The sequence below is a fragment of the Homo sapiens genome, chromosome 10, assembly GCF_000001405.40.
Source record: "Homo sapiens chromosome 10, GRCh38.p14 Primary Assembly".
Classification (NCBI taxonomy): domain Eukaryota; kingdom Metazoa; phylum Chordata; class Mammalia; order Primates; family Hominidae; genus Homo; species Homo sapiens.
Genome location: NC_000010.11, coordinates 131,504,770 through 131,576,160, shown reverse-complemented (window position 1 = coordinate 131,576,160; position 71,391 = coordinate 131,504,770). Strand labels below are relative to the sequence as shown.

The 71,391-nt window shown below is 47.2% G+C and overlaps 6 annotated features.

The window, feature by feature from the left end:
- Positions 29,177 to 29,733: an enhancer, noted in NCBI's record as "H3K27ac-H3K4me1 hESC enhancer chr10:133344691-133345247 (GRCh37/hg19 assembly coordinates)". NCBI's record gives its function as "activates a minimal SCP1, AML or CMV promoter by ChIP-STARR-seq in primed H9 embryonic stem cells {active_cell/tissue: H9 hESC(primed)}" and the evidence as "EXISTENCE:reporter gene assay evidence [ECO:0000049][PMID:30033119]".
- Positions 29,734 to 30,291: an enhancer, noted in NCBI's record as "H3K27ac-H3K4me1 hESC enhancer chr10:133344133-133344690 (GRCh37/hg19 assembly coordinates)". NCBI's record gives its function as "activates a minimal SCP1, AML or CMV promoter by ChIP-STARR-seq in primed H9 embryonic stem cells {active_cell/tissue: H9 hESC(primed)}" and the evidence as "EXISTENCE:reporter gene assay evidence [ECO:0000049][PMID:30033119]".
- Positions 44,125 to 44,888: an enhancer, noted in NCBI's record as "H3K27ac-H3K4me1 hESC enhancer chr10:133329536-133330299 (GRCh37/hg19 assembly coordinates)". NCBI's record gives its function as "activates a minimal SCP1, AML or CMV promoter by ChIP-STARR-seq in primed H9 embryonic stem cells {active_cell/tissue: H9 hESC(primed)}" and the evidence as "EXISTENCE:reporter gene assay evidence [ECO:0000049][PMID:30033119]".
- Positions 45,942 to 46,442: an enhancer, noted in NCBI's record as "H3K4me1 hESC enhancer chr10:133327982-133328482 (GRCh37/hg19 assembly coordinates)". NCBI's record gives its function as "activates a minimal SCP1, AML or CMV promoter by ChIP-STARR-seq in primed H9 embryonic stem cells {active_cell/tissue: H9 hESC(primed)}" and the evidence as "EXISTENCE:reporter gene assay evidence [ECO:0000049][PMID:30033119]".
- Positions 59,096 to 59,622: an enhancer, noted in NCBI's record as "H3K4me1 hESC enhancer chr10:133314802-133315328 (GRCh37/hg19 assembly coordinates)". NCBI's record gives its function as "activates a minimal SCP1, AML or CMV promoter by ChIP-STARR-seq in naive H9 embryonic stem cells {active_cell/tissue: H9 hESC(naive)}" and the evidence as "EXISTENCE:reporter gene assay evidence [ECO:0000049][PMID:30033119]".
- Positions 61,022 to 61,586: an enhancer, noted in NCBI's record as "H3K4me1 hESC enhancer chr10:133312838-133313402 (GRCh37/hg19 assembly coordinates)". NCBI's record gives its function as "activates a minimal SCP1, AML or CMV promoter by ChIP-STARR-seq in naive H9 embryonic stem cells {active_cell/tissue: H9 hESC(naive)}" and the evidence as "EXISTENCE:reporter gene assay evidence [ECO:0000049][PMID:30033119]".

The window sequence follows — 71,391 nt, the reverse complement described above, 5'->3', positions numbered from 1 at the left end:
TCTCAATCTCTTGCAAATCCAAGATGATTCCAATCTGGCACTGCTCTGTGCTGACATTCTCCCAGGAGCTGCTTTCTCCAGGAACCTGCCAATTAGAGCCGGCCCTTTCCCTCTGCCCTGGCAGGGGTGGGTCAGCCCACAGCACCCTCCGGCACCCAATCCTCCTGGTGCTTAAAAAATTGATATTTTAAATGAATACATAATCAATGCACATATTTTGGGGTACATGTGATAATTTTATACATTCATATAATGTGGAAAGATCAAACCAGGGTAACTGGTGTATCTATCACCTTAAATATTTGTCTTTATGCTAGAAACGTCTGAGTTATTCCCTTCTAGCTATTTTGAAGTATACAATAGCTTACTGTAAACTATGGTTGCCCTACTGATCTGTCGAACCCCAGGTCTCATTTCTTCTATCTGTATACCTGTACCCATGAATCAACCTCTCCTCACTCCCTCCCTTCTCTTTCCAGCCTCGTAACCACCAATCACTCTGCATCTTCAGGAGCTCCACCTTTTCAGCTCCCACAGAGGGCTGAGAACATGTGAAGTCTGTCTTTCTGTGCTGGCTTATTTCACTTAGCACGGTGACCTCCAGTTCTGTCCGTGTTGCAAATGCCCGGATCCCATCCTTTCTAGAGCTGAGTGGTATTTCATTGTGCATATGTACCACGTTTTCTTTATCCCCTCTATCCTGCGGTTTTGGTGCATGTCCCAGCACTGGCCCAGCAGACTGTGGGACCCACTGGCTGGCGGGGAGGGGTTTCTAAGATGTTGCTCTCGGGACCTGTGTGGGGTCTTCCTATTCCATTCAGCACTGGGCCGAGGACTTCCCCGAGGCACTCCTGCCACTGGCCTACCTTTGTTCCCATCTGCATCCCGCAGCGTGGGCTGTGCACGTGGCCTCTGCGCCTCCCCTGCCGGCTTTCTCCCTCAGCCTCTCCCGCTCTGCTCCTGGCTGCTCAGGAGCCAAACTCTGTCATCAGGCGGCCCCAACCAGACACAGCTGGGAATCTTCCAGCATGGACTTTCCTCTCCTGGCCAGTGGCTGGCCCGGAGAGCGGCTTCGGGTACTGTGAAGGGCTCAGGTTCTGGGCGTTTGTCCTGTGGCCGCACATGCGAAGTCCTGCCAGATTGTGGAACAGCTTCAACACTGCAGGGCACTGGCTGTGGGCACCTCGGATGCTGGCCGGCCTGTGAGGAGTGGGGCGGCCCAGCACGCTGAACTTGCGTGATCAGAGGTTGAGTTTCCCAACCTTGACTCAGCAGAGCAGCTCGGGAAACGACGCAGGTTGTGAGCCGTGGTGTTGGCTCGAGAGCTTCCTGCGTGGGATAGGGAGCAGCCCTGTCCACTCCAGAAGTGAGGGGGTCAGATTTTGTTTGGAAAGTGCCATCACAGGGGCCCGCAGGCTGGTCAGCGCTCACTGCTGGCTGCTGCGCCCTCCCGGCTGCAGCCTTCATCCTGGCCTCCTGCCGTGGCTGCCCCTCCTGGCTCCTCCCCGAGGCCCAGCAGATGTGCCCTCTGGAGCTTGCCCTGACCTGCACTCTCTGCCTCTGGGCAGGGGTGGCCGCTGAGTCCTCAGCGCCCTGGGATACTTCATACGAGCTTGGTGTGCACTCAGTTGTAGCCATTGGTATGTCTGGCCCGGGGCTCAGAGTCTGTCAAGTGAGGAGACTTATTTTTATCTTACTGTCAGAGGCTGGCACAGATGTGGACGGCTTTCTAGATTGAGTTTCCAGGAGCCTGCCATTCTATTATCCTCTGAAAACCATGAATTACTGTCCACACCCTTCCCGTGTGGACCTGTGCGGTCCGTCTTTCCAACTTGTGGAGTGTTGAGCTCTGGAGCGAGTCCTCGCCACACGCAGGTCTTGCTCACACTTCCCAACACCCGGCAAGGCAGGGCTACATCTTCAGTTTTTATTTTAGGAAGCAGGGACTAAGAGAGATTGAGATACTTTAGAGGGTCACAGAGCTCTGAGTCAGGACCTCTGAGCCTACCTGTCACCTCCTGCACTGCACTGGTCTCCAGCAGGGTCAATCTGTCCCCCTGCAGCTGGATGGGAAGGTGGGGGCTGGTGAGTGGGGGGTGTGGAGCTGGCTGGGCAGACCCTCCCCTACCTTCCAGCTGTGAGCCTGTGGTTGCAACTGGTCTCCAGCAGGGTCAATCTGTCCCCCTGAAGCTGGAGGGGAAGGTGGGGGTTGGTGGGTGGAGGATGTGGAGTCAGCTGGGCAGACCCTCCCCTACCTCCCAGCTGTGAGCCTGTGGTTGCAGGCTGTGGCCTCCTACCTGTGTGGCCAGGTCACTTGCTGCCCTCACAGCCTCTCCACACAGACGCCAAAGGTCTCCTTTCCTCCTGGGCTCTGCCCTGACATTACTTCATTGGTCTTACCCAAGACCCGTCCTGCCTGAGCCCCATTCTCTCCCTTTCCCAGGATGGCAGCTGAATGGCTGGATGGGATCTGAAGTCTCCCTTTCCCAGGATGGCAGCTGAATGGCTGGATGGGATCCCGTCTGGCGGTTACCAAGCATGGTCCCTGCCTCCTGCTTCTCCATCAGGTGAGGAAATACATTCTTGGTGGGGCTTCCTTCTGGCCAAGAGAGGCGCAGACCCTGGGCCGAGGTGGGGCTTCCACTCTTTCGTGACCTTGGCAATGCTCAGGCTCCTGTTCCCAGCTGCATTTCCCACCAGTGTGAGGATGTGAGCCAGCGAACATACCATGTGTCACAGCCTCCATTGGGGTGAGCCACGCAGGGGCTGGCGGGGAGCTCTGCCAGCCCATGCAGCTCCTCCTGCCGGCTTGACCGGCTCACACTGGCTCACGGGAGGGGCTTTTAAAACTTTCATTTATTTGTTTATAATCTGACTTGTTTAATGCTTTGACTTCAGTTATGAATTGAAATAAAAATATGTGATGCTGGATTATTTGTTTAATCTGGTGTTTTTCAAAGTGAAGAGAAGCCCAGTTCTTTTTTTTTTTTTTTTTTTTTTTTTTGAGACGGAGTCTTGCTGTGTCGCCCAGGCTGGAGTGCAGTGGCATGATCTCGGCTCACTGCAAGCTCTGCCTCCTGGGTTCACGCCATTCTCCTGCCTCAGCCTCCCGAGTAGCTGGGACTACAGGCGCCCACCACCACGCCTGGCTAATTTTTTGTATTTTTAGTAGCCGGGCATGGTGGCTCACTCCTGTAATCCCAGCACTTTAGGAGGCCGAGGTGGGCAGATCATGAGGTCAGGAGATTGAGACCCCGCTGGCTAAGATGGTGAAACCCCATCTCCACTAAAAATACAAAAAAAAAATTAGCTGGGTGTGGTGGCGGGTGCCTATAAACCCAGCTACTCGGGAGGCTGAGGTAGGAGAATCGCTTGAACCCAGGAGGCAGAAGTTGCAGTGAGCCGAGATTGCACCACTGCACTCCAGCTTGGGTGACAGTGAGACTCCATCAAAAAATAAATAAATACATAAAAATAAAAAAATGAGAGGAAAAGAAAGACCAATTTGAGAAAGAACGTCAGCTTTCTGGTAATCCTGAAAAAGGAGTGTAAAGATAATTTTCCACTTCTGGTTAAAAAAAAATGGGGAGAGAAAAAAGTCATAGCAACGTGGTGCTTACAACATCGCAAAGAATTTAAATTCCAGAGCCAGGGGGCTAAAGCAGCTTTAACAACCAGAATTTCTTTAAAAATGTTTACCCATTAAGCTTGTGGATCAAGTTCTTAAAATCCAGCTTCACAAATAGCTTGCTGATATAGTGTTATTTTTTCATCAAAATGGAGATACTTAGATGTGGGCATTAGTAGCTTATTGAAAGACAGACATAACAAGGGATTTCAATCTTGTCCTAAAAGTAAAAGTAAATCCTCCAGCACAATCCTCTCATTCCAGGTTCCTGAGAGCTGGGTGGGGCTCTTCTCCAGCAGAAATAAAAAGAGTTGGAGTCGATCCAGCGTCTTGGCTCCCTTGGGTGCTTCTGGGCTGGCTTGGTTGCCATTCTTGTTTCCGAAGCCCACCTCCGCTTCGGAAGGATTCTAGGAATATCATGATGATTTTGGCATTGACATGGCTGTTCCTGTGGAGAAGAGCTTGGGGGGTTTGGGGTTGTCCGGTCTTGGTACCCCTGGCCCCACCTCATTCACGGGATCCTTGTGTGTCAGGCAGGCTTCTCCCAAGTACATAGGTACAGGGTTTTAGCTTCCCAGGTACAACCCACCCAGGATGTCCCCTAAGCCCCCCATTGTGGCAGCCGCATCCCTCAGGAGACATGACTGTGATCCCAGGCTGCAATGAAAACACACAGACAGACAAGAAATCCATTTGCTTGACTCTGTTTTAACCTCCAACGCCCTTTTATTTCAAAACGCCAGAATTTGTTTGAATCCAGCCTCCTTGTGTGGCACCTTCCTGGGCACTTCCTGTTTTTTCCTCCTTTTCTTTCTAATTTTTCTCTCTCCTCATTTGCATACCCCTCAAAAAGAGTGTTTGCTTTCCAGGAACACGGTGGTGGTCTTCCCAGTGGGGCCCGCAGGAGTGTGCACGGATGTCCACAGCTGCTGTAATGTTTGCCTCTGAAGCCAGAGTACGCATCGTGGGGTGCTATCGCTGTGCGCCTCTGCAGAGCCCAACAGTTCAGACTTCAAAACTTCAGGGCCGTGGCCTGGGATTCAGGCGGAAGAGACAGAGTATTTGATAATTCATCCAGTTACACTGCCCTTCTGTAGCGAGCTGCCGAACTGGACCCTGGAGGACATTTGCACAGATGCTCATGTAGGTAAATTTGATTGGTTCATGAATTATTTCTATACTGTGAATTTTTCAAAGCAAAGGTGGAAGCTGATAGTTCTTTACTTAGTGCTAAACGTTCAACCTTTAGCTTCTGTGTGGGCTAAATACGGTGATTACCCAAATGGGAAGAACATGCACGCCAGAGCCATGTTGGCACGGATTCAAAACGTGACCCAGAATTTGGCAGAGGTGTTTGTGGGCGAGGCACCAGCATCTCTGGTGCTCTCTCTGAAGGGAGCATGGTGAATCCTACATGGAGTCCTGAGGATGGAAGCTGATCAGCCACAGAGTGTTGGAGAGGATGCTGGACATGCTACAAGCGTCCAGTCAGGGCCCAGCCTGCGTGGGACCAGTTGGGCTTTAAGGACTGAGGAGGGGTCTCTATAGACGCATCCAGGGGGTTCTGGTTCCATCCAATGCCCCAGCCAAGGCCAGGGTCCTCCCACGTCCCTCCATCAATTCCTGACTGGGGGCGTTTTTTTGCCTGGCCTGGCTTCCCTCTTCAGGCAGTGGCAGGGCCTGTCTCCCTGTTCATGCTCCTTTTCTTTTTTAGTGGGTGAATAACCTATAGATGAAGACTAGCTTCCTGTGTGGCCGATCTGGACAGGTGAATTCCGCAGCTTCCTGTGTGTCTGGGTGTGGGCAGTGCCTCAGGTGGGCCCGCAGGTGCACACAGAGGAGTCCATGGGTCTGGGAAGGGTCTCTGAGGGAGGCATGTACCCCTTGCCCCCTCCCTGCTGTGCGCTGGGCTGTGGGCAAGATGCTGCCAAGAAACTGAGTCCTGGGAACAGAGTGTGCTGTCCTCCCCGCATTTGCTGGCCTAGGGATCACTCGTGAGAGGAAATGAGAGTCCGTCTAAGTGGGACTTTCCGCAAATCTCCGCCGAATCCAGTCCTACCTGGTCCAGCATTGACCCATCTCCACCCCATCATTTTCCCCTCCCCTGCTCCCCTCCTTCTCCCCCTCTGCCCTCGCAGGGCCACACAGGACCTTCCAGTGAGTATCCAGGGTGGGACAGCAGAGATGCTGGCATGGGACCCCACCCTCCCAGGAAGCAGTGGCCTCCTTAGGCCGGTCGTGTGCCAAGGGTCCTTCACCTGGCGTGGATGCGGAAGCAGAGGTGGTCAAGGCCCGGGCAGGGCGTGGCAGAGGTGGGATTTGAGAACCTCCTGGAGCCAGGCCCTGGGCCAGGTCCTACACCCTCCTCCTCCTTTCATCTCTGTGGAGCTGGGAGGAAGGGGATCCCCAGCAGGGACAGGCTGCGGAACCTGCAGCTGTTTCCAGCCCAAGCCACGGCCAAGCGCCTGTCCTTCCCTCACTTTCCTCCATGGGGCGCTGTTTTCCTAGGGCTCAGCCCCAGGGCCAATGCACCTGCTCCATGGCCAGGGCGTCTCCAGCTTCCTTCGAAGGGAGAAACTCAGCAGCCTCCATCCAGCTCTTGAGTTCTCCCCATGCCTGTCCCAATATCTTGGACCTACTTGGCTCTATGCATAATGCAATCTTTTGGTTCTTAGGTTTTAACTAATATTTAAAGCAATCTGAATTCAGAATTAAGAGACCTTCATAACCCTGTTTAAGTAAATATGTATTTTACAGCCATTTATAGGGAAGGCTTCAAGAAAGCTTGGACGTGTTTTTGACATCAGGACCGTTTTAGATGTCATTGGACTGTGCACATTTTTCCTAGATGAGCCCTGCTTAGCGGCTGAGAGGAGCCCGAGGGCTGGGCCTTTGTTCTGTCTGATTACAGAGCTTTGTAAAGGTCAGAATCAAGAAATTCCACCTCTCGGGCTTTTGTTTACAGCTGTTTAACATGAGTGCGGCCCAGGGGCTTGAGGTTACGAATTATTGAATGTTTTCCTTTGTTTCAGGAGAGATGCCGCTGAAAGCAGCCCAGGTTGTCTATGTCTAAGGTGGCAATGGCAGGTGGACTCAGAACACTGGCTTCATTTTGGGGGGTACCTTGAGGCTTCAAGGGAAGGGGCTTGGGACATCTTGGACCTGGTAAAGGCTTCTCCCTCTTCCCATGCATCCCTGGGTAAAGTCAGGCTGAACAGAGCAGAGAGTGGACTTTAAATTGCAATGTCCCATGACCACACAGAGGGCTCTCCCCAGGAAGGGGTGGTGTGGTGGGTTCCCCTCAGTTCCTTTTCAGACAGTTTTGGTCTCATCACAAACCTCCCTCTCCTGCCCAGCCATCCAGCACTGCAGCCCCTCAGGGCTCCCAGAATTCTGCCTTGTCCCTTTCTCCACCACCCCTCAGCATGGGGGACTTGTCTATTCTCCCAGAGCTCCTAATAGAGCATGCTGGTTCTGAAAGGACGCAAAAAGACAGCCGTGCCCTGAAAGAGGGTGTCCCCAGTCCCGGGGATTCAGCCTCATGGTGTTCTCCAGCCCCCGGGATTCAGCCTCATGGGCGTCCCAGCCCCCTGTGATTCAGCCTCATGGGCATCCCCAGCCCCCAGGGATTCAGCCTCATGGGCGTCCCCACCCCCCCGGGGATTCAGCCTCATGGGCTGCAGGATGTCTGGTTGTTTCCTGTATACCAGGCCCCATTGTCTATCCAAAAGCTCAGAATGTTTGGCAGTAAAACCCTCACGTTTTCTTTGCAACTCACACCATCAACATCATATTTAAATCTTTGCTGCCCCACCTGCCACCTGATGGATCATTTATGAACTGCTTACCTGGCACCTGTGATGGAGATGACAAATCTCAAAAACCCCAGGTGTCCCCAACAACCTAAGGATTGATATTTTCATTCTACTTTTTGTCTCCATTTCTTAAAATTAAAATTTTTTTTAGTAACCATTCTTAAAAAATAATACAAATACTAGATTTTGTTGGTCTTGTGATATGGTTTTATTATTCATTTCTGCTATTACAGCCTCAAGATTGAATAATTCACTTTTCCAAATATGAGTGAAGGTTTATGGCTGAGATTTCATTCTGGGTCCCACAATAACAGCATTTGCCACTCTCTAATAATGTTGAAAAATCTCTTCTCAGATACCTGATTAGATGTGCTTTCACCACAAGGAAATGCAGCTAAGATCCTCATCGTGGAAATGCAGTTTCCTTTTATTTGAGACTGCCTGCTGAAGGTTGGATGGGACCAGGGCTGACGGAAGACAAAAGGCATCTTTGGTATCATTTGAGGGTTAATACAAATCACTTCCTTCTTTACAAAAAAGGGTAATTACAAGCACTGGTAGATTAACTGTATTAGACCCTGATTGTATGCAGGGGCCATTTATTACAGGCAACGTTTATTCCACACTTCCTGGTGCCTCTTCGGCATCCCACACTGGTGATTTCACAGTGGAAGCTTCCATTCTGGGTTTCTGTTGTGGGAGGTGTGTGGCCTCTGGCACCGGTACAGCCCCTGGGCATGTCTAGATCTGCCAGGAGTGGTGGTAGAAAGGTGCCAGCCGGGGCTTCAGGGCCCAGACGCTTCTCCTCCCATCTGGATGGACACTCGGGGTTCCAGTTACACACGGGCAGAATCAGCACCTTGGGAATTTGAGCCATCTGCAAGCAGATCCCTTTACATTCAAGGGAAGGCTTGTGTCTGACAAATGAAAATGGGACACTTTCCAGCTTTCCACGTTGTAAGCTAAACCACTTGCCCCTGCATCAGCATGTCTGGAAGTGGGCTCCTCAGATGCCGGAGATCTGCAGACGTGCTCTTGGGGTCTGGTTCTCTGTACTCCATGTTACCTGGGCTGCCTTGTGAATGAGCCCTATCTGTGGTTTCACATGTGGGTGTATGCAGAGCTCTTCCCAAGGAGTGGGCGGGCACTTCTTCATATGTGGGTCTCCAGCTGTCCCTCTGGTCTGCTGCTCCAGACTTCAGGCTGGAATCACACAAATGCCACTCCGTTTCACTAAACCCCACTCTGGTCTCAGGCCTTGCAGTCAGCCGCTCTGCGCTGGCCTCTAGCTCTCTCTAATTTGGAATGCTGTCACTGGCCCCAGATGCTGCTCCTCTCATGGCTCGCTGGCTCACCTGTTCCACAGCAGCTGCCTGTGGACTCCTCCAGGTGCAGGGGACAGGGCCAGTATTGCATAAAAGTTTAAAAAGTCACCACAGCAGAGGGACATCATGTCTGGTTGCCAAACTTGTTTTTTTCTGACTTTTCATTGTAAAACAAAACACAGATATGGAAAACCACACAAAACACGCACACAGCTGAAATGGGTTATGATAAAGCAGCCCTCCCCCACCTCCCTGCAACTACCACCAAGTTGAGGAATGGACCTTTGCAGACTCTCCAGAAACCACATGTTCCTCATCCCTGTCAGTCTCGCCAGCCCCTGCCTCAAATTAACATCACCACGAATTCAACATCTTGGTCCTTGCCCTTCTTGTGGTCTGTCAGTCACGTGCATGCCTAGAATCTAGAGTTTCCTCTTGCCCATTTTCTTTTTAATCTGAGGTCTTTAAATCCCTTTCATTCTACAAGTTCTCCTTCTACTCTTTTCTTTCCCATACAACTTACCTGTTGTAGAATTCACGGTTTTTGCCCATAGAATGTCCCAGTCTGGCTTTTGCCAAGTGCAAAGTTATGGGGCAATACAACACCATCTTCTGTGCTCTCAACCTGCACATTGGTTCCTGCATCCAGAGCCCGATCCTAAGGATCTCTTTCTTAAGATTACAGTCGGCATTTTGTTTCTTTATTGGGAGGCATATAACACTTGATTGCTTCTCTCTGCGATGCCAGCTGCTGTGGATGCTGCTAGAGTCATGAATCCATCATGGGTTACACAATGGTTAGCCTGATGGCACCATGGTTTCTGTTCTTGAACAGCAATGCTGTGATAAAGACATGCCTCCCCTTATCTATGACTTGCTTCCCCTGAGGAACAGCTCACAGACAGACGAGGCTAAATGCTTGATTCTCTTCATCTGTTTTCAAGATAATGAACTGGGACACTGTCGTTCCATGAATATAATATTCTCTGAATTTTCTTATTAATTTGTGGATTAGACTTATTTAATAAGTTTCAATCAGTTGAAATTAACATCCTTCCTGAAACTGAGATTGTCCCATCTCCCCTAATAGGAGCCTTTTCAAGTTGGACTTGAGCCCTGGTAACACAGCCATGGCCACCTTGACCTCTCCGCCCTCTGGTGCTGCCCAGGCCCAGATCATATTCCACTCCCCCAGTACCTGGGAGCAGTCATTTCCCCGAGAAACCCCACTTATCCCGTGGCAAAGGTGTTTCCCAACTGTCCCAGGAGCACTGCGAGTGCTCACTATAGATGGCAGAGCTGGGAAAGGCCTTAGGAGTTTGAGCCATTTCTTCCAATTCAAATTCAGGATGAAAGAGTTTGATTTAATCTCCTCTTATTTAACATCTGTGTCTCCTTTGTTCAACACCAAAAGTTCTAGCAGCACTCAAGGATGATAGAATCAGGATATCTCACAGAACTGCGCATTTCTTCTATTGCACATTATACACACAATTGTTTCAGAATAAAAATATTATATGTGTGTATATATTATATATCAGTAATAATGTTATCACCACTGATATCATGGCTAAAAATAATATTTTTCTGTGTGTGTTTTCTGTTTCCACTTCCATTTTAAAATAGAAGTATTGTGTCTACATGGTCAATTCATATAGCCATTATATACAATTTTTTCTCCCTTTTAGCCCTCATTTTCCTAGTTCTACAGGTAACTATATAAATGCTTATCACTAGTCTTTAATGAAAATCTTTGTTGCCATTTTTGGTTGAAGTTCATTCTCTAGGATGAGCTCTCTCTTAGCATAGGCGCATGGGAACAATATTTCTGAATTCTTGAATGCTGATAACACTTCCTCTCTTTGATACTTGAAAGTCAGTTTTGCTGGGTATAAGATTCTTGGTTCACATTTTTTCCTTAATAAAACTTAATAGATATAAGATTTTAGCTTTTTTCAGGCATAAAGCTTTGCTGTAAAAGCATGATGATACTCTATTTTTGTATTCCTTACAATATCTTGCTTTTCAACCTAGATGCCAAAAATGTTTTTTTTTAATTTTTCTGTAAAAGTTTAGTATTTTAATGCGTATATCTTGGTGTTGGTTATTCTGGATCTATATTCTCAGGTAGCTGGCATGTACTTTCAATATGGCCATTTTAAATCTCTCTTAAAGTAAGGAAAGTTGTTGTGAAAGACAGTTTTTATACTGACTTTGTTTCCTGCTTTGATTTTCTCCTGCAGGGTCCATTTGTACATGCCACCTTCTGTGCCTGCCTTTCATATTTGTCCTTTTGTATTTCTTGAGTCCCCTTCTTTCTTACTTTCTTCCTTTTTTATTTTAAAAAGCCTTTCTTTGTTACCTTCTATTTTTCTTAAGGTATTGTCTCTTGTGTTTCCTCCATTCATGTCTCTGATAGCTTAGTTTTCATTTCTGAAGTGATTTTTAGCATTTTTTATTCTTCCTGTTTTATCGTCTCATTTCTGAATTCTTTTAAATGATGATTTTTGTTTTTATTGCATGTTTTATAGAATCTGTAATCTCATTTTGAACTACTACTAAGCTGTTTCCACCCATTGTCTGAGCTGCATCTCTGCCATGCTTTAATTGTCCATATAGATATTATTCTGTGCCATATTATCCATTTTCTTATAAATACTGTTAGTGAAAATTTGTCATGTCTCATTTTTTAAATCAATATTTTGAACTATTAAAAGCACGTAGCATAAAATTTACCATTGTAACCATTTTTTTTTTTTTTTTGAGATGGAGTCTCGCTCTGTTGCCCAGGCTAGAGTGCAGTGGTGCGATCTCAGGTCACTGCAAGCTCCGCCTCCTGGGTTCACGCCATTCTCCTGCCTCAGCCTCCTGAGTAGCTGGGACTACAGGCACCCGCCACCACGCCTGGCTAATTTTTTGTATTTTTAGTAGAGACGGGGTCTCACCGTGTTAGCCAGGATGGTCTCGATCTCCTGACCTCGTGATCTGCCATCCTTGGCCTCCTAAAGTGCTGGGATTACATTCGTGAGCCACCATGCCCGGCCCCTGTAACCATTTTTTAAGAGTCCAGGCACAGTGGTGTTAAGTGCATTCCCTTTGCTGGGTAACCATTGCCACCATTCATCTCCGGGAGTCTTTTCCTCTTACAGAACTGAAACTCTGTCTTTATTAAATACTAACTTCCCTTCCCCCAGCCCCTGGAAACTGCTGTTCTACTTCCTGTCTCTATGAGCTGGATTACTCCAGGGACCTCACAGAAGTGGACTCATGCAGTATTTTTCTTTTTGCGACTGTCTTATTTCGCTCAGCATCATGCCCTCAAGCTTCACACATGTTGCAGCCTGTGTCAGTTTCCTCCCCTTTTAAGGCTGCATACTATTCCATTGTATGGAGAGACCACAGTTTGCATCTCCACTCATCCCTTGATGGACTGCTGTGCTTCCTGTTAATGTGAAATTAGCTTTCCTGAATTGTTGGAAGGGGGATGGCTTGAGGTAGCTTCCTAACCTCGCAGAGCTCCCCCTTTTGTTGTTGTGTAGTGCCCAGAATTATGGCGGCTTACTCCCTGGAGCTGCGGGCTCCCTGTCCCTGCCCCAGTCTTCCTCGGCCTTTCTCTCCTTTTGATTTTATTAAAATTGTCCTGCTCAGTTTTGACCTTATCCCCAGAAGCTGAGACAGGTTCATTGCAACAATGAGGGACATCACAACCTAACTACAGGATAATGATCAGTGAAACTTTCAGAGAAAGAGGCAGGGGGGACCCTCCCTGGTGGCTTTGGAGGGAGCAGGCTCTGCCCACATCTTGGTTTCAGACTCCAGCCTCTGGAGCTGAGAGTCCATCCCTGCTGTTTGAAGCCACCCACCCTGTGGCACTTTGTTACAGCAACCCCAGGAAACTGATCCACACTCAAACCAGCGTTTTTATAAGATTAGCACTAGAGGCACAAGCATGGCTTATTTTAGGAATTAAATGATGGTTTAATATTAGAAAATATATTAACATAATTTATCACATTAATTGTTTGGAGGTGAATGTCTAAGAAGTCACGTTGATAAAAAGGATTTGATTAAAATTATGGCTGTATTCCTGGAAAAAATGCATAGATGCATCTAGTGCAAATAAAATGTATCCTACGCTTGTCCATCTGAAAGGCCCAAGGGAATCATCTGAAAAACCATAAGAATGAGTACAAAGGAGGAAGAATTGGCAATAAAGAAATGCACCAAAATCAATGGCTTTTTTAACTGCCAAACATTAGAAATAGTTAGAAAGCATCATAAATACAATGGCTTCATAATAGCAACCAAACATAAATTCTTGGAAGTAAACTTAAGCAATACGCAATCTCATATGAAGCAATCTATAAAATTTTACTGAAAGAAATAAAATAAGACAAATGTATGGAAGGATTATTAACTCAATATTATAAAGATGCCATTTCTCTCCTAATTAATCTGAAAGCACAATCCTGGTCAAAATCCCCAGATGAGTCTGAAAGTTATCAGGATTACTGAATGAACAAAGAGGGTCGTTTTTTGAAATTTTCACACTATGGAGGAGACCTTGCTCTACTAGTTGTGAACATGTTTTTCAGAGTTAAACTTTAAATGGCACGTGACTTAGGTCAGAGAGAGAATGAAAAATCAGTGAAATAGACACAAGATTTCAGAGCATTGCAATGGGAATGTGATATATGCTACAAGTGACACAGTCAATAAAAAAGCTGGCTTATCCAACAAATGTTAGTGGAATGACTGATTAAATTTGGGGGAGGATGTTAAAGCCCATCCTTAGCTTACACTACGAAGAAAAGTAAATTCTGGATTGAATCTATATATAAAGAGAAAAAAACATGAATGCATCAAAGCTCGGGAAAAAAACCAGGAGATTTTTTTTTTTTTTGCACGAGGTAAGGTTTATCCCGTGAGGTTTATCTGGCAGCAGAAAACTCACAGGACACCCTGGTTTGGAGGCTCTGTGGCTGCAGGCACACCTGGCTCTGTCCTTATCTGGTGGGGACTCTTGGGCAAGGGACTCAACTCTGTTTTTCTATTTTTTCATCTCTGAAATGGGAAGGACAAGTTCCTCCCGTGTGGGGTTACTGCAGAGATAGAATGAAAGGACACATAACTTACTACAAATTGAGGATTTGAGAAATGTATGCTATTAAAATTATGCACAACAAAAACTATTCCAAGACCGTGAATGAATATCAGAGAAAGACTTGCATTGCACCTGCCGGGCGCTGTCAGGGCATGGTCTTTGAACACAGGTGTGTTTATTCACACTGTGGAGGCTGCCTCTTCATGCCCCTTTCTGTGCATGCACAGCTGCTTTGCACTTCACCATTAGTAGCGCACGTCCTTCAGAGATGGCACATGGTGGCTAAGGGCAGGACCTGGAGCCAGGCTGCCAGGGCTGAAGCTCAATTCTGCTTCTGGAATCTGTTCCTGGGATTCAGGGCACTCCTGATGAACATGTTATATTTACATGAACGCCTTGCGCCTCAGGCTTTCCATCTAAAAAATGGGAGAATAACAGTACCTATCTAATAGGGTTGTTAGAGATTAACTAAATTACTATTTGTCAAGCTCTTAGAACAGTGATGGGAACACAGAGAACATGATGTCAGTATTTGGGAATTTGGTAAATGCATAAACACAGTTTCTGCTTTTTCAAAATGTAAAGTAGTTTTTCTCTTTTGCATTTCTGAGTGGATGACTTTTGCTCTGGCCAACCCACGGCATCCGTCTTGATGGAGATTCAGGTCTCATACAGCAGCCACGGAAGGAGGAGACGTAAACTCGGGTGCTGCAGTGAGCTGCAGCTTTGGGGCCTCTTGGGAAAGGGTTTTATCAGCCTTTTAAGCCTCTTTTGCTCATTGTTGCCTAACTCTGTGGGAGCCAGGTGATAGCTTTCCGCGAGAACAGGGGGATAGCCCCTCTGTCCATGGCTGCTGCGCCAGTGGCAATGAGAAAGGGGGTCAGAGACCTCATTAGCCCAGGGATTCTGGAAGGAGCAGGAGAGGCTGGCAGGAGAGCCAGGATGTCAGACGCGCATCCCGGCCTCTCTTCTCAGAGCTCTGCCATGGCGACAGAAAGGAATGGAGGCAGAGTGGTTGTGGAGCTTCCAGGGTCAGGAGGAGGAGACCCGAGGCTGGATTCTCAGGTGCCCTTAAGTCCCAAATGTGCATCCTGGGCTGGAGGCAGGTGAGAGCCTCTCAGAGGGGGTTTCCAAGGTCCTCAGGGTGTGGCGTGGGGGCTCCAGGGGCAGCTGCAGAGTGGATAATTAGAGTGGGGACCAACGGAGTCACAGTTTGAGCTCCGAGGGGATGCTGGCTATAGTAGGAGATAGACAGAGGGAGGCCAAGGCTGCCCCTGGGATCTGAGCACACAGAGAGATCCCAAGCCACAGGTAATGCCAGCCTCAGCCTCAGCATCAGCCTTCAGTGGGATCAGTGGCTGCCTGAGGAGACCCCAGGCCAGAGCCCCCCTCTCCCCCAGGAGATGTGGCCACCACACCCTGTCCCCCGCTCCCCCACAGCACCCCAGGACACCTCTCATAAGGGCGACACCACGAAGTGGTAGGCTAGGAGCCGTATTGTGGCCTGAGTCCCAGGACGGAATCATGATTTAGAATGGGCTGGATGCCAGCGATTTACCGCCCCCCCCCACCCCAGCTCACAGGCAAGGCTCTCTGAGGAGGACCAGATCTGAGCCCTCATTTTCTCTGAAATGTCAAATTTCAGTGAGAAATTCTTCAGCCTTGCTTTATAAAGAGGTATTACCTTAATATAAGGATTTATTACTTATCAAAAGGAAAACAGGGCAAAACCCCCATAAAAATAGGTAAAAGGATATGAAATAAAAACATAAACACGTTGAAAACCCAAGTAAAATGGTAGTTATCAAATTAGCAAAGATAAAAGGTCTCGTCACACCCAGCAACAGCCGCAGGGTTGAGGCCAGTCAGAGCTGTTGGCCAGTCCAGGTCAGTGCCACCTCTGCAAGGGAGAACTCGGCCCAGCTATGAAATGCGACACCAGGACCCCTGCCCAGCCACACATGTCCCTTCCCGGGAATCTGCCTTTGTCATATTAGGGAGTGCTGTCCGGGACCAGAGGAGAGACAGAAACTGCAGCTCAGATTTTCCCCACCTCAGTATGTCACACATGAGGAAAACACCAGCATACAGCTATCCAAAGAGAAAAAATAATCACCAACGGCGACCAAGCCAAGAAAGAGAAATCACCAAATGCAAAGAATGTCAACACGAGGCAGCCTGCGAGGGACCCTGCACGGCTGGTGCAGACTCAGGGCAGAGCCAAGTCCCAGGGGATGATGTCTGGAGGTTTCTCGCCAGTTCCCGTACTTGGGAGACACAGAGCTGAAGGGGTTCCTTTCTCCTCCTCTCTTCTGAGGAGTCAGAGAACAGCAGTTGAGGGGAAATGGGGAGGGGGGCATGGAAGAGCTGGGTGCTCTCTGCAGAGCTGAGCCAGGGGCTCCTCCTCCAGCCGGTGGCTGATGGGGCCAGGCCGTGCTGCTTGGAGAGCGAGTCTGCTCCCGGCAGGGACCCTGCACCTGGCTCCTCAGAGGATGTCAGAGCCCGTGTAGAGAGGCAGAGGCACCACTGTCCACCCGGGGCGTGTGGCCCTTCCCTTGACAGCTCCATGCCTGGGCCCCCAGGGTGGCCTCCCGGCCCCTCCACCGCAGCTCCATGGGCCTCGAGGGGGTCCTCACAGTGGTTGACAGGCTGGCAGGTGCCCTCAGCTCTCTGTTTCTCACTGTATGGTCAGAGGCAGTGGGTTTGGAGGAGGATACTGAGCCCTTGGGGTGGTGAGAAACCAGAGGCTCGTGGCCCAGGGCCCGGTCCTCAACGGGAGGCATCCTTGCAGCACTGAGATTTGACAAATCTTCCCTTCCGAATGCTCCGGCATCCTGACAAAGACTGGACGCCACTTCCGTGGGGATCTCCCTGGCCCTCATGCTTCTCATGAAAATTAGGGAGAACAGGAGATACCCAGCCTCAAACTGTGGGGCCCGATGGAAATTCAGTCTCAGATACGATGGAAGAAGTCACCCCAAAGAGATTTTCTTGAGGTAGGTGTCCAAGTATGATCAACATGTAAAACCACATGGCCACCAAGTAATGAATCGTCCCAGTTAAACATAAAGCACATGAATAGGTAAAGAACTCAACTCGGAAGAACACAATTTCACACAGTAGGGAAGAGAACAGAAACCTTGTAGAAACGGGGAAATGAATTTACCCACATAGCACAATCGCAGGGCGAAAACATTAGGAATCAACTGAGACGCCTCCCTCGGTGCAGTGAATGCAGGTGCAAGCAAAGCACTAACGGAGGAAATTACAGAAAAGACGCTTGTCGTGGAAGATGGGCACAGACGATCCCAAGGATACCGCCTCTGCAGAGAACCCAGCAAAGAAAACGAGAGACGCAGGCAAACTCACATAATACCACAATAATACACCAAAATAATACATGTGACTTTTCCCAAAAGGAAAAATTAGAACATGCAGATGGAAAGAACATTTTCAGAAAAACCTCAACAATGACACTCCTTGTGCTTCCATTTGAAGGCAAAAACCTGCGGGGGTGGGGGAGGCATCCAGAGTACTTGCCAGGGCCTCCTCTGGAGAGTGGGGTCTTGGGCCACTTGTTTTGATTGATCTATTTATTTATTTTCTTGGTGGTATCTTTGAATTCCTTGTGCAGTGAAACATTGTTAAAATAAACCACCAGAATGAGGCGAGTGATGCGGGGTGTGGGGCATTGTGAAGCTGTGGTCCCTAAGATGAGTGCTGGGTGTAAATGAAGCCATGTTTCTCTGACGGGCAGTCCTCACCCTCGGAGAAATGCAGCCACGGCAGTCAGTGGACACACCATTTGCCACAGAGTAATTTTTGACCATTGATTCTTTTCTTTTCTTTTTCTTTTTTCTTTTTTTTTTTTTGAGATGGGGTCTTGCTTTGTTGCCCAGGCTGGAGTACAGTGATGCAATATCGGCTTCCTGCAAACTCCACCTCCCAGGTTCAAGTGATTCTCCTGCCTCGGCCTCCCAAGTAGCTGGGATTACAAGCATGTGCCACCACGCCCGACTAATTGTTGTATTTTTAGTAGAGATGGGGTTTCGCCATGTTGGCCAGGCTGGTCTCAAGCTCCTGACTTTCTCGGCCTCCCAAAGTGCTGGGATTACAGTAGTGAGCCACCGCACCTGGTCATGACCATTGGTTCTAATCTGGTCCCCCAAACCCAAAGTGTGCTTCCCCTGTCTCTACCTGCACATCTCTGGGGAGGGCCCCTCCTCTCTCAGAGGCCTGAGGCAGGTGGGCACGCAGACCCTTGGGGTGAGATATTTAGGGCCCCGCCCCCCGCCAGGTGAGTTCCTCCTTCCCCTGACTGCATAGCTAAGTCTGCACAGTAAATTCTAAGAAAGGATGCATTTTCATGTATACAAATATTTCCCTTCTTTCTTTATCCAAAAACTTGGTTTTGCAACACCAGGACTTTTCCAAAAACTTTTAATAAATAATTCATTCTCAAATACAAAGTTTGAGGACTTTCCTGATGACATATCCTGATCCTTTTTATTATTTCCTGTACATCATCCAGTGTCATTGAATTTCACTGTCCTGGGGGAACATTTTAGGAGAGCTGCCTAGAAATCACATTCTAGGGAAGTTTAAACATAACTGCAAACAAAGAGAACAAGTGACTTTATTCTATTAAGAGATCACTAATCTATACATTGGCAGAGTAAAGTTATCTTTAGAGTCTCAATTTTATAACCATCTGCAATTTAAATGAGACTCTTTTTATTGAATCATAACATCATATGCCACTGAGCACCTTGGCTGCTGTTTGGAATAAGTCAAGGTTTTTTTTTTTTTTCTTTTTTTTTTTTATGTAGTAACCCCACCCCCACCCTACATTCTGGATTTCAGTTACAGAATTCTGCGTAATTTCCATGGTATATGGTAACATTTTCTTACTTCCAAATGCATGAGCCTGTTTTTAAAACAGCCAACACCAGCTGAAGGATCTCATGTTTCACAACCTAATTATAGACACTCCGTGATCTCCGAAGGCATGGCAAAGCAAATAGATGCGTCTCTTTGGCAGAGGAATGGCGCTTTTATAGTAAAATACTCTGTGTTAAGAAAGTAATGAAAACAGAGCGTTCATTCTGATCCATCTTGCTAAGACAGGCTGAGATCACACCTTAAAAACATATTTGAGTTTCTCCACATTTTGGAGGGGGATGAGGATCTAAAAAGAGAGAAAGCAGCCACTGACATCCAGGAGCTGGTACCACTGGCTGGGCCTCGCTGTCCTTCGCTGACCATAAATGATGTCACATAACACTCACGTCACACACACATGGCCACTCTGTGACCAGGATTGATCCAGACAAATCATGACCTTGCATATCCCATCAGAACGCAGAGAAGAACACGGACGTGGTCCAATCTCAAATGACCAGACCCCCGACCCTGGCTCACCCGGGCATCTGCCTGCACTTTGCCACTCGAGGCTCTAGCCTGGCTGCCTTCCCTCCGTCTTCTAGACACGGGCTGGGAAGACACCAACTGCAGCCTGGCCCCACTTCCTGAGCAAAGTCCTGCACCCTAAGCCTCCAAGGACCACCCCACACACATCCAGCTCCTATTCCCAGCTCTTCCCAGGTACCCTCTTGCTGAGATGGGGGGTGGTGTCCCTCGCTGAAACGTGAAATGAACCCACTTGTTCAACCCCAGGGATTGTCCTGGTTTCTATCACGGGAAGGTGCTGGCAGAAGCAAGAAGGAACCTGCCAAGTTAGAGAACTTGGAATGCACCGGTGTGTGACCTGGAAATTCACCTTGTTTTCTCTCTCCTGCAGTGTTGGTTCTCCAGGCTCCCATCTGTAAAGACCCCAGGGACGCTCTGCCTGCCCCGTCTTGCTGGCCTCTCCTGGTCTGACCAGCTCCTGGGGACCTGTGCTGGTGGTACCACTCTTACATGCTACAGGAAAGGGAGCCCTTGTCCTGCTGGCTGAGTGCCTGGGTTGACCCTCATCAGCACAGCCCTGTGCCGAGCTGGGCCCCTTCTTGATATTCATCATGTACTGCGGGACCTGGTCTCAGGCTTCCTGGCCAACCTCATGTCCGTCCTCACAGAGCCCCACACACAGGGACTTTCCTGCATGCCGTGACTGCACCACAGCCCTGCCTGCACCAGCGTGCACCTGCAGTTCCCACACCTGGCGTGTGTGTGCTGTGCCTCTTTGAGGGCTGGTGCCTTCTTGTTATTTGGGTCTCCACTGAGATGCCTCCTGTACAGGGAAGCTGTACCTGCCCCTGCGCCAGCATTGCTGTGCCACTGCCTTGTCTCACCATTGCCTGAGCCTCCTCATGGCACTCCCCACCGCTGGCATCTACCTGCTTCCTTACATGCAGTCCCCCACTCTGCAAAACAGGGGCTCTGTGGAGTCAGGGTCTGGGCTGTCACATTCACTGCCGTGCCCAGCACCCAGCACAGCTTCTGACACCTGGTCTGTGCTTTTGCAGAGTATTTTAGGTGACGGATTCTTAACAACACTTGCTGTTTTCTGGCCTGAGAAGCACCAGGCCATCTTGTCTCTCTCCTCAGGGCTCCTGCTAAGCTTTCCACCTGCCCTTTTCTCGCAGGGCTCTGAGGATCACGGTCTGAGCAGTGCTGGGCTGGAGGCAGGGGTGTGGGGAGGCTATCCCGGCATCCCAGCCACGTGCTCTCCATCCTACTGGGGCCGAGGGCTCAGGGCATCCCTCAGTGTCCCCGCACTGGGAGCACAGAACAGCCTTGACTTTGCATCTGGGACATCCATCAGCCATTTTCTTCTATTAGCTGTTTCTATCCTGCTGACTGTGGGACACTCATTTACACTAAGTTGTGTTGTTGATCACTGTTGAGCCCTCGGTGCTGGGGAGATGGCTGCACTTTGAGGGAGCCAGTGGCAGCTGAGTCAGGGCAGGGGTGCCCGTGGCCCATGCCGGCTACTCCCTGAGCTAGAGGGGAAGAAAGCAGCGCACACCTGGGGAGTGATGCTGGACTGTGTTTTAATGAGTCAGAGGCTTTTCTCCCTTTGTCATTGCACATAATCCTTACATTTGAAGTTTTAAAAGCTTCTTTTAGCTTTTCCCACCCCACGCAAGTGTGAGATGTCAGTCCTTCAATTGATTAAGACTTTACATCAACCTTATGAGGAATGCACAGTTGCCCATTTTACAGATGAAGAAACAGTTTGAGCAATGCGGGGGGAAAAGGACCCACAGTGCCCGGTGCTCGGTGGCCTCTGTCGGGCGCTGCTGGGCTTCCAGCCTGGGTTTCTGTACCTCGGAGCTGCTTCCACTGGTCTTATGCTTCTGTGAGTGTGCACGCGTGCACACACACACACCTGCAAGCACACTTGTATGTGCACATACACACCTGCATGCACACTTGTATGTGCACACACATACACCTGCAAGCACACTTGTGCACGCACACACACACACACACGCATGAATGCATGCACACACACAGACACATACACTTGCATATATGTAAATGCACTCACACACGTGAACAGATACACATGAAATCTTTTTTAGATAAAAGCATTATAGCCATTATGAGGTCATAGCTTTACTATTTTTACTATTTAAAATGCATGCTAATTTATCGAATGTCAGTTATTCTTTGCGTAAGCTGTTAAAGGACATACGCTTACTGCAACAATCTGAAGAGGTGAAATTAATGAAGAAAAAAATTAAATCCATCTGCAGTATTCCTAAGTTCCCTGCTTTTTGTAAAATAACTCTTGAAGGTTTTTTAATGCAGATTTTTTTTTCTCTTATTAATGCCTTCCATGCTGGTTGTAACTTGCATTCTTACCTGAAAGTATACGTTGACACAATTTTCTGTCAATAATCACTGATGATGCAGGTGCTACCGGAATTGCAGGAGGGCCTATTTTCCTCGGTTCGGAATTGACCCAAATGAGGGACTTATACAAACCTTGGTCCTGCCTACTAAGCGACAGAAAGGTCGAAACAAAAACTCACTCCTGGGAAGACTGCACTAGTAGGCAAATTACTGATTAAGACGCTTGCTTTCGATGGCTGTGCAGTACTTGTTTATATAAATTCAACCCTGTTCTGTTGTCAGACCTTTTGGTTGTTTGAGCTCTGTGCTGTCTTAAAGAGCATGCAGTGAGATTCCATCACATACATCTTTGCGTACTTCTCTGATAATTTCCTTCAGTAAATGACAAGAACTGGAATTGCTGGGTACACATTTGAAGGTTTTTTCTTAAGATATTGCTACATTGCCCCCTGGAAAGGTTGTATAATTGTATACTTTTATAGGCAGCAGAGAGCTGATGAAAAGCAAATTCTTGTGTCCAGATTTTGTCATTCAAGCCTGGAGTTTAAAGTGGGGGGGCATTTGTTTCCCTGCAGACGTGTCCAGTCTCTGACTTTGGCATTGCCTGAGTGGTCCCCACGCTGGTCCCTTGGTGTCCCTGTAACTTCAGCGTTCACTCTTCAGAGGTTCCTTTTCCTTCTGAGACTATCCCCAGAGCTGTGATTCTCGGAGTGGGCAGAGCAGGTCCCTGTGTCAGGCGGTGTGGGTGATTGTTAGAAACACAGTCCTACTGTCTCAGAATACCCATAGGGAGGCCCAAGAGTCCGAGTCCACACACTCACTCCCTGCCCATCTCGCTACAAAGGATTTCTTTTGATCCAGGTCTCAGGGCATGCGTTTAACCATCTGGCCAACCTCTCAGTTTTGAACACTTCGTAGTGTGTCATCATCACTACTGAATAGGCACTGCTGACCCTAAAGAACGGCTCCATCGTCTCAAAGGTTAAGACAGGTGACAGTGCACATTTTCACGTGTCTCTGTTTCTGGACTTCTCAGAGCCCATGAGCTTACAGCACCTTATGGGTTTATTAAGCTGATGAAAGTTCAAGAAGGGGAAATAATACATGGCCTTTCCCAAATCCCCACCAGCGCACAGTGTGGGGAAGCTGCGATGGGAGCTCATTCCTCCACCCTCCGGGCTTCCTGTGGACTTGGCCCACATCCTGTGGTTAGAGCACAACACCCCGGAGCTGAATCCTTTGGTCTTGTCTTTACAATCCAAAAGGCAGCTACTGAGATCTTGATTTGATATGATTTGTGAGAGAGAATTTGATATACCTACTTTATTTTAAGGCACAAAATAGTAATTAAGGACAAATTTAAGAGTCCAATGTCTGAGCATGTTACATCGCTATTTTTGAGAATGTTGTACAGTCTTCTCTCTTGCTTGAATTTAGGGTCCCAAATAATTCTACGGAAATATGCTTGGTGGCCACCAGCTTCCTGGATCATGACGCAGTGCTGCAGGTATTGAAAATGCACGAGACACGGAGGCAGGGAAGTTGGCATCTGATCCTGGCTATGCAGCTAACTAGTTGTGTGACTGGGATATATTCCTCACCCTTTTTTCTAATAAAATGCCCTCCATTGTAAAACAGGAATGCTAATCTAGATTGTTTCTTTATGCTCTGAAGATGTTACTAGACTTGGGAGATGACAGGCGTTTCTGTGTGTTATTTTTTAATCCTGGTCACGAGGTGCACTGGGGCAGGGGAGGCTGCATCACCATCCAGCTCGAGAGCTCGTCCCTGGCCTGGATTCATCCTGGCTCTGAGTGAAGAGGTCAAGAGGGTGCAGGAAGCAGAAGTGCTTTCTTCCAGGAGAGGAATCGATTTCACTCTAGAGCATGCCTCAGTTCCTGATGTCTACGTGGTACCAGTTATTTATCTCATTAATTGAAGCAAGATATTTTATTTTCCTCTTGATTAAAGAAATAGCTGAGGAAAGCTGCAGCTGATGCAGAATTCATCTTGCAGCTTTGAGGGACACCTTTAGATAAATTCTCCTTCCCAGCAAGTTGAGCTTTGATGTCTCCACACCAGCAAAAACCGTCCAGTTCACCAAGTCCACTATCATGGATATGTGTCTTTGCTTTTTCATCTGCTGCTCTCACTCCCTGGAATGCCCTGGAATGACCTGGGAAAGATGCCTCCCCCCACCGACAGCAGAGGGTCCCCACTCCACCTTTCCAGGGCTTGGCTCACACATGCCACCCATGGCCCCTCAGGTCTCCATGCCTGGGTGTGCTTCCCACAGAGCCTAGGGCTCTTTTGTCTTTGTGTTCAAGTTTCCAGGACATGCGCCCCCAAATATTTGTTGGATAGATGAGTGAAGGCATGCATCCCAGATCTTATTCTACTAAGATGGGCTCACGGGCTTAGAGCAGATGATTCAAAACATATCCTTTGGAAAATATGCACATTGGCTCTGTTAGCATGTAATTAATCTCCTGTGGAGAGAACCTTCCTGTCTTCTAGACCCTAGAAGTCACTACATGAGGCCAAGACTCTACTAGCCAGACATACCCTCACGGTGCTTGAAGGCAGAAGCAAGCAGCCAGCCAGACTCCTAGGAACCGGATCTCCCGGCCACAGGCTGGCCTTTCTGCAGTAGTTATAGGAGGGGGTCTAGAATCTAGTTCTCAGATCAGGAGTCTGGGGTGGTGGCAGTAACAGCAGAGAGATTCCTGCTAGAACACCAACTGCTTCTTCCAGATGTTTCTCCAGAGCTGCGGGCTCTGTGGCTTCTAAGCTGTCACAGCAGCTTTCTGGAGGTGCCATAAGCTGATCAGTCCTCTCCACCAAGTCCGGCAAGAGTTGAGTCTGATGAACCCAGATATATCCTGATGGGCCTGGCTCACCAAATCCTTGAGCTCCTTCTCCTGATCATTCCACAGGATTTCTGGCATCTCAACTTTATTTGGTGTATGTTGTCACGGAGTCTAGCTTAGAGCTGACCAACTGAGAAATCAATCAAAGCCATTCTAAGCTGATAAAGTGAGCATATCAGATCCAGAATCTCTGCCAAGTTCACAGATTTTATAAATTAAACTTTATCTGAATGAATGGCCTTGGGCCCTACATCCAGTATCCTCAAATCCATACCTGTGTATGTAATCTTCAAGTTTTCTTTCTGATACAAATTAGTAAATCTTGCAATTATTTTAGCGAGTGTTTTCTTTTCTTGGGTTTCATGTTATAATTAGCTTCCTGGGTCATAAAGAGAATCTGATTCTAACAATAAGTTCAAAGGAAATGGAGTCTGTCAGTGATAGGGCAAGAGAATTGGCATCCTCCTGCAATGAAGCAGTCTCTGGTGAGGCCAGCTGAAGTTTCCAAGGGAGGAGGCAAACTGGGAAAGGGAGAAGGTGCTGCTACTTCCGGCATGGGAGACTCAAAGCATTGTAGTTTGGAGTCCCTGGTTTCATCCTAATCCCCCCAAATATCCCTATTCAAATTTTCAGTCCCCTTGTCTTTCCCAATCGATGGCCTGCTTTTCATTTTAGAGATTGGCAGAGACCACGGATAAAACTCCCAACTTCTGTTGTAAAGCGACAATGCTGGGAATCAGACTCTGCATCTGGTTCCAGCTCTGAGAGATTTAACAGTATCATAGCGTCTTCTTATTCCAGATCACGCCTTAAGCTAAGAATTTTCAGCTTTGATTTTGTTTCAGTTTTAAGTTTTTCACCATAATTAGAAGCCACCCACCTGCCCAACAGTCCTTGAATTCCTTGTGTCCACCCTGATGCTCTATAAATATAGCCACCTGGTCTCCAGTGCCTTGGCTTCAGAAGGCACTTTATCCTAAGTTTAGGAGATAACTCCAGCAACTGCTTCATCATTTTGCGCCGTCCCCACCTGCGTCCTATCCTTTCACGCTAAGGCACCAGGCCATGAAATCCCAGCTTCCATTTTTACGTGGATGTATTACCTGCAACCAACCTGTTAGCAGTTATACTTGGCACACAGCATTTATAAACATTCAAGAATAATTCACATTTGGGATCAAGAAAGCCAGGAGAGACATCTGAACACCCAGGGATCTAATCTGGTGGAAACCCTCATTGTCTCTTGAAAATGACACCTGTGACTCTGATACTAAGAAAAGGAAGCTTCTATGCATTTGTCCCTGAAGAGCTGAAGCCCCAGCTGGAAGGTCTGACTTGGACTCTCCTGCTCAAGGTCATTGCTGCACCTGACATTGTCCACCTCTTCTTTATGAGTGTGGGGTTTGTTTGGCTGAATTCAGGGAGCATGATGGAAAGTAAAGTCTTTCTTTCCTCCCCTTGGTGGTACAGGAAGGCGCACCAGAGGGGCTTTGGATATTGCTAAGTGAAACATCCTGCATTTGCTGCTGTACTTTCCAACACATTCTTCTTTTTTCAAGTTTGCCAGCATGTGGTTTTGTTGGCTTCAGCAAAACACACAAATTTACAAACAAACAAGCAAACAAAAATATGAGGTCCTGTCAGGCAGCTGCATGTCAGTGGGCATTTCTGGGAGATGCATTGATCAAGAGTTGCTTCATGAGGCTCTGTTTATGTTTGATAAAAAGTTCCACAAATGTGAGTTTTGGCCACATGTCTCAGTTCCACATTTTCCTTTTCTCTGGCTTATGAATTATAAGATGCAAAAGATTTATTAGGCTTTTGGGGAAGTTTGATGCATAAATAAGCACAATACCACTTCTCTGGTTACTGTGCTTACATGAATAACCCTCCAGCTGACAATTTCTATTTTCCTTTGTTTCAGCACCAAAAATATGTATATTTGCCATGCATGTTTAGATGAGCCCTATTTTATGACACACACACTTCTGAAAGTGAAATGCAATTGAATAGAAATGGAATTGCATATAAATTGCTTTATCTATTATAGCAACAGAAGATAAATTTAATTAATGATGACTTTAAAATGTAAGTTGTTTGTGCAGGAGATATGAGAGAAAGTTGTGGGTGTTTGCATTTTTGGCCATCTCTGAACTGAAAGTTATGGAGAGGCACCTGGGAATGGTGTCCCTTTATTTGGTTTCACAATAGTAATTGCTGCGTGCTGGTGGCGCAGGGCGGAACGGCCATGAATGCGGGCGTGTTCCAGGCCACCCCCGTTCCCTCCATCCTCACACTGCACTCAAGCTTCCTGTGTCCCCCTTCTGTGCAGCAGGTCCTGGGGCAGATGGGGCTTTGTGGCCAGTTCTTGGCTGGGCACCCCACAGCGACACTTGAGGCCACAGCTTCCCATTGGGGACCTGAAAATGCCACTCTTGCCACTTCTCACTCTGTAAAGGGGTTCTGGGAAGAACAGGTCTAGCTTGGGTCTATAGCTGCCTACTTCCTTTCTTCTCCTTTAACAGGGCCATGGTCAAGTTCATTGATAGCTCAGAGCCAACTCCCACCACCCCAAGTGCAGGTACACAGTCCTGCGGGAGCACAGGCGGCCTCTGGACACAGATGTGGTCATCTCCAAGACCTCCTCCGCTCCTATCTCCACCTCTCACTTCCTATTGAGAAGCATCTCTCTCCCTGAGGACGGGCATGAGTCATTCTTACTCCCTCCGCCCTCCAGAACATGCTGTGTCTCCCTTTTTCAGTATCAAACTGACCTCTCCCTCATCATTTCTTTTTTTGTTCGTTTGTTTTTGAGACGGAGTCTTACTCTGTCACCCAGGCTGAAGTGCAGTGGTGTGATCTCAGCTCACTGCAACCTCCGCCTCCCGGATTTCAAGCGATTCTCCTGCCTCATCCTCTAGAGTAGCTGGGATTACAGGCACGTGCCACCATGCCCAGCTAACTTGTGTATTTTTAGTAGAGACGGGGTTTCACCATGTTAGCCAGGCTGGTCTTGAACTCCTGACCTCAGGTAATCCTCCCGCCTCGGCCTCTCAAAGTGCTGGGATTACAGGAGTGAGCCACTGCACCCACATCATTTCAAAGCACTAGCAGCCACACAGGCCCGTGCTGCACACTCGATGCTTGCTGAATACTTATCTGGTCCGTGGTGGTGCAGACTTCTCAGTTCCGTGCAGCTGGAGCCAGGACATCTCGGGGACTGGCTACCTTATGACCTTCCACAGAGACAGAGCAGGAGAGCCGGGTTAAAGTGTGACCTGAGCTGGGTTGGGAATCCTCCCATTCTGTTGTCACTCGGGTGTTGCTGGTGCTTTCTGCCTTACCTCTCGACAGCGCTGGGGTTGTGACGTCTGCTGCTGAGCCTGTTACAGTGGGCATGAACTGGCTGTGATTCCTATAGAGGAGGTTTCCCCATCTGGACTGTTCCAGACACGTGAATTCTGACTGTAGCTCAAAGTGAGGTCTGCCAGGCCCGGGTACCTTTCTACCACCACATGGAGAGGGAGCGCCTTCCTTTCATCCCAGCAGCAAGCATCTATTAAGCACCTACTGTTTGCATGCAGCAGTGAGGAGGGGAGATAGGTCCTGGCCCTTGCAGGGCAGGTCAGCACCCTCTTGGCTCAGCACAGGCAGTGGGTGGGCTGTACACAAAGTACGTTTTCCAACCCACTCAGGTCCTCGCAGAGCTCCGTGTGGGGAGCAGAGTCCAGGTGGCACAGTGCAGAAGCTGGGCAGGGCAGCCGCCTGAGGCACCCTTTCCTCTGAGAAGGCCCCTGTGGCTCCCTGGGATCTGTTTTGCATCATTCATTGCCCTTAGCTTCACGTGATGGAGGGTTCTAGCTCCCAGTGGTGAACCTCAGACCACAAATAGCTGACTGGCCACCTTAAGCCTCTGGGCACCCAGGAGCGGGGCTGGAAAGTTCACGCTCAGGGAAAAGGGATGTGTGATTGCCTCACTATGTGGGTGACAGATGTGAACCCCCCGGGGCTTCCAGGCCACGCATGTTCCCATCTCTACCCCATCACATTTGGAAATGCTGTGTCCCTAGGGCAACTTGCCCTCAGGGTGTCCGCACCAACCTTGACACACTGTGTCATGTGGCAGAGCTCTGCTTGTCACCCCGTTGTACATATCCCTCTAGGTGGGCACTCTATCTTCCCTGCCCACCTTTGAACACCCTGTCCTGGCATGGGCCTGGCACTGACTCCTCTTCAGTACAGATGCCTGCATGACTGTACCATCATTTCAAGCAGAGCGAGAGTTCCCAGTGCCAATCAGAATGCCAGCTTGCCACAGCAGAGGCATGACCAAGACCTTCAGGAATCCATGGAGGAGTTTCTGGAAAGCAAAGGGTGAAGATGGACAGTACAATGCTGCCTCTTTGCAGGACAAGTATCCAGAGGAGAGGGTCATCACTTGTTTTCATAAAAAGCAGAGAGATGGATTTGGGTCTGTATAATAAATCAGAATTTCTTTGTTGCTTATGAAAGTGAATTTGTATGCAGTGTTGTATTAGATTTTTATCTTCGTGATCAATTTAAAGTATTTGCAAAATCTTCCCATTTCTGATATATTTCAATTAGAAGGATAACTCTTTTGAATGTCCATGATTACACTAACACATTTTGCAAGAATTACCTGTGGTCTTTGTTTAATGTAGCAGCATTTGACACTGAGTGTAATACTCTTGGGGACACTGCAAGGACATGGTTGTTATCATGTCTAAACTTCCTTGCCTGGATCTTTTGTCACTATTACGGAATCAGGGGGGCTGGGGGAAGAGAGTTCAGCTAACATGTCCTTGTCCGTCCGAACTTCCACCAGCATTTATTGCAGACTGCATGTGTGAGGCACTGCTGTGTCCAGCCCTTTGAGTTCGAGTTTGAACCTGACTGTGTGCCTGCTGACCAGGGCTCATGGCATCCTGGCCACACCTCCCTGTGGCTCTGGCACTGTCAAAGCTGCGATTGCCAACCCATTGCAGTGGGGATGGAACAGGCTATGAGTCATGCTCCCAGGAACGTGACACCTGAGCTGAGTTACCTGAAGCTGCTGGTGACAAAAGGGGGACAGGACTCCTAGGCAGGGGATGAGCATGCATTCCTGCACAGAGCCAGGGGCAGCCAGTGGGAGGTTTGTGCCTGTGGAGAAGGTGGAGGGTGAGTGTGGTGGGAGGATGGAATGAGGGGCAGGGCCAGATGCCCTGGGACTTGTGTGCTTCCCCTCCCAGGGGTGCAAGCAGGGCAGGGCACTGTCCGATGGATGCTGAAGAGGGGACCTGTGACCGGGCATGAGAACAGTTGGCAGGGCTGGCTGAAGGAACATGGAAGGGGGGTGCCGTCCTTGGCAGGGAAGACACCGAGGAGGGGCAGAGGTGGGAGATGCAGTGAGTGCAGAATCTATAAGACTGACCTCCAGGGAGGATGGGACACTCCGTGGCTTGGCGCTCATCTGCTCAGCAATAGTGGGGAGATTTCTAGAGGGGGAGCGCCTGGGCCCCATCCGATCTGGGAGAAAGATAGCTCCATTCTGCACGTGTTGAATGTGAGATTCCTGCAGGCATTCAGGGAAGATCCCCCAAGGCAGTGGCATATCTGAGTCCGGAGCTCAGAAGTGAGTGAGTTCCAGGCTGGAGCTCACAGGCTTTGACTCTCGCATCTATTTAGGGTAACAGGGGTTCCTAATATATCCCGCTGCCTTTGATTTCTTTTCCACAGAAAGGAAAAGACTTTATCCGGAGGACTTGTCGGGCTCTTGCTTATGACTGATTTGACTGATGCTGGCTCTTTTAAAAAAAGTATCGTACTTTATGTGAACTGTCAGCTCTCATCTCCGAAGGACAGCTTTTATGCTTTGTGGCACACTCTGTGTCATTGCTGTCAGCTCAGGACCACATCTACTGCGGGCTCATTAGTTTCAAGTGTGTGATTCACTGTGCATTTTGAATGTGATGTCTGTAAGTTTTTAAGTTTCTTACTTTTGTTCCCATTTGGGAATTTTTCAAAAGATAGACACTAAAATAAAACCGCCAGGAAGCAGCTTTCCTTACAAGTCTCTAGCTCGTTCTGAGATGTTTGTGATTAATGGAAGTGAACCAACAAACTCTTATCGTGGCTCAGCTGCCTTTGTGGGCCCCAGGTATTCCGGGGAGAGGTTCCCAGCTGCAGAGGGGACGGAATCCCCAGCTGGCTGCTGGGTCCTGCACCCCGCCCTGTCTCTCTCATCCACCTGTGATTACCGATGTGCAGTCAAGGTGATGCTGTTCATCCACAAGCCAAAGCTAACGCAGTGCAATGAAGGTTGGGCCCTAAACACACTTGGCCCACCGGCTGTGCCGGGGCTGCCTGTGGGACTCAGGGGCTTGAGCAGGAGCTCAGCCGTGTTCTCATTTCCTCGAGTCATGTGAGCGCTTTGGACTGACGCAACAGGAAAGTAAAGGACTGAGATGTGGCAGGGCACGGTGGCTCATGGCTGTAATCCCAGCACTTTTGGAGGCTGAGGCAGGTGGATCACCTGAGGTCAGGAGTTTGAGACCAGCCTGGCCAACGTGGTGAATCCTGTCTCTACTAAAATACAAAAAAATTAGGCAGGCATTTGTAATCCCAGCTACTCGGGAAGCTGAGGCGGGAGAAATGCTGGAACCTGGGAGGTGGAGGCTGCAGTGAGCCGAGATCACGCCATTGCAACTACAGCTTGGGCGACAAGAGCGAAACTCTGTGGGAAAAAAAAAAAAAAAGAGTGAGATGCGCAGTGTCCCTTCAACACCACACACAGAGCCTCTTTGGAAGGGGCCCTGGGGGGAGGCCTGCATTTCCTGTTGCTCCATGTGTACCAGCATGTGGGCCATACTTCTCTGGTGCCCTCTGAGCCTCCTGGCCCCGCAGCCTCTCGGGCAGCTAGAGGTGCCGCCTCTCCCACAAGGCTGATGCCCAGCTGCTGTTTGCCCTTCTAGTTTTAAGGAGCTCGTCCAGAAGGGGTCCACTGTCAGTGAGGGGCCAACCAGAGCTGACCCGCTTCTCCTTTGCAAATGCACGTGTGTCCTGGACCTGTCTGTGGACAGAGCCCAGATCCTGCCTCTGTTCACAGAGCTTTGCAGGGGCGGCGTGTCTCTGGAATGTGCACATTGGGACTTCTGGATGAAATTTCTCCTTTTCCCCTTTTCCACACTCCAGCAGCATCTCCTTTGCAATCTTCTTTGCCTTTCAGCCTCATTTCACGGCCTCCCTTCAACTGTCCTGATGCTGCTTCTGCTTGCTACAGAGAATGACAAGATCAATTTTTTAATTTAAAGAGATAAAACTTCTAAAATGATTTTTTTTTACTGGTCTTAAAAGCGTACGTCTTAGAAGCCACATGATATGTGGTGTTCTATTACTAGGCTTTTACTGTGGGTCCTCACAGCGCCCACTGGACGCGTTAACTAACACGTTCTTCCTTACACACAGGCAAAATTCAAGTCCCGTAATGCTCACAGATTTAAGTAATTTCACTGTCTGCTTTTCTACGTAGGCTTGTCTCTGTATATGAAGCTTAAAAGGTATTCCTTGAAGTGAAATCATCTAATTCAAAAGTATCCAGTCACTAATTTCTGTTGTTGGTATGATAAAGTCTACCGTTACAAGAGTGGAAATATAGAACCTGCATTTGCTTTAGTAAAAGCAAAAAACACGGCAGACCCCAGATTTAGAGACGGCTGATCCTTCATCCACTGCTTTAGTCTTTGTTTAACTTAATTCCTTTTGCCTTGAAATGTATCTTGTTTAGGTAACTGTTGCTTTCCTGGACTGTACTTGGTCTCCCCATCACCGCCTGGAAGCAGGCTGTTTTAGGGGTGGGCTGGTAGAATAGTGAAGAACCACCACAAAGCAATTACATAAGGTAAAAGTATTTTACCATCTTAACTGATAGAAAAAAACACATTTGTTTGTTTAACTTACTGAAAATGACCAGTTCTGTTCACTGCTAGGTGCCTACGTTGCAACCCTCAGTAACTCCTGTCTCTCTGCAGCCATGGTTCACTCGCTTTGATCAGCTTATAATTTGTGCATTGTTTTGAGACTTTGCTTGGGCAGTGTGGGCTTGTTTCTAAGAAGATCAGTGAAGTTATATGTGGCTTCTCAAAATATCCGTCCTTAAGGAAAACAGAAACTATGGCTCCTGCCAAGGAGTAAAACTCGACTTGGCTTCACTCGGAGCAAACAGGACCTTCAACAGGCTGGATGAGGCACGCATTTCCGTCCCCAGCACCCCATGCACGGTCTCTGATGAGTACATGAATGGATGCATTTGCTGGTATTTTCCATGGTGTTGTGACCAAGACTTGGCATTTTAAAAATAAGCACTTTGCCTGATCATCAACCAGTTTATCGTAACAGCACTTGAGCATTCAGCAGCCTCAGAGGGTTTTGTGAATTTCTCATTTTCCAGGAGTGAAAGCTGTTATTATTTTTAATTTTCTGCTCCTGCAAATGCCCTTCCCATGTCCATGAGCTTTCCCCTTCTGTGTCATTTGCAGGAGAAGCAAAGTCCCTTGAACTTTCTTCTCCGATTTCAACCCAGATTGTTGACAGCAGTCCCAGACATTAGCACAACGCTTTCCCCTTGACAAGATGCTGGCACTTTTGCTGCTCAGGTTTGAGGCAGAATGACGATGACCCAGGCAAGTGAGCTGGTCCTGCAGGGGAATGGAGACTCCTGTGGGCTTCCAGGAGACCCAGGCCCCTTTGAGGGGACAACCCACCCCTGGTCCTCAGGAGCTTATCTCAGCACACTTGGCTGGGATGCAGACTGGGCCGTGGGCCCTGACAGGCACAGTACATGCATTTCCAAGGAAGTGGTGGTCAGGAGACTCCCACAGAGAAGCCCACGATGACAGGCTCTTAGAATGTGGATAACATGGCACAGCTGAGATGAGCTTTGGTTTTAAATGGGAACCAGAGAACTCCAAGACCAACCACAATAAGGCGCGGGAGAGTTATTCTGCTTCCCAAAGAAATGGGTGTACAGAAGAGCACATGTATTAGTCCATTCTCACACTGCTCTTAAGAACTACCTGAGACTGGGTAATTTATAAAGAAAATAGGTTTAATTGGCTCACAGTTCTTCAGGCTGTACAGGAAGCATGGCTGGGGAAGCCTCAGGAAACTTACAATCATGGTGGAAGGTGAAGGGGAAGCAAGTATGTCTTACCATGGTGGAACAGGGGAGAGAGAGAGAGAGAGAGAGGGAGAGAGAGAGAAGGGGGAAGTGCCACACACTGTTAAACAACCAGATCTCCTAAGAACTCATTCACTAGCACGAGAACAGCAAGGGGGAAATCTGCCAGTGATTCAATCACCTCCCACCAAGTCCCTCCCCTGACACTGGGAATTACACTTCAACATGAGATTCGGGTGGGGACACAGTGCCAAACCATCTCAGCACCCCTTATTAGGGAGGCCCTTGCTCTGAGAGGCTCCAGGGAGGTGGAAGGGACTTGGGGCCACGGAAGTCATAGCAAAGGGACAAGCATGTGCTCAGAACACAGGGGACAGGGCCACAATGCATGTTCTCCTGTCAGATTAAAGTGTCCCAAAGGTGCACCATGATGGGGAAGGGAGAGTCACGTCCTCTGGCTGATGCTGGCTGTACCCTGCAAAGCCACAGGCGCAGAGCTCCCAAGACCATGGGAGCCCATCTCTTGCATCAGCATGACCTAGATGTGAGACATGGAGTCAAAACAGATTATTTAGTAGTTTTACCCTGCTGGATTTCAGACTTGCTTGGGACTTGTAGCCTCTTTGTTTTGGCCAATTTCTCTCATCTGGAATGGCAGCATTTACCCAATGCCTGTACCCCCATTGTATCTAGGAAGTAACTAACTTGCTTTTGATTTTACAGGTTCCTGGGTGGAAGGGACTTGCCTTGTCTCAGATGAGACTTTGGACTGTGGACTTTTGAGTTAATGCAGAAATGAATTAAGATTTTGGGAGACTGTTGGGAAGGCATGATTGTGTTTTGAAATGTGAAAACGTGAGATTTGGGAGGGGCCGGGGATAGAATAATATGGTTTGGATTTGTATCCCCACCCAAATCTCACCTTGAATTGTAAACCCCATAATCCTCATGGGCGTCAAGGGAGGGAAGAGGTGGGAGGTGATTGGAGGTGGCGGTTTCCCCCATGCTGTTCTCATGATAGTCAGTGAGTTCTCATGAGATCAGATGGTTTTATAGGTCAGTTTTCCCTGCTCCTGCTCACTCTCTCTTGCCTGCCATCATGTAAGACGTGCCTCTTCCCCTTCTGCCAGGATTGTAAGTTTCCTGAGGCCTCCCCAGCCATGTGGAACTGTGAATCAATTAAACCTCTTTGCTTTATACATTACACAGCCTTGAGTATGTCTTTATAGCAGGGTGAAAATGGACTAATAAAAGATCCATTCAGAGAAGAACAAGGAATGAAGAGGTGCTCTGTCTCAGCCAATGGATAAGGAAACTGGAAATGGCTCACTGCACCACAGATATGGTATTTACCTTAGACAAGTTTGAGAGGAAAGAATTAAATAGAAAAGACAAAATGCCAGATAAAAGGACCAAACAGTGACAGATTAGATCAGAACATGAAGGGAAGTGGTCTTCCCCAGATTAAAAACTGTTTCATTGACCCAGTGGAGACTCCCAAAGAAAACAGAGGTGAGCAATTCCTGCATCTGAGGAGGGGGAGGGGGGCCTTGGCAAACGGAATTGTGTTGGAGAAATCGGGGCCTTCCACATGTCGGGTGCATGAATTGAGAGTCATATCTGAAGCCATGTGTAGGAGCATCTGCATATCCACAGGTGTGTACACTCACACGTCTCTTTATCAAAGGTGGAGCTTAGGCTGTTTGTGCAGTTTGAGATCTTTTTTTCCCTCTTAATGTTAAGGTTTAATTTTTTTATGAATTAAAAACTTCGGGATTTTGCATTTAAGTCTTTAATCCACCTTGAGTTGATTTTTGTATGTGGTGTAAGGAAGGGGTCCAGCTTCAGTCTTCTGCATATGGCTAGCCAGTTCTCCCAGCACCATTTTTTGAATAGGGAATCTTTGTTTTTATCAGCTTTGTCAAAGATCAGATGGTCGTAGATATGAGGCTATTTACAATTGTTTTAAATCTTGAAGACAAACAAACAATAGAAGACAAAAACAAAAGAAGAAAGGAAAAGAAAGGAGAGAGAGAGAAAGAAAGAAAGAAAGAAAGAAAGAAAGAAAGAAAGAAAAAAGAAAAAGAAAGAAGCTGGGTGTGGTGGCTCATGCCTGTAATCCTAGCACTTTGGGAGGCTGAGGTGGACCAATCACCTGAGGTCAGGAGTTCGAGAACAGCCTGGCCAAAATGATGAAACCATGTCTCTACTAAAAATACAAAAATTTGCCAGGCGTGGTGGCAGGCGCCTGTAATCCCAGCTACTCAGGAGGCTGAGGCAGGAGAATCACTTGAACCCGGGAGGTGAAGGTTGCAGTGAACTGAGATCACACCATTGCACTCCAGCCTGGGCAACAAGAGTGAAACTCCAAAAAAAAAAAAAAAAGAAGAAAGAAAGAAGGAAGGAAGGAAGGGTCATGACTGTAATAGTAATCCCAGTGCTTTGGGAAGCTAAGGTGGGCAGACTGCTTGAGCTCAGGAATTCAAGAACAGCCTGGGCAATATGGCAAACCCCATTTCTACCAAAAATACAAAAATTAGTGAATTGTGGTGGCACACACCTGTGGTCCCAGCAATTCGGGAAGATAAGGTGGGAGAATCACTTGAGCCTGGGAGGCCAGTGCTATAGTGAGCCATGATCATGCCACTGCACTCCAGCCTGGGTGACAAAGAGAGATGCTTTCACAAAAAAGAAAGAAAAAATAAAGAAAAAGGTTATCCACAGTCTGGGAAGTGCTCGCCTGGCGGCAGGTCTGCAGCCCCTGTACCTCCACTGCTGTGGGAGGCTTGGCGGCTCTTTACTGCAGTTCCAAGTCCTACGGATTCACTGCAATGGATGTTTCCGTTTTCTAATCATTAGTACCTCTTTTATTAAAGAATCAAAGTGAAATAAGGCCACTTAAAACAAACATTATATATAAAAGTGTTGCTATAAATAATTTGAAAACTAGATAAAATTTTAGGTGCAACATCACATTATTTCTGCCTACATTAGTGTTTTCTATATAAACTTTTACAGCCTGAATAGATTGGTCTTGCTCATTTAAAATTATTTTTAGTTACAAAAGAGGTGCATCTTTAATGTTGAAAAATTTATGCATAAGCAAAGAGATGAAGGAATCTGCCATTATTACCATGGTTAATATTTGGTTTACATCCTTCTAAGCATTACAAAAGAGACAGAGGAAAATACATCTTGCATATTATGTTGTTTTAAATATTTTTTATTTCATATAGTATAAGCATGTTTCACATCAATAAGTGTATGTCTGTATTTCATTGTTATCAGTTAACTGACAACATAGCAAAATGTGCCTAATGAATCACATATTAGCATTTAGAAATTTCCAATTTTCCACAATTAAAAATAACATGATATATAAATATATGTATACATAGATACATATATACTAGCCAAGTAATGTATTATTTATTGTTGTTGCTAATGCATTTTTCCATTCTATTGTTTTGTTTGCTGTTAATATCAAGGAAAGCTATTATTTTTGTACACATTCAGTACATTTTTATGGGGTTTACAAGCAGACATGCATCTCCTCCTTAAATATCCACATTTTCTGTTCTCCATTCTACTGTTCATGCTCTTGTTTAACTTACTCTTTTCATTGCATTGGGTGGTATTTTCATAATTATATTGGCTTTTAGTGATGATGGGCACCCATGCCTTATTCCAGATTTTAATTGTTCCTCATGGTTAGAATTAAGATGCTGGTATCTGATTTCAGATGAATATATTTTGTCATGTTAAGAAAGTTTGTTTTTATGTTTAGCTTGCTACGAGCTTAAAAATCAATTACAAATGTTGTGACACATCAAATGCACTTTTCACTCCTTATACACGTGTCTACTCAAAACAGGTTAAAGACTCAAAGAGAAGACCTGAGACTGAAAAACTAATAGAATGAAATGCGGGGAAAAGCTGTGTGACATTGACACTGGACTGGGTAGCGAATTTTTTGGGCATGAACCCAAAAGCACAGGCAATGAAGCAAAAATAGACAAATGGGATTGCATCAAACGATGAGGCTTCTGCACAGCAAAATAAACAATTGGATGAAGACTCAACTCACAGATTGTGAGAAAAATCTTTGCAAATCATACATCACACAAGGGATTAATATCTAAAATACACAAGGTCTTAAACTACTCAGTAGTAAGAAAACAAATGACCCTACTTTAAAAAGGGTCAACGACTGAGTAGACATTTCTAAAAAAGAAGACAGACAAATGGCCAGCAGATACATAAAACAACCACTCAACATCTCCAGTGATCAGAGAGCTGCAAATTAAAACCACAATGAGATCTCACCTCACATCCGTTAGACTGGCTATTATTAAAAAAGATGAAATATAACAAGTAATGGTGGCTCGGCACGGTGGCTCATGCCTGTAATCCCAGCACTTTGGGAGGCCAAGGAGGGCGGATCACCTGAGGTCAGGAGTTTGAGACCAGCCTGGCCAACATGGTGAAACCCCGTCTCTACCAAAAATACAAAAATTAACCAGGCGTGGTGACAGGTGCCTGTAATCACAGCTACTCAGGAGGCTGAGGCAGCAGAGTCGCTTGAACATGAGAGGCGGAGGTTGCAGTGAGCCGAGATCTCCCCACTGCACGCCAGCCTGGGTGACAGAGGAAGGCTCCATCTCAAAAAACAAACAAACAAACAACTACCAAGTATTGGCAAGGGTGTGGAGAAAGGGGGCCCCTTGCACACTGTTGATGGGAATGTAAATTAGCACAGCCAATTTGGAAAACACTGTGGAGGTTCATGAAAACACAGAAACTGGAATTACCATATGGTCCAGCAATCCCACTTCTGGGTGTGTATCCAGAGAAAATGAAATTAGTGTGGGGAAGAGATGTCTGCACACTCATGTTCATTGCAGCATTATCCACAGTTGCCAGGATATGGAAACAATCAAACTGTTGATCCATGGATGAATGGATTTTTAAAATGTGGGGTGTATACACAGGGGAATACTATTTGGCCTTTAAAATACAGGAAATTCTGTCATTTGCAACAACATAGATTAACCCAGGAGTGAAAGAAAGCAGGCACAGAGAGACAAATACCATATGATCTCACTTATTTGTAGAATTCTGAAAGTCGGACTCAGAAGTAGGGAGTAGAAGGGGGTTACCAGAGGCTGGGGGTGGGGGCTGGGTGGGGAAAGGGGTGACATTACTCAACAGGCACACTTTCGGTTAAACGGAAGAAATCAGTTCTGGTGTTCTATGGCCCAGCACGCTGACTATAATTAATATTAATGTATTGTGAAAGGAAAATACAATCTCAGTACCGTGAATTCTCTATGCCAAAAGGGAAAAGTTAAGCATGGAAGTGGAGACACCAAAAACAAACAAAAACCCCTGCCTTTCCTTTTGTTCCTAAACCGATAGCTTCAGATAGGTGGCCATGTCTGCCCTCCCGCACCCTGGCAATGCAAACTAACCGCCCATCCTTATGGGTCTAGGACAGAAGCAGACTAGAAATGGCACCTTGCCCACCTCGTGATGAATGCGTAGTGGCCTGCTCCCTCCACTCGATGTCCACTTCCGCTTATGTAAAGCGCAGATTTACGGAGCTCCAGACGAATGCATGATTGACTGTGTCCTCCACCCCCTCCTTTCACCTGCAACATGTGGATTCACAAGAGTGTTGGGTCGGGCGCGGTGGCTCACACCTGTAATCCTAGCACTTTGGGAGGCTGAGACGGGCGGATCACCTGAGGTCAGGAGTTCCAGACCAGCCTGGACAACATGGTGAAAACCCGTCTCTACTAAAAATACAAAAATTAGTTGGGTGTGGTGGTGGGCGCCTGTAGTCCCAGCTACTCGGGAGGCTGAGGCAGGAGAATCCCTTGAACCCAGGAGGCAGAGGTTGCAGTGAGCCAAGATCGTGCCATTGCGCTCCAGCCTGGATGACAGACAGAGATTCCATCTCAAAAATAAATAAATAAATAAATAAAAATAAAGCCACACACAAGAATGTGATCATTCCCTCCCTCTTTCTGTTTCTTTCTCCTTTCCCCTCCTGCCCGCTTTTCTCTTTATGTTGAAGCCCTCAAAACCCTCTTTGGAAAAAGTGGGGGCTGCAGGCCCTACTGCACCTCGTGTCTCTTTTCCCAGGTGCAGCCTCAACCTTGACAAAAACCTCCGCATGGACCTAGACGTGTCTCAGATACTTTGTGGCTTGCAGTACTGTATATTTAAAAATAGCAAAAAGAGAAGATTTTAAATGTTGCCACCACAAATAAATGATGAATACTTGAGGCACTGGAGATGCTAATCATCCAGATTTGATCGTTCCACAATCTACCCACGTGCTGAAACCTCACATTTTATGCTATAAGTATAAAGGATTGTTAATTGTCCATTAAAATAAACTGAACCAACAAAACAAAACATTTTAACTTACTTGGGATGGCTTATATTTCTGTATTTGCCAATACCTGCCAGTTCTTGCAGTCTGCTGGCGAATCTCCCCTCCGTTGTGATATTGGTGCCTGTGTGTGAGTGCGTACCGCACACGATTTTGAATATTGGATCTAAATAAATGAGATGAGAGTATAGCACTCCTGTCTGTATCTTGTGAGATTCGATTGCAATTTCCATGCTGGCTTTGTAAGTTAAATTGGGAAATGCTCTTCAACTCTATTGCCCTGGAACAGCGTAAGGGGCACACACATCACTTGTCTCTTTCCATGTTATTCTTCATTTCTGAGTGACGTGTGCTGCCGTGAGTGTGGGGGCTGCTTTCTCGCCCCACAAACTTGCCAGTCCCTTCTCACTGCATTGCCATCCACCTCTGAGAATTAGTGCTGGCGAGCCATGTTTTCCTGAAAAATGAAGCTTCTCATCAAGACTTTAAACACCAACAATTCACAGGTTTATCCATGCAACTGGGGCCATGTCCTCTTTCTCATATCCTTCTGCATTTATTTTCTCTCCCTTTGTAATTTCTAATTTTGGAAAGTTTTATTTTTATTAAAGTTGGCTCCTAGCTTTATTAATACATTGTATTAATTTTTATCTTTAAAATTTCAGCTTTGTCATTTAATATGTCCAGGTACTGCCAGCAGATCTGAGGCAGCAGGTCTGCCATCAGGGCAGACCCTGGGGGGGTTTGCATGGAGAGTGGGGTGAGCATGCGAGAAGCACTGTCCATGCAGGGAGCACCTGCCCGGCTCCCCTGGGACCACACCTCCTTTCCTAGCACCCACGGCAGGCCAGGGTGGATCCCGGCTCTGTGATGCCGGGGAGAAAATCAGCCCTCTCAGAGGTCGTGGGACATGTCCAAAGGGGTCCCAGTGGACAGGATCCCAGGCCTGGAGGTCGTCTTTGAGGCCCACATCTCTTCTACTCATTGCAGCTCCAGACCTGGGGTCCAGAGGACACGGGACCCTGGCCCTCCCAGGCCCTGACTGTGGTTGGCGGTATGCAGGAAGTCCCTGTGGATTAACCTCCCGGACCCTCGAGCTGAACCTCCACCAGGAAGCAGCAGCTGCTCTGAAGGTGGGGAGCAAAGGTCTGTCTACCTGCCCAGGTGAGGCCAGGGAAGGACCCCACCAGAGGCAGGGACCGCATTGGTGCTGCCGGCTGTGCTTGGACCTGGGTTATAGGTGGTCAAGAAGCCAGCTGGGAAGCTAGAAGGAGAGGTAAAAAATGCCGGTGGCGTCAGAGTGAGAAAAAACAAAACTTGACAGAATCCAACTTATTACCCCAAATGAACACATTACTTTGAGTGTGTATACCCAATCGGTATCTTTCCCTACATTAATAAGCTTTTTATTAGATTATTTAAATGACAACAGTATTTGTCATTAGCTCCTCCATGAATCATTTGAATTATGTATGTGGTTACTGAGATAAAATTCAACCTTAAAGCACGTTGTGATGTATTTTTGCAATAAAAATATCAAGTTCATTTAAACAATTGCTTTTTAAAACACTGTCTCTCTCCCAGTGGGTTTTCATTGATCAAATTAGGAAAAGACAAAGGCTGTCTGGATTATTATAAATTCCGAATATGAGGCAGATAAAATGATGATTACGTTGACTCACCGGCCAGCCTCAAACCCACATGCCCAAACTGACCTCAATGACTAATAAATTGTATTATGAGTCTGCAAAAGGAAAATTAGAGCTAGAGTAGGGAACAACAAAAGGCTATACGTTGAGGGGTTTAAATCTATTAATGCTCTTCTCTGAACATGAGAGTTCAGAGTGCTGATGTATCAGCACCACCTTCTCCTGGGACACCTATAGCTCTGACAGCTGTGATCCTGCTGCCCGGCATGTGCAGAGGTCACAGGTCTGGAGGTGCGACGCGGTTCACGGGTTTGAGGGATGGGTTGTGTTCCCCCAGTTCTCAGCCATGGGCCGCGGCATCACGGCGGGCTCTGCTCCTTCAGTCCTTGTGGTAGCAAGGCCAGGCCTGGAACATGCTCCTAGCCTTGGAGCTTCTGTCTGCAGCCCCTGCCAGGCTGATGCTCTGGGACCTTCCAGGCCATTGCGTCTTAACCCACGTTTCTCAGAGCTGCTGTCGCGTGCTAAGGAAATGCACATGGGGGTCCAGGAGAGACATGGCCTCTGCACTCTGGACGTGAGTTAATTTGAAGGTTTAGGGGAATGTCTCGTGGACAGGCCCAGCCCTTCCTGTGGCTTGCAGTGTGCACCACCTATGTGCCCCCGGCCTGCAGGTGCTCCAGTGTGGAGTGGGGTGGGGGCCAGTGCAAACCTCCAGATGACAGGGAGAGAGCAACGGGGTCCTACGCCAGGGGTGGGGAGCGGAGATGAGTGTCCCCCACATCTACGCACCCCTTGCTCCTCACAGCAGCCTGGGTGGCAGTGGATGGGTGTCCCGGGGCTGCCTCACCCCACGAGGGGTTAAAACCACAGAAGCTCATTCTCCCTGTTCTGGAGGTGGAAGCATGAAGCCAGGGTGAGTGCAAGGCCGTGCTCCCCAGAGACTCTAGGGGAGGATCCTCCCTGTCCCTTCTGGCTTCGGATAGCCGGGGTGTTTGCATCTCTGCCTGCATCTTCACTCGGCCTCTCCCCTGCATCCGAGCCTCCTCTGTGTCTCTCATGAGGACACCTGTCATTGGGCGTCAGGCCACTTGGATAATCCGGGATTATCTCTTCTGGAGCTCCTGAGCTTCATCACATCTGTAAAGACCTTTCTTTCCCAATAAAGTCAAGTTCGCCGGTGCCAGTAGATACTGCAATCCTCCTACTTACAGATGGGGAAGCGCCTGTGCAGAGGGGAGGACGGGAGCGAGGGGCACACGGCAGAGCGGGGGCTGCCCTGGGGGCCTGCGGCCAAGCCCAGGCTGCCACCCGGGACATAGCCTGCCCTGCAAGCACATGGACCCACGTGAGGGGCATGGACAGTTAAGGTCATGCCTGAATTACATACGCCCTGTGAGCACAAGGGCCCTGGGAATGGGAGTCAGGGCTGTGCGTTAGCTACCGTGTTTCCCTTCTCAACTCAATCACAGGTACAGGTGAGAAAGACGAAGGCAGCCTCTGTGTCCAGACCTGACTCCGGCTGCGGTGGACCACAGTGTCGTCACCAGGGGTCTGATGTGCACAGCGGGCCATGCTGTTCTCCCGTCGGACGTGAATGCCCTCTGGGAATAGACCAGGTCACCCTGAGCCTGTGATAAACGGACACATCACAGGTCCACTTCATAATTTTTTCTAAGCACCGACACCAGCAAGGTCACGTTGCTCTTTCCAACACGTCTAGTCTCAGGCCCCTCAGACTTCCTGGCAGCAGCTGCCTTAGAACAAACCGCTGCTTCTTTAAGTCCTCCCCAAACCCCAACCAAAGCCGCGGGTCTGCAGCAGGCTCCACCACTCTCTGCGGGACCCACATTTCAGCCTCTGCAGTGCACACCTGCCTCGCTGTGGGGGCCCAGCCCACCTGTTCCCTGCAGCTGCGCACCTGCGGGCCTTTGGCCTGAGGCAACGGGGAAGACACAGACCCCGTCCTTGATAAGCTTATGGGATGCGTGGAGCCATATTCCCCCAGGGCATTAGGAAGAAGCTGATCAGCGGGCAGGAAAGGCAGGGCCACTCGGAGGATAGGGGGCCTTTGGGAGGGGCCTGACAGGGTGAGATCTGACAGGCAGGGCTGGGGATGGGACGGCAGAGATGCCCGAGGAAAATGACCAGGGCGGTCCGGGAGAGGGAGGGGAGGGGCCGAGGCTAGGGATGCAGGTCAGGAGGGCCTGGCCATGGCCCAGATCACGGAGGACACCCAGGTGTGGCAGTTGAGCAATGGTGGGACCAGAGGCCAGATAGGCTTGAGGGGACGCAAGAATCTATTCGGGGCATTTTGAGTGTGAGACGCAAGTGGCTCCAAGAGCAGATCCTTGTAGGTGTTTGGATGATCCAGCCTGGACTGGGGGTGAGGGCTCTGGCAGGTTTGGATGATCCAGCCTGGACCGGGGGTGAGGGCTCTGGTAGGAAGCTGGGCTCATTGTCGTGCAGGTGGAGGCAGAAGCACACACCCCATGGCAGCCACCATCCAGCCAGGGCCACGGGGTGCGGGGGCAGAGAGCCCAGCTGGAGGGTGTGATGAGACCACGCGGGGCAGGCCTCCAGACTTCCTGTGGGCAACACGGCTTCTGCCCTCCAGGTCTGAGGCTTCGGGCCGGCCAGCAGCTCCACACGGCGGGCCCGGGGTAGGTCAGTAATGTCCTGCACCCCAGAGGGATGCAGCGTGGGGCAGCTCTGTGAGCCCTGAACAGCAGCTATGGAAAGGAGGGGCATCTGCGTGGTGTGGAGAGGGGCCAGGAGAGCCCCACGCTGTTCCTGAAGATGCTGGGAGCGGGGGACCACTGCTCTATGGCACTGCTCCCCCTGGGTGTGGAGGGAAAAACCTGGAACACCCCCTAAACCCACTCATGGTGGAAGTGGTGGCTGGGACCTCGGTGTGTGGAAGACGGGTTCTGCCTTCATTGTCAGTGGCTGCAGGGTCCTCAGGCTGCGGGTCTGCACCTGCCCCCAGTCCCTGGTCTTGGATTTGTCTTGGAACCCTTTTGAATGAGTCCCTCCTCCCTCAGCTCAGCATGCTCCTCCCTTATCGAGGGGCTTTGTGGAAAAAGGCTTCAAGGCTGCCATGGGCTCTAAGACTCAATGGCGTGAACGTGTCTCTTCTTGGTACAAGATTTACAAAGGTTCACACATGCTGGAACCAGGATTTTTTTTTAAAAAAAGAAAAGTTTTCGTTTTTAATTTTGTTTTTGGGTTAGAATCTCACTCTGGCACCCAGGCTGGAGTGCAGTGGCGTGATCACAGCTCACTGCAGCCTCAACCTCCTGGGATCAGGTGATCCTCCTGTCTCTGCCTCCCGAGTAGCTGGGACTATAGGCACGAGACACTATGCCCAGCTAATTTTTATTTTTTTTTGTAGAGATGGGGGCTTACTATGTTTCCCTGGCTGTTCTTGAACTCCTGGGCTCAAGTGATCCTCCTGTCTTGGCTTCCAAAATTGCTGGGATTACAGGTGTGAGTCACCACACCGGCCAAAAGAAAGTGTATACATCGACAATTCACAGAAAAGGCTCCAAGGAGTTTACCCACTTTCCTGGACTCAGAAACCTGTTATTTACTCTGTGATGTGGTAAATAATGAAGTTGGATTCCAGGTGAGCGACACCTGCTTTGTCCATGTGACTGTAAAACTGTCGGCGAGGCTTCAATTATTGGCAGAATGGTGGGGCCCAGAGAAATGTAATGAGCTGGGGACTATCTCCTCTGCTTCCAGGGTGTGTGTGTGGTTTACAGAGAACTGTTCTGTACCCTGGAGAAAGGCTGCCGACTTAGGTGCTGTCTTTAAATGACTGGCTGGCCTCAGCAGTCATAACAAAACAGCTAATAGGAAAAACGCAGGAGGGAGCCAGGTGCCAGCCAGCAACCCCCTGCTCGAGGTTCCATGGGGATCCGATGCACAACTGCCACTCCCCGGCTCTGATGGCACCTCCAGGAAGCAGGGGGTCTCTTTCTATCCTCCTTGGATTCAGTGCAGTGGTCTCCCCGCCATGGCCCGGTCTCCTGCTCGAGGGTTCAGCCCATCCTCCCTCTGGCTTGGGCCCAAGATGACTTCCCTGGAGAACTGTCTTTGGGCTGAAGGGGAAATGGGCCTTGGTGGGTGCGGGCTACTGAGTGGCAGCACGGCTGAGTCCAGCACCACGCAGCAGGGAGGGAGGTGCGTCCCCTTGAGGGTGCTGGCAACGGAAGCACAGTTACTTCCCACTCAACAATAGCAACAGGAGTGTCCCAAGCGAGGGCTCCTCTGCCCTTCGAGCAGGTCCCAGGGAAGACCTGTGCTTTTTCCAGCCTCATGGGCCCCTGGCATGACCTGTGACGGGTTCTTGGAGGCAGGAGCAGAGTGGGCAGCTGGGTTGAGGGTGCTTGTCCTCCTTGGTGGAGGCTGAGCGCCCCATCCCTCCCCTTCCTCCTGCCCTCATTGGCCCCAGGCCCTAGAAAACAGCCTTCTCCTCTGTTATTGTTAAAGGCACTTTGATTTTTAAAAAATATTTTGGTATTTCATTGATTCTGAGACTTCTTTTTCTCCACATTAACTTTTACAATCTGTGACATCTCACACTAGCTGCAGGCCAGGTTGCAGTCACAGGTATCCGCAAGCGACCCCAAACCTGACAGAACAGCCATCAGAGGCTCCAAGGCAATGCTCAGAGCTGGGCTCCTTGAACCCCTGGAGATGGGATGGTGTGAGGAGGGTGAGAAGGCGGTGAATCCAACGTGTTTAGCAGCATTCCGTGAACAGGAGTCAAACCAGGCTCGCTCTGCAGAACTGGATGCGGGGATTGGATCCCAGACCCCATGAGGGTAGCGCCTCCCTTAGTGTCCTGTGAGAAATGTCCCTCTGCAAGCCTCCTGACATCACAGAGGCTGATATTGTTTGGAAAACAGAGATCAATGACTCTGATTTGAGAAAGATTCAGAGGGGTCAGACCCTGAATGTGGAGTTTTAGAAAATCCTATCCAATTCGTATTATATATAATATAATCATAATATATCATATATTATATATAATACGAATTGGATAAGATTTTCATATCATATACAATAATATAATATATGATATATTATATTTATTATATTATATTGTATATTATAAACCAACATCACATTATATTATACATATTAAAATTATGTACAGTTAAATACATAAATCTTAAGTTTGTATTTAATGAATTTTGATAGATACACCCATGTAACCCACAATCCAATCGCAACATAAAATATTTCCATCACCCACAAGGATTCTTCCTGCTTCTTCCTGGTCATCCCCAGCGCCTCAGCCTTGGAGGCAACCTCTGTTTGGACTTCTGTCCCGTAGGTTAGTTTGGCCTGCTTTAAACTTCATGCATACAAAATCCCGTACGATCACACAGGACGCATCGTATGAAGGTGGCGCATGCACTGGGAAAAGCGTCTGTGGGGTGAAACTAGTTGGTTGAATCTTTTGTAATCCTAATTTTTTTCTACTTGTTCTATTTTTGGATTTGTCTATTCTCCCTCAGTGTCTGCCAACTTTCGCTTGTGGATTTGAAGTCCAGGTATTGGGAACAGATACCTCAGGATTGTTGCATCTTCTGGATGATCAACCGTTTCATCCTTGAGATGTGGCTCTGCCTTCCTGCCTGGCGTGGGCTCTGCCCTTAACGCAGCACGTGGGCTCTGGGGAGTGTTGCCGGCTGGGTCCCCACAGCCCTTCGCTTTTAGCCTTGGTAGCAGGCTAGAATCCGATTCGTTTTGTGCCATTGTTGTTTGTCTGTTTTGAGTCCAGTCTGACGACGTTGGCCTTGCTTGAGGTGCTCAGGACATTTGCACTCAGTGTAATTGTGGTGTGAAGTCGGCCACATCGCTCCTTTCTTTCATTTGTCTCGTTTGCTTTTGGTTTCTCTGTTGCTCCTTTTCTTGCTTTCTGGCAGATTATTTAACCACTGTTCTAGCATTCCATTTACTGTCTTCTCTTGATTTGATATTAGATTCTCTTTTTGCATTTTAGTCATTGCTGTAATGGTTATAATATGAACTTGTCTTGATCTAGGAGGAGCGAACATCATACCACTGGGTGTAAGATGTAGGAAGCCTGCAGCACAATGCTTCCCTGTGCCTGTATCCTGGGTGTGATTATTGTCATGGATTTTACTTCAACCAATTTAAAAATTGCTATTCATTATTATCAGTTTACAAACAGTCACTTGTCATCTAAGTAATTAAGATTTCTTTTTTCTTTTGAGACAGAGTCTCGCTCTGTTGCCCAGGCTAGAGTGCAGTGGCACAATCACGGCTCACTGCAACCTCCGCCTCCCAGGTTCAAGCGATTCTCCTGCCTCAGCCTCCTGAGTAGCTGGGATTACAGGTTTGCACCACCATGCCCAGCTAATTTTTGTAATTTTTAGTAGAGATGAGGTTTCACCATGTTGGCCAGGCTGGTCTTGAACGCCTAACTTCAGGGTGATCCGCCTACCTTGGCCTCCCAAAGTGCTGGGATTACACGTGTGAGCCACCGTGCCTGGCCCAGAAAAAAAGTTTTAACCCCCGTATTTATATTTGGGTGCTCTTCATTCTAACTTGCAAACCTGCTTCCAACACTGTTATTTCCTTCAGGCAAAGGGCTGCCTTTTGTATTTTTCGTCTTATGGGTCTATTGGATACACATTTTCTCTGCCCTCATTTATTGAAGAATATCTTTATTCTATCTTCGTTTTTTTCTGGATCTAGAATTCTAGTTGGTCTGGGCGCGGTGGCTCACACCTGTAATCCCAGCACTTTGGGAGGCTAAGGAGGGCAGATCACGAGGTCAGGAGTTCAAGACCAGCCTCGCCAACATAGTGAAACCCCATCTCTACTAAAAATACAAAAATTAGCTGGGCGTGGTGGTGCATACCTGTAGTCCCAGCTACTCGGGAGGCTGAGGCAGGAGAATTACTTGAACCCAGAAGGTGGAGGTTGCAGTGAGCCAAGATCACACCACTGCACTCCAGCTTGGGCAACAGAGTGAGACTTTGTCTCAAAAAAAAAAAAAAGAATTCTAGTTTTGCAAAATTTATTTTCAGCTCTTTGAATCCGTTATTTCACCATCCTCTGGCCTGCCTGGTTTCCGATGAGAAGTCAGCAGTCACTCTTCTTACTATTCTCCTGCGCAGGTGTCTAGTTTTCATTTGGCTGCTTTTTAGACTTTTTTCTTTATCTATAGCTTCTGTCAGTTTAACTCTGATGTGTCTAGATGTAGTTTCCTTTGAATTGATCACATTTGGCATTGATTAAGCTTCAGGAATTTGTGGATCGCTTTTGTTCCTTAATGAATTTGGTAAATTTCTAACAAGTACATCTTCATAGCTTTTTTTTTTTTTTCCCTGCCTTAACCTTCTTTTGCTTTCTGGAAATTTAATTCTACATAGTGTAGACTGGTTGAAATTCTCCACATGGTGCTGATTCTATGTTTGCTTTTGTCCAGCAATGTTTTAGATTTTTGAAAATAAACTATTGATTTTAGAACAGTTTTAGATTTGCAGAATTATTGTAAAAGTAGTGTAGACAATTCTCATGTACCCCACCTCAATTTGTCCTATTACTAATATCTTACACCAGGATGGTACATTTGACGCAATTAACGAACAAACAGTGAAGGTTATGATTAACTAAATTCACCGTTTATTCAGATGACCTCTGTTTTCCCCTCATGTTTTTTTCTGCCCTCAAATCCTGTTCAGAATACCATGTTCCATTTAGTTGTCACATCTCCATAGGCTTCTCTTAGTTGTGACAATTTTTCATACTTTCCTTTTTTTTTTTTTTTTGAGACAGAGTCTCACTCTGTCACCCAGGCTGGAGGGCAGTGGCGTGACCTCGGCTCACTGCAAGCTCCACCTCCTGGGTTCACGCCATTCTCCTGCCCCAGCCTCCCGAGTGTCTGGGACTACAGGTGCCCGCCACCACGCCTGGCTAATTTTTTGTATTTTTAGTAGAGATGGGGTTTCACCATGTTGGCCAGGATGGTCTCGATCTCCTGACCTCATGATCCACCCGCCTTGGCCTCCCAAAGTGCTGGTATTACAGGCGTGAGCCACTGCACCCGGCCTCAAACTTTCCTTGTTTTTGATGACCTTGATGGTTTTGTGGAGCACTGGTCAGGAATTTGGCAGAATTCTCTCAATTGAGAAATGCTTCCCTAATGATCAGACTAGGGGAGTATGTTTTTGGGAGGAAGAGCACGGGGTAAAGTCCATTTTCATTGCGTCTTATCAAGGGCACATGCTATCAAAGTGACTTATCACTGTTGATGGTGACCACAATCATCTGGCTTGAGGTGGTGTCTATCAGGTTTCTGCACCACAGTTAATCTTTTCTTTTTCTCTCCATTTTCAAACTGCTTGTTGGAAGAAGGTCATTTAAGGAGTGGGAGTTACACTGTAGATGGGAGATCTTCCATAAAAGAGACATTTCTATCTTCTCCAATTTATTTATCTATTCATTCAATCATGTGTTTACATCTTTATTTTTATTCTTTTGGTGATAGTATGACACCGTTTACTTTATTTTGTGAGAGTTCTTTTAGCTGGTTCTTGTATTCTTCTGGCATACGCCCATCTTTGTGCGTTTTGTTTGTTTGTTTGCTGGAGCTCTTCTGTACTTTATGGCACTAAAAGGTGCTCCACACTTTTCTTGCATATTTTCTGTCCCTGTCCTAGAAGAAGCCATTTCTCCAAGGAGGCTTGGTTCCTTTTTCTAGAAAATGGTATTAGAGACCAAAATCTGGGAACTAGGTGTGCTTATCACTAGGCTGATGTCACTGCTTCTAGGACTTGTTAGCTGATAGAGCAAGACATGAGTGTCTATTCATCCTCTTAGATGAACAGGTTTGTAAGTATTTCTATTTGTAACCATCTGTATCTATGTTAAGCTCAACATGAGCTCTTACTGATGCTTCCATGTATGTTCACTTTTTGTGCAATCTATTTCTTCTCTCTCTCCTTAAGCTTGGATTTCTATTGACATTAACTTCATGGGTCATTGCTTTTCCAGTCTGCTTTCTGCTATTATCTTGTACATTTTGGCTTTCAGACATTGTGTTTTCAATTTTAAGTGTCCATTTAGTTAGTTTTAGAGTTTCAATTTCTCTCCTGAAATATTCTCTCTCCACATTTTCTCTCCACCTTTCCTGGGAAAGTCTGTAATGTGTCTACACTAAGTGTTCTCATACCGTTGTTGACTGGTTCTAACCATTGTTGGCTGGTCATTGAGATCTGCTCCTACTCACTGTGTCTCGTTTGACTCTGGGGGACACGTGTGGCTTCCATGCACGCTGCATTATCATTTTCAGTTGGTTATAGACATGGTTTGTGAAGCAGAGACTGAAGGGTAGCTTTTTGTTTTGCTTATTTCCCAGGGGCTTCTAGGCTGATTTTTCATATTTCCAAGCTTATAGTTGAGGTGGTGCTGGGTCTCTGCTTTAACGAAATTGAGCTCACTGTCATAGCCAACTTGTCACACAATTTTCTGATCTTGCCAGTATTTGATCCAGGAGGGGGTTGCCTGCAGTTTCAGATATTTTTGTCTCTGCTTTGGATTCAACTGCAAAAGAACCATGGAATTCAGCCACTACAGGATGAAACAGGATTAGAAAGTTTCTCTCTGGCTAGCCGCTCCTCTGCTACTGTGTTTTTTTGGCAAAACTCAGGTAGGAGGTGATTGGGAGGAATCGTGGGGCTGAGTGATCTGTCCTTGCCTCTGGAGTTCTTGCAGATGATGAATCAATCTCACCAACTTACACTGTTCCTCAAGGCTGTGATGACAGCCCTTCATGTCTGCAAAATTTCCACACCTGTTGCAGCCCCAGGCAGCGAAGTGTTCACAGTTCTCTCATTTCCTGTGAAAGGCTCTTTGACCTCTGAAACTCAGCTCCCTAAGCTTCCTTCTATTGCTACTATTTGTTAGCTCCATAAAAAGTAGAGGCTGGGCACTGTGGCTCCTGCCTGCAATCCCAGCACTTTGGAGGCCGAGGTGGGCGGATCAGTTGAGGTCAGGAGTCTGAGACCAGCTTGGCCAATACAGTGATACCCTGTTTCTACTAAAAATAGAAAAAAAAACACAGCCAGGTGTGGTGGTGTGTGCCTGTAGTCTCAGCTACTAGGGAGGCTGACGCAGGAGAATTGCTTGAACCTGGGAGGTGGAGGTTGCAGTGAGCTGAGATCGTGCCACTGTACTCCAGCCTGGGTGACAGAACAAGACTGTCTCAAAAAAAGTATAATTCTTGTTTTGTCTTATTTTAAATTTGTACTACTTACTAGTGAGAGACTTTAAGGTTGAAGCTCTGCCTCGGATTTAGAAACTAATTTACACTAGGGGGATACGTCTTTTGGTGTCGTAGTATCACTAACTTGTCAATCAACGCGTTTCAAGGGAAAATGCTTGAGGGTGAAGTAACCCAAAGCTTTTCTCAGCTAAGCCCAGCTTGTCTCAAACATGACCCATATCAACCAGGAAAGACCAAGTTACAATAAATGAATGAATGAACAAAAATCGTTCTCATAAATTGAATGTAATTTGTACATTTAATATACAAAATTTAATTTAATGTAATTTAGGTATAGTATATTACATCATGAATTTTTTCCCCAAATTTTTCAGATACCATACTGAAACCATCCATTAGTCTCTTTTTGTGTTTACTCTTAATGTGCTGGTTTTCTAAAATCTTGTTGTGTGGTCTGGGACCTCAGCTAATATCGTGGGAAAGTAAGTGGTGGTGGAGTGTGGGGTCTTGTCTCTTACTCTGTATTAGTCCGTTTTCATGCTGCCAATAAAGACATACCTGAGACTGGGTAATTATAAAGGGAAGAGGTTTAATGGAATCACAATTCCATGTGGCTGGGAAGGCCTCACAATCATGGCGGAAGGTGAAAGTTACATCTTACATGGCAGCAGGCAAGAGAGAAGGAGAGACCAAGCAAAAGGGGTTTCCCCTTATAAAACCGTCAGATCTTGTGAGACTTATTCGCTACCATGAGAACAGTATGCGGGAACCACCTCCATGATTCAATTATCTTCCACTGTTTTCCTACCACAACACGTGGGAATTATGGGAGCTACAAGTCAAGATGAGATTTGGGTGGGGACACAGCCAAACCATATCATACTCCAAAGTTGAATAAGATTTCACGTACTGAAGGGAGCCCAGACTGTATGAATTTCCAGGTAGTTTGGTATTTTCAGGGAAAAAAAAAGAGAAAGGAAGAAGCATTATTCACATATATTTTATGAGTATAGACTGTATATTCATAAAAGAACTATGCTTTTTCAAAAAACTTAAGTCATTGTGTGCTTCAAGGCTTAGATGTGTTACATGGAACATATTTTTCAGTTTACAGTGGCTTAAAGACCCGTTGGTAGGCGGTTGTCTTGACAAATGTATCTTTACATCACATGTGGTACTATTTGTGTTTGAAACATTTGTATTTTCCGTGGTTACACATTTGAGGAATTATCTGTCCAAGTCACAGGAATGAATCAATGATGCCAAATCAGTTTTTTGATCAGAAATTGCCTGTGTACCTTTTGAGTGCATGGGCAGAAAAGACAGCAGTGTTTCTTTTTCACTCTGCACAGCTCACATCGGTGAATGAGATGAAGCAGAATATGCCACTTGCACTGGTGACCCCAGCATTGGAGGTTTTGGGGCTCACTAGGGTGGGGCTTCTTTGTGGTGCACATAGAACCTGGGACTTTCTGAGCCTGTCATGAACCTATCTGTGTGGGACAAGGTACTTTGTGTGGGGTTTAATGTGCAGGGTTGGATGTCCCAATATTGTGTGAAGACTTAGCTGGATCTTCGGTCATCAAGACTCTTTCTGGGCACGTGAGAATTTCATTCATTCACTGGGAAAGCCAATGCAATGTATTTTTAAACATATTTAAAAATTGCATGCAAAAGCTGCCACAGGTCACAAAGAAGAAGGTTAAGTTCTGATGTACATAGGGAGTTTTGCAGGAATCCATGATTTGGAACCAGTGCACCTTCTGGGAATGCCCCACTGAGAAATTACTCCATTATCTTTACATTAATGCTCGAACAAAAACTCAGAATGGTGGACAGAGGTGCCTTTGCCACCGTGTAAGTATGCTGGTGAAATGCTAAGAGACCATGTTTGCTTATTTTAAAATCACATTCTCAAATTTTACTTATTGATTTGTTTTAGGATTGCAATAGATCTTTAAAAGTTTAGAATCAGTGGGCTGTGCCTTCTCTGTGGTCTATTCAGGCTAAAACTTTGAGAAACACCTATAGGTCTAAGAGACACAACGGCCCTTGATTTCAGCAGGGTTGTTTTTATTTCCTGGTAGTAGTAGCAGTGACAGTGGCCGTAGTAGAAGCTAACAGTTATTCAGATTATTAGGTGTCAGGCACAGATCTCAATCACAGTACTTAACATTTTTAGTCAACGCTGTATCTTCATTCATAGGCCCTGTTTGAAAACATTGAAGAATGATTAATGTGGTAGGTATTTTTCAGAAATTATCGATTAGACAACCTTGGAGCTTTATTAACTGGCAAGATTACCAAGGACAAAACTGTGTTGTACTTAACTACCATTTTGTACTTTGTAAATCTAAGTCACTTTAGTAAATAAAAATCATCCATCAAGACTATATTTTAGACCTTTTCCAAATGAAATAAATAATAGTATAGAGAGAAAACTCAAATATGTTAATTTTCTATACCTGAATTTAAAAATATTTCTAGTTATCCCTCATTCTCAAACAAAACATTAAAATTTATGATCTTTGGATAAAATACACTAAAGTCTGGAAATTAGCCAAATTATAATAATTATTAACATAGAAGTGATGTTCATGAATATCATAGAGCAGAATTTTAGACAAGATATAACCATGAAAATGATGGCATTTATTTTCTCATATAGTCAACCTTACGAATCCAAATTAGCTTCATCTTCCAAGTTGGTCACCTTGGGAACCAATATCCTTATTAAAACAATGTATTTTCTCTCCCCCAAGTCTGTTTAGAACATTCAAATTGTATTATCCTTCACAGTAAGTTTGTAATCATAGATACACACACATCTTATCATAACCGATGTTGGTAAAAGAACAATTTTAAAACTGAGAAAAATGTAGTATTCTGTGGTGTATGTGTACCACGTTTTCTTTATCCAATCTATCACTGATGGGCATTTGGGTTGGTTCCATGTCTTTACTATTGTGAACAGTGTTGCAATAAACATACACGTGAATGTATCTTTATAATAGAATGATTTATATTCCTTTGGGTATATACCCAGTAATAAGAATGAGATAGTGTCCTTTGCAGGGACATGGATGAAGCTGGAAGCCACCATCCTCAGCAAACTAACACAGGAACAGAAAACCAAACACCGCATGTTCTCACTCATAAACGGGAGTTGAATAATGAGAACACATGGACACAGGGAGGGGAACAACACACCCGGGCCTGTGGGGCGGGGGCGAGGGGAGGGAGAGCATCAGGACAAATAGCTAATGCATGCGCAGCTTAAAACCTCAGTGACGGGTTGACGGGTGCAGCAAACCACCATGGCACACGTTTGCCTGTGTAACAAACCTGCATGTTCTGCACATATATCCCGGGATTTAAAGTTAAAAAAAAAAAAAACTTAGAAAAACACATCTTTGTATTTTGGGCAAGTCAGAATACCCCCTCCTCCCTCGTGTTTCGTGGAATTTACTTCTCTCTCAGATCGTCCTGGGCTGCAGCTCTTCCCTTCCCGTGCCTATAGTTCAGAGGTTAAGATGGCTGCATGGGAAAAGTAAGACCGCAATGTGGGTGGAGGGAGCCGAAGATGCTGGAGGCCCAGGCTCTGACCCGCCAGGGGCCCCTGGGACGCATCCCCAGGGAGTGATGCCTGTGCTGAAAGCCCAAATTACAACTGAGAACAAGGTGAGGTACTGGTGGGAATCTGCGGCGCGTGGACGCACGGGGGCCAGGGTTGGGGGCAGGACGAGGGGGTCGGCTGGCGAAGCGGGGGCGTGCTCAGGTAGAGCATGGGATGGCACCCGAGCCCCACACACTGCTGCCATCAACATCCACCCCAAGGACCCTCTGGGACTCCTGAGTAGAGCCAGGGGCCCCTCCAAACACCTCCCACCAGTGTCTTCCTGGTGAGGCTGGCTACTCCCTTCTGACTCTGTAATTGAGGCTCCTTCTGCTTTTCTTCATCCCAAGCTTCCCACGGGCATTCTGGGGGAAAAGCCTGAGGTCTGGCCACGTTGCTGCTGGGCACCCACAGAGCCACGTGGCCCAAGCTCAGGGTCCCCGCCCCGCTCCTGGCCCCCGTGCGCCCACACACCGCCGATTCCCACCAGTACCTCACCTTGTTCTCAACTGTAAGGGAATCGAGGTGCCTCCCACGCCTCTCCATGAGTGGCCCTCGGCTCACGTTTCCGCGTTCAGCACCCATCTTGTCACCATTCACGCCCCCGCCTGCAGCTGACAGCACTGCCACGCCGTCACCAGTGCTGTGACCCAGCGGCCAGCAGGAAGGGCGCCGTGCTAGCGGGGTCTCCACGCGTCCTGTCTCAAGCAATCCTGGCGTTCTCCTCTGCATCCGCGTACAAATACACAGGATGTGGCTTCAGGAGAGTTTCTCTTTTACTTTTCTTCAGGGAAGTGAAGCTCTGAGGTCATTACAGATGCTGTTGAAAATGCAGGCTTTTACTTGAACATTTAGAAACATAAATAAATGACAGTTATCTGGGGATTCACAGCAGCGCTTTGCCTCTGCAGGGGCTGTCACTTATCTGTAAATTTATCATTGCTTACAAAGTCAAAGATTTCACTAGACATTTATTACACTTATAAACTTTTGGGACAAAAGTGGCACGTGGAAATAAGAGGAAAATAAAACTAATTTTTCGGGACACACGCTGATCACGAGCCTTTGACTGACGTGAGCGGCTTGCCGGGCATCACATCTGGTCGTTGTTAAAGGCGTTTTGTGGCCATGTCCACAACATACGCAGGGATTCCACCGTCTTCCATAAATCCCGTGATCCTCGGCCTGAGGTTTCAGGCTCCTCACAATACGTCCTTAGTGGCAGCATCTCCTTAGCAGGTTTGGGCAAGGATTCGCTTAGAAAAGGCACAGAAAGGGCTTAGCCCAGGGCCCTGTACATAGAAGAGGCTTCGTGGACGTGACCCTTCATTGTTTCCTACACGTGTTATTTTCTCATGAGTGGCACATTTCTCATGCAGGGAAATGTGCATGGGAAACGCATTTACCATCAGAAGTTACCACTGGGTTAGAACAGACTGCGGGTTGACAGGCTTGATGGATCCAGTTATTCGCATTTGTGGAACAAAGTGGAGTGCCCTCCACGGCTCTCAGTTCACAGAACAGTAGCACGGCCAGCATCCTCCTTCCTCCCCAGCCCCATCTACAGAAACAGGCTGCTGACTGGTTGTGAATCAAAGCTTGGGTCTATGCGAGTGTGACTTGGTGGATGAAGTTCAGTGTCCTGGTTTCAGCCTGTTCCTTGGGGAAAGAGAGGTAAGAAGATGTCAGATGCTGGAGAAAGGAGCCGGGCTCCCTGAGGGGCTGCGCGCTGGGGCCAGGGCTGTCTTCCGGCTGCGGGCAGGCTCCGTGCAATGCTTTGCCTGGGTTATTTTATATAATCATCGAGGGCACCTCATGGTGAACCTGCCATTATTATCCATGCCCACGGACAAGGAAACAGAGACTGGAGATGGGAGGAAATCTGTCCAAGGTCATCCAACTCTGATGCAGATGGTGGGCTGTGATTTAAACCCAGGCATCTGTCTTGAGGGTCTGTGCTTTCAAATTTTGTGCCTCCTGCCTCCCCATGTAAGATCACAGACAACACTAACCACTTGTCCTGGCATGGTCTATAAAACAGAAGCGGGGAGTGCCTGTGGCTCTGGTCTTGGGTTGGCAGCAGTGGACTCTTCTGTTCGGATTTTCCTGTTTCCTGCAGGGAGGAGATTTACAGTTCCAAGATAAACAGCGGAAAGTTCTGGAGAGGGAAGTTCTTGCTTCTACCTGGTGGGAGAAACACATGTATTATGACTCCTGGGATTCCAGCATGTTCTCTATCTATGATTTCATACCATTTTATCCTCTGTTTCAATATTTGTCTCCAATTTCAAATCCACTCCTCATGCTAACTCCCGTGGCTAACTTCTCCTGGGGGTCTGACCATCCCCGAAGCCCACCCCTCCTCGATCACCTTGTAGCACCTACACCTTCCACCCATCCCATCGGCCTGGAGTGATGGCGTGGCCCCTGCCCCCATGCGCTTGCTAAAGGTGCACTGAGCAGCTGGCAAGGCTGCCTTCCCCGTGCCCCCATTCTGCAGGCACTGGGGGGAGCCCGAGGGAAAGGGGGACTGAGAAGGAGTGTGAAGACTTTTCTCCCAGCAGCACTGTTGCTCCACCGCTGCATGAGGGGGGACTGAGGAGTGTGAAGACTTTCACCTCGCACCGCTGTGGCTTCCTCCGCTGCGTGGCAGGCCGTGTGTTCAACCGCAGCTATGAGCTGGGCAGCACGTGGTGAGAGGCTCGCCCCTCCGTAAGATGCTTAGATCAGGATATTTTACGATGAAAAACCTCTCTGAGTCCATGGGGAGGTGATTCTCTCTCAGCACATGAGATCTTTTCCTTCTCCAGCCCTGCAGTGTCTGCTTCTCTCCAGCAGCGAGGTAGGTGCTTCTCCAGGCCGTCAAAAGAGGGCAGTGAGTGTTTCCAGGCCCCAGGCCCAGCTGGGCACTGTGTCAGCTGCTGGGGGGTTTCAGGAAGGGGAAGTAAAAAGAATGGCTCATGCCTACACGGAACTGCAGTCTACTAGGATGGATAAGATATTAAACATGCACACACGCCCCATACATCATGAACAGGACATGATGGAAAAACGTGAGGCGGCACCCGGGTCAGGCGAGGAGTCAGAGGGTGCCCTGAGGACCAGCCCTCATCCATCCAGCCCCAGAGGCAACAAAGGCAGCAGGGCAGAGACCCAGGAGGACGATTAAGTCAGGAGTTGCACCTGCAACGTCTTGGAGGCAAGAAAGCAGGTTTCATGTGAGGAGCTGGGGAAGTCCAGCATGGCTGAGTGAGGGAGGCTGGGGAGCAGCTGGGAGTGGGGGCAGGGGCCCAGCAGCAGGGGCTTGGGGGCCTGGCTAGGTATGTGGATTTCCTTCAGGCAGTGGGAAGCCACCCAGCTTCCAGGTAGGACATGGGAAGGGCTGCCTGTCTGACAGTGGTCATGGGTGCTGGAGACCAGGGAGACGGAAGGCAGGAAGGGCGCTGGATGATAATGAGCGTGTCGGGGCTGAAGAGGGTGGTGGGGCAGGTCAGTGGCAATGGGAAGGGTGGTTGGATGGGAGAGGCCGGGCTGGGACAGATTCCGCAGGACTTGTTGCAGGTTTGGGTGTTAGGATGCGACGAGGAAGAGGGGGATGTTAGGCAGAGTGAAACCATTTGTCGAGAAGATAGCTTGCAGGGCCAGGGCCCTGTCCTTTTGGTCATTCAGGAATTCCCTGGCCCAGAGCAGCCCAGGGTGGGCGTGGCAACAATATCGCTGAGTGTTCCGTGAATTACAAAGGATGGAGGAGGGATGGTTTTGGAGAAGAATTCCAAGAGGTTGCTTTTGGGCGCTTTCGTTAAATGTCTGCAAGGCATTTCAAAGTAGACGTTGCCAGCACCTGCTGGAGCTCAGGGCAGACCTGTGTGTGGAAGCAGAAGTGTGAGGCTGACAGGCCTATGGGCCGAGTCCAGGCCTCAAGAGGGGATGGGATCCGCAAGGAGAGGGAACAGAGTGAGGAGAGAGGGATAGGAGAGGACTGCGATGGGCAGAGTGCTCAGCAGAGGCGGCGGGAGAGGCGAGCGTGCACCAGGGTGGCCAGGAGTCCTAGGAGAGATCCCAGCATCTGCTGCGGGAAGGACATAGGGAGACTGTGGCGAGAGCTGCAGGGAGATCAGAGACTGCCTGTTGGATTTAGTACCTTGGCCATGGCAGTGAAGAGCGAACCAAGCTGGGGGGGCACGGGCTATGTCACTAAACAGACTGTGGGGCAGGGGGTGTCTTCTGGGAAAGGCTTGGAATCTGATGTTGGAGCTGGTTTCAGCTCCAACACGAGAAGCCTATCAATTCCTCCAGGGAATTACTTACTTCTCTGGGTCTGTTTTCTCATCTGTAAAAGGGGGGATTTGGGCAAATCACATCAATGCCCTCTTCCTGTGCTTGCTTTCCATGAGTTTTGTGGAGGGTCTGAGCAAGCTACCAAAGGGAGTCCACTTGTTTTCTTCTTTGATTCCTCTTGCTGCTAAGAAACCCACAGCTGAGTTTTGGTGCTCCCAAAAGCCCAAATGAGAAGTTAGGCATCAAATGCTGCTGGGAGACCTGAACTGGCCGCACCGCTGGTCTCATGGGCCAGGCAGAAGGAGATGGGGAAGTAACACCAGCCAGTTACCCATCCAGCCACTCGCTTACTGCCCCTGCACAGTACTTTGGTGGAGGTTTTGCAGTCCTCATCCCATGGATGCCAAGCGATGCCTGAATTCTTAAATAACTTCCCCAATGTAGAATGGGTTACTCCAGTTTGAGCCAGGCCTCAGCTTGCGCCCCTAGCCCTGTCCCTGGGAAGCAATCGGTAAGAAAATGATGAACAGTCGTCCACCCCAAGGACTCGCCATCCCAGACTCATCCAGGGGCCTGCACCTGACTACGGCCAGTGTGCCACCAGCCTGGCTGTTGTGAGAAGACAGAATAGAAGTGTCTAGAGGTGGAGGTGAGAGCACAGGACTGCACTTGGTTCCCGAGTCTGCAGAGATAGCTCAGCTCAGCACTTTCCCAGTTAGTGAAGACATGAAAATGGACTCTGTAAGCACTTAATCTGGGGAGTTATTAGTTATGTAATTGACTGAAATTAGCTTTATGTACTGAGCATGATGGAGTTAGCTTTCTAAACAGGAATACTTTTTCTTGCTCATGTCAAATCTGTCTCTTAAATCTCACACTCCAGAGACTGTCCTTCTTTTTTTTTTTTTTTTTTTTTTTGAGACGGAGTCTCACTCTGTTGCCAGGCTGGAGTGCAGTGGTGTGATCTTGGCTCACTGCAACCTCTGCCTCGTGGGTTCAAGTGATTCTCATGCCTCAGCCTCCCGAGTAGCTAGGATTACAGGTACACACCACCACACCCAGGTAATTTTTGTATTTTTAGTAGAGACGGGGTTTCACCATGTTGGCCAGGATGGTTTCGAACTCCTGGAAAGACTCCTCCTTGCAGACACGTTGGGCTTTTGTTCAAAGACACTCTGTTCCTGCAGAGCCAGGGGCCTCTTTGTCAGCACAGGCCAGCACAGACGTCCAGTGGGACTCGGACATCACTCCCACTGGCAGTTTCTGCATGGAATTTTTTTCTGCCACAGAAAGCTCTGATTATAAAAAGAAAATGGGCTGAGAAATTAGATGGAAACAAACATCAGTTCTGTTCTGTCAGGGAACATGGGCTCGGCTCTACCCGTGGCCTCAGCTTGCAGATCTTGCCTGATTCCATTTTTATTAATGGAATCTGAGCAAATAGGTGTGCGTTTGCAAAGGTGCCCCGCCAAGCAAAGGAGGGCGCGATCTCTGTGAATGCATCTGGAAAGGAGGGGAGGGGCTCGGTGGCCACAGAGGCGTGAGCTGAGTCTTGCCACCCACGGGGCTGAGTCATAGTTGAGGCTTCGCGGAGCTTAACCAGTGATTAATCCCCTGACCACAGCTCCAGCCAGACAGCACATGGCTTGAAAGCAAGTGCTTTCTGCTTTCTGGGACTCTCCTGTCCCTCTCAGGGGCTCCCCATTCTCCTTCTCTCTGAAGCACGGGTCCCCAAAGCCATGTGCTCTTCTTTGAATAATGAAAGATTTCCCTTTAGCCTCCTAAAATTACTGTGAGAAGCATTTCGGCTAACTCCTCGTAGAGCTCTAAAAACCGCAGAGCTTATCACCTCAAACCTAAGTGGTGCCGAGAGGCATTTTGGGGACTCTGTCCTAATTTGCATTTTGTGCATTTGAATGTTTGCATCAGAATGAGTCTGAGATGGTCTGAAAAGAATGTTCCTGGCCTCGAGTACCTTCTTCTGCAGGTGAGACTTCAGACAGACTCTGGGCATTCAGACCATTGCAGATGTAGTCTAGGAAGTGATGCTTAGGAGGAAAATGCCTCTGGAAGGAGGCTGAGCCTGCTGGCTTGCAGAGCTTCATTCTGCTGTGGTTCTTGGCTGCATGTCACTCGGCACGGGGAGCTGCGGGGTGAGGCAGGCGTTGGGGAGGACACAGCAGGCTGTGTAGCCTGCCTGCCCCTCTCTGTTCACCAGGAACTACTAACCAAACGGAACCTTCAGAAGACAGCCCATTCCTTTTCAGGAACTCGGCCCTTTCCTCTTTCCTCTTACCTGTGTGAGCAGGACCCGGCCCCCTGCTCGGACTCCCACCTTCCTTAGAAACCAGTGCTACTAAGACCTGGGCTACTGGGCTCTGGGCTCTAGTGTTCTGGATTCTGGCCCCAGAGCATGAAGTGCCGCAGTGTCAGGGCAGGTTCTGATGCACATGGCCCTGGATGAAGGGCTGTGCTGCATTAACTGGCTCATTCATTTGTTCATTTAGAAAACAGTTGTTGGTCTTTCAGGGACAAGAATTCATGAATCACAGGCTGACACACTGGCTGCTCCTGGTATCCGGATAGTCAACCTGGAGCCCCTCGGGGCATGACAGGGCTCTTCCTCTCTGGACTGAGGCTGCACAGGGCTAGGGGAAGGTGACCAGATGACCCCAGGGGCACACTCAGCTGGGGTGTCTTTGAGTCTCTAGTGAAAATGGAGGTTTGGTGATCGGGTTCCAGTCCTGGTGGGACCCTGGCTCAGCCCAGCTGAACTGCAGACGCTCAGCAGCTCCTGCTGGCTCTGGGGACCACCAGAGGGCACGTCTGACCAGCACTTTCCATGACTTCCCAGGGGGAGCTGGAAGGCTCGGGACACCTGACATGCCTCTCAGCTGTCTCTGTCTGCCCACCTGGGAGCCTTCGCATCCAAACTTGAGATTCTGAATGAAGCCAACACGAGGCTCCTGCGCTGGCTTCTGCAGTTTCAACGTGCGCTGCCATTTCTCCAAAGGAATCCCTCCACCAGAGGCTCTCCAACCCGGAATGGTCTCTGGAAACTAGCGCCCACTTCACTGAGGCCCAAACTGTGTCCTTTAGGGGAAGGCGATTACCCCAAATGCACTCAGCTGGCAGATGACAGAGCAGGAATAATATCTATGATCTTTCCTTTAGCAATGCTAATGCCCACACCAGCCAGAGCGCCTGGGTTGCCAGATGCCTGTCCATTAGGTCAGTAATAGAACTCCATCCTTCACAGACAGATGCAGACGGACTGTTCTCCTGCCTTTTAGTAGACCCCATGGATAGAGAGAAAAAAGGGAGAAATAAAAATGAATCATTTCCCACAGTTGACTGTAGTCTGTAGAGCTCTTCTATATTAATTTGTAAAATAATTTTCCTCCATCTCACAACTAAATGGAATTAAGTGGAACAAAGGATATAAACCTCCTAAAATGACCACTGGTACATAGCAGGCATGCATATGCACACCACACACACGCATCACACACTCATAACACACATAACACATGCACACACACACATGCAAACATACACAACACACACAGAACATACACATACAACACATGCAGACACACAAGACACACCCATAACACACAGCATATGCACACACATTAACCATACACACCACACATATACATAACATACACCCAAAGCCCACAAGACACACACATACACACATAAACATACACACCACACACAGAACACACAATACAACACATGCACACACAACACACACCCACAACACACAACACATGCACACACACCTACAGCACACATAACACATGCACACACATTAACATACACACCATGCAAAACATACATATACAACACATGCACACACAACACACACCCACAAAACCACACAACATATGCACACACACATACAACATACACACCACACATACACAAAACATACACCCACAACACACACTGATGACATACCACACACAATATATACACACATATGACACACACACAATGCACACATTACACACATAACACATACACACTCCCTCTACACATGCACAGAATGGTCCCCAACCTTTTTGGCACCAGGAACCTATTTTGTGGAAGAAAATTTTTCCATGGACTGGCAGGACAAGGGATGGTTTTGGGATGAAACTGTTCCATCTCAGATCATCAGGCATTAGATTCTCATAAGGAGCATGCAACCTAGATGCCTTGAATGCACAGTTCACAATAGGGTTTGTGCTCCTGTAAGAGTCTAATGCTGCTGCTGATCTGATGGAAAGTGGAGCTCAGGTGGGAATCCTTTGCTCGCTGGCTGGTCACCTCCTGTTGGGCAGCCCAGCTTGTAACAAGCCATGGACTCATCCTGGTCTGTGGTCTAGGGGTTGGGGATCCTTGCTTTACTCCTTGCAGGGAAACTGTAAAAGCAGACCATGGATCACTTTTCCAGAAGAGGAAACCAGGCATGAGAGGCAGAGGAAGTTGTTGTGAAATTATGGCACAGAACCAGCAAGGTGCCCCGAGGCACTCTCCTAGGCCAGTGGTCTCGCGTGTATGTTACACGAATGTACACAGTGAAACAGCTAGCAAGGGATCGTGTGTCTGAGTCACTCTAGGCTTTTCGGTACTGCTGTGCTTTCTCCCCAAAGCCATCCCAGCTGCCCACGTTCCTCCTCTGCCATTCACTCCATGCAATATCTGTCTCATTTAAGGGAGACTTTAGAGTGTCACTTCTGAGCTGTGTTTCCAGGAGACCCAGCTTACTAGGGAAGGCAGGGTGAACACACGGAGATCATTAATTATCGTTTCACAAGTTCTCTTCATTAATATTTTAGAAATAGTAGTATTAGTGTTAAAACTATTTTGGAGATATAAAACATACATGAGATTGTTAAATATAACTTTAATATTTTAAATGGAAATGTTATATGCTTCTTAGGTTCAGGAAAATTTCTAAAATGTCCCCTAATTTTTCTGGTGTTTTTTATGGAAAAGATCAAAAACAGCAAAACCTAGAAATTGCATAATATTTGTTCTAATTTAAAACTATAATCTGAGAGATTGCTGAAATAGATAATAGTGTTGAATACTGGAATAATATTTCCTCATTATTTGTGCTGTTCCAAATGTAACAGCTACAGATAAAACACAATTTTCTGTTTAATCTGTATTGTTATCATTGTTTCCATCACTCTCCTACCTACACAATTAACAAAATAATAAACCAAGCCCTGATTTGTGGCACTTACCAATTTCTGTGGTGTAAATGCTCCCACCATGACAGACTTCTGAGTTTAAGCTGCTCACCTGGCAGTACTGAGCACAGAAGTGGGAGGAGATGCATGAGAGTGCAGCATGACAGAGCGCTCCCACCACGCAGACACGATGGGCATAAAACACTTACAAGAGCACAGATAATAGTAACGTATGGAAACATAATTGGAAAATGATGGATTTTGGACACTTACTGCCTTTGTTTTTAATAGGATTTATTTAAAAGTGAGATATATAGGGGGGAGGAGCCAAGATGGCCGAATAGGAACAGCTCCGGTCTACAGCTCCCAGCGTGAGTGACGCAAAAGATGGGTGATTTCTGCATTTCCAACTGAGGTACCAGGTTCACCTCACTGGGGAGTGCCAGACAGTAGGTGCAAGACAGTGGGTGCAGCGCACCGTGTGTCAGCCAAAGCAGGGCGAGGCATCGCCTCACCCGTGAAGCGCAAGGGGTCAGGGAGTTCCCTTTCCTAGTCAAAGAAAGTAGTGACAGACGGCACCTAGAAAATCGGGTCACTCCCACCCTAATACTACGCTTTTCCAACGGGCTTAAAAAAATGGCACACCAGGAGATTATATCCCGCACATGGCTCAGAGGGTCTTAAACCCACGGAGTCTGACTCATTGCTAGCACAGCAGTCTGAGATCAAACTGCAAGGCAGCAGCCAGGCTGGGGGAGGGGCACCTGCCATTGCCGAGTTAGTTGTTTGATTAGGTAAACAAAGCGGCTGGGAAGCTCGAACTGGGTGGAGCCCACCACAGCTCAAGGAGGCCTGCCTGCCTCTGTAGGCTCCACCTCTGGGGGCAGGGCACAGACAAACAAAAAGACAGCAGTAACCTCTGCAGACTTAAATGTCCTCGTCTGACAGCTTTGAAGAGAGCAGTGCTTCTCCCAGCATGCAGCTGGAGATCTGAGAATGGGCAGACCGCCTCCTCAAGTGGGTCCCTGACCCCCGGGTAGCCTAACTGGGAGGCACCCCCCAGTAGAAGCGGACTGACACCTCACACGGCTGGGTACTCCTCTGAGACAAAACTTCCAGAGGAACGATCAGGCAGCGGCATCTGCAGTTCACCAATATCCACTGTTCTGCAGCCACCACTGCAGATACCCAGGCAAACAGGTTCTGGAGTGGACCTCTAGCAAACTCCAACAGACCTGCAGCTGAGGGTCCTGACTGTTAGAAGGAAAACTAAAAACGGAAAGGACATCCACACCAAAAACCCATCTGTACATCACCATCATCAAAGACCAAAGGTAGATAAAACCACCAAGATGGGAAAAAAACAGAGCAGAAAAACTGGAAACTCTAAAAATCAGAGCGCCTATCCTTCTCCAAAGGAACGCAGCTCCTCACCAGCAATGGAACAAAGCTGGATGGAGAATGACTTTGACGAGTTGAGAGAAGAAGGCTTCAGATGATCAAACTACTCCGAGCTACAGGAGGAAATTCTAACCAATGGCAAAGAAGTTAAAAGCTTTGAAAAAAAATAAGACGAATGGATAACTAGAATAACCCATGCAGAGAAGTCCTTAAAGGACTGATGGAGCTGAAAACCAAGGTACGAGAGCTATGTGACGAATGCAGAAGCCTCAGTAGCCGATGCGATCAACTGGAAGAAAGGATATCAGCGATGGAAGATGAAATGAATGAAATGAAGCATGAAGAGAAGTTTAGAGAAAAAAGAATAAAAAGAAACAAACAAAGCCTCCAAGAAATATGGGACTTTGTGGAAAGACCAAATCTACGTCTGATTGGTGTACCTGAAAGTGACGGGGAGAAAGGAACCAAGTTGGAAAACACTCTGCAGGATATTATCCAGGAGAAAGTCCCCAATCTAGCAAAGCAGGCCAACATTCAAATTCAGGAAATACAGAGAATGCCACAAAGATACTCCTCGAGAAGAGCAACTCCAAGACATATAATTGTCAGATTCACCAAAGTTGAAATGAAGGAAAAAATGTTAAGGGCAGCCAGAGAGAAAGGTCGGGTTACCCACAAAGGGAAGCCCATCAGACTAACAGCTGATCTCTCGGGAGAAACTCTGCAAGCCAGAAGAGAGCGGGGACCAATATTCAACATTCTTAAAGAAAAGAATTTTCAACCCAGAATCTCATATCCAGCCAAACTAAGCTTCATAAGTGAAGGAGAAATAAAATACTTTACAGACAAGCAAATGCTGAGAGATTTTGTCACCACCAGGCCTGCTCTAAAAGAGCTCCTGAAGGAAGCACTAAACATGGAAAGGAACGACCAGTACCAGCCACTGCAAAAACATGCCAAATTGTAAAGACCGTCAAGTCTAGGAAGAAACTGCATCAACTAGCGAGCAAAATAACCAGCTAACATCATAATGACAGGATCAAATTCACACATAACAATATTAACTTTAAATGTAAATGGGCTAAATGCTCCAATTAAAAGACACAGACTGGCAAATTGGATAAAGAGTCAAGAACCATCAGTGTGCTGTATTCAGGAAACCCATCTCAAATGCAGAGACACACATAGGCTCAAACTAAAGGGATGGAGGAAGATCTACCAAGCAAATGGAAAACAAAAAAAGGCAGGGGGTTGCAATCCTAGTCTCTGATAAAACAGACTTTAAACCAACAAAGATCAAAAGAGACAAAGAAGGCCATTACATAATGGTAAAGGGATCAATTCAACAAGAAGAGCTAACTATCCTAAATATATATGCACCCAATACAAGAGCACCCAGATTCATAAAGCAAGTCCTTAGTGACCTGCAAAGAGATTTAGACTCCCACACAATAATAATGGGAGAATTTAACACCCCACTGTCAACATTAGACAGATCAACAAGACAGAAAATTAACAAGGATACCCAGGAATTGAACTCAGCTCTGCACCATGCGGACCTAATAGACATCTACAGAACTCTCCACCCAAATCAACAGAATATACATTCTTTTCAGCACCACACCACACCTACTCCAAAATTGACCACATAGTTGGAAGAAAAGCACTCCTCAGCAAATGTAAAAGAACAGAAATTATAACAAACTGTCTCTCAGACCACAGTGCAATCAAACTAGAACTCAGGATTAAGAAACTCACTCAAAACCACTCAACTACATGGAAACTGAACAACCTGCTCCTGAATGACTACTGGGTACATAATGAAATGAACGCAGAAATAAAGATGTTCTTTGAAACCAACGAGAACAAAGACACATCATACCAGAATCTCTGGGACACATTCAAAGCAGTGTGTAGAGGGAAATGTATAGCACTAAATACCCACAAGAGAAAGCAGGAAAGATCTAAAATTGACACCCTAACATCACAATTAAAAGAACTAGAAAAGCAAGAGCAAACACATTCAAAAGCTAGCAGAAGGCAAGAAATAACTAAGATCAGAGTAGAACTGGAGGAAATAGAGACACAAAAACCCTTCAAAAAATTAATGCATCCAGGAGCTGGTTTTTTGAAAAGATCAGCAAAATTGATAGACTGCTAGCAAGACTAATAAAGAAGAAAAGAGAGAAGAATCAAATAGATGCAATAAAAAATGATAAAGGGGATATCACCACCGATCCCACAGAAATAGAAACTACCATCAGAGAATACTGTAAACACCTCTACACAAATAAACTAAAAAATCTAGAAGAAATGGATAAATTCCTCAACACATACATCCTCCCAAGACTATACCAGGAAGTTGAATCTCTGAATAGACCAATAACGGGCTCTGAAATTGAGGCAATAATCAATAGCTTACCAACCAAAAAAAGTCCAGGACCAGATGGATTCACAGCCAAATTCTGCCAGAGGTACAAAGAGGAGCTGGTACCATCCCTTCTGAAACTATTCCAATCAATAGAAAAAGAGGGAATCCTCCCTAACTCATTTTATGAGGCCAGCATCATCCTGATAACCAAAGCCTGGCAGAGACACAACCAAAAAAGAAAATTTTAGACCAATATCCTTAATGAACATCGATGCAAAAATCCTCAATAAAATACTGGCAAACCAAATCCAGCAGCACATCAAAAAGCTGATCCACCATGATCAAGTGGGCTTCATCCCTGGGATGCAAGGCTGGTTCAACCTATGCAAATCAATAAATGTAATCCAACATATAAACAGAATCAAAGACAAAAACCACATGATTATCTCAATAGATGCAGAAAAGGCCTTTGACAAAATTCAACAACCTTCATGCTAAAAACTCTCAATAAATTAGGTATTGATGGGACGTATCTCAAAATAATAAGAGCTATCTATGACAAACCCACAGCCAATATCATACTGAATGGGCAAAAACTGGAAGCATTCCCTTTGGAAACGGGCACAAGACAGGGATGCCCTCTCTCACCACTCCTATTCAACATAGTGTTGGAAGTTCTGGCCAGGGCAATCAGGCAGGAGAAGGAAATAAAGGGTATTTGATTAGGAAAAGAGGAAGTCAAATTGTCCCTGTTTGCAGATGACATGATTGTATATCTAGAAAATCCCATCGTCTCAGCCCAAAATCTCCTTAAGCTGATAAGCAACTTCAGCAAAGTCTCAGGATACAAAATTAATGTACAAAAATCACAAGCATTCTTATACACCAATAACAGACAAACAGAGAGCCAAATCATGAGCGAACTCCATTCACAATTGCTTCAAAGAGAATAAAATACCTAGGAATCCAACTTACAAGGGATGTGAAGGACTTCTTCAAGGAGAACTACAAACCACTGCTCAATGAAACAAAAGAGGATACAAACAAATGGAAGAACATTCTATGCTCATGGGTAGGAAGAATCAATATCGTGAAAATGGCCATACTGCCCACGGTAATTTATAGATTCAATGCCATCCGCATCAAGCTACCAATGTCTTTCTTCACAGAATTGGAAAAAACTACTTTAAAGTTCATATGGAACCAAAAAAGAGCCCGCATGGCCAAGTCAATCCTAAGCCAAAAGAACAAAGCTGGAGGCATCACACTACCCACTACCTGACTTCAAACTATACTACAAGGCTACAGTAACCAAAACAGCATGGTACTGGTACCAAAACAGAGATATAGACCAAAGGAACAGAACAGAGCCCTCAGAAATAATGCTGCATATCTACAACTATCTGATCTTTGACAAACCTGACAAAAACAAGCAATGGGGAAAGGATTCCCTATTTAATGGTGCTGGGAAAACTGGCTAGCCATATGTAGAAAGCTGAAACTGGATCCCTTCCTTACACCTTATACAAAAATGGATTCAAGATGGATTAAAGACTTAAATGTTAGTCCTAAAACCATAAAAACCCTAGAAGAAAACCTAGGCAATACCATTCAGGACATAGGCATGGGCAAGGACTTCATGTCTAAAACACCAAAAGCAATGGGAACAAAAGCCAAAATAGACAAATGGGATCTAATTAAATGAAAGAGCTTCTGCACAGCAAAAGAAACTACCATCAGAGTGAAGAGGCAACCTACAGAATGGGAGAAAATTTTTGCAACCTACTCATCTGACAAAGGGCTAATATCCAGAATCTACAATGAACTCAAACAAATTTACAAGAAAAAAACAAACAACTCCATCAAAAAGTGGGCAAAGGATATGAACAGACGCTTCTCAAAAGAAGACATTTATGCAGCCAAAAAACACATGAAAAAATGCTCATCATCACTGGCCATCAGAGAAACGCAAATCAAAACCACAATGAGATACCATCTCACACCAGTTAGAATGGCAATCATTAAAAAGTCAGGAAGCAACAGGTGCTGGAGAGGATGTGGAGAAATAGGAAAGCTTTTACACTGTTGGTGGGACTGTAAACTAGTTCAACCATTTTGGAAGTCAGTGTGGTGATTCCTCAGGGATCTAGAACTAGAAATACCAATTGACCCAGCCATCCCATTACTGGGTATATACCCAAAGGATTATAAATCATGCTGCTATAAAGACACATGCACACGTTTGTTTATAGTGGCACTATTCACAATAGCAAAGACTTGGAACCAACATAAATGTCCAACAACAATAGACTGGATTAAGAAAATGTGGCACATATACACCATGGAATACTATGCAGGCCTAAAAAGTGATGAGTTCATGTCCTTTTTAGGGACATGGATGAAACGGGAAACCGTCATTGTCAGCAAACTATCGCAAGGACATAAAACCAAACACTGCATGTTCTCACTCACAGGTGGGAATTGAACAATGAGA